Raw genomic sequence first — 72,089 nt, 5'->3', positions numbered from 1 at the left:
GTGTCGTGTACTCGGGGAGGAGTGTAATGTTTGTGTGTGTGTGTCTCCTCTGAGGAGGGTAGTGTGTGTGTGTGTGTCTCCCCTGTTAAGGGTAATGTGTGTGTGTGTGTCTCTTCTGAGGAGGGTAATGTGTGTGTGCAGGACAGGAGCAAGCTGAACTGCCGCTCTAGGCAAAGGATGATCACGCCGCCCTCAACCCGATAGGGAAAACAAAAGGGACCCGTTAGTAAAGTGAGGACCGGGGGGGTGTCGCGGTTGAAATTGAAGACCAGGGGGTGGGGTATTCGTGGATATAACTGAGGACGCGGGTGGTGATGGAGGTGTCGCCGACGCCGCCCTCTCTATTCTGCCGCCCTAGGTCGCCTCTATGGACGCGCCTGCCCTGTGTTTGTGTGTGTGTGAAAAGAGCAGGTAGACTGTGACGGGCTAGGAGATCTCCTCGATAGTTCATGGACTTTTTGCTCAATAAAATAGTTAGTCGTCAGTATTTTCTAGTCCATCGTCTGTATTTACATTCACCCATTGGCAGCCAAAATCCACTATGAAGCATGTATTCACTGTGACTACTTTTATATTGTTGATTAGCAGCTGGCCATTTCACTCTGTCTCGCGCTGAAGCCTTGTCCGTGTCGACCAATCGCAACAGGCTGTCATCGGTCCAATCAGCGCAGATTAGCTTCGCGCTGAGGAGGGGTTTGGGAACAAATGAATCGCTGAACGATTCATATGGGAGTCGCTGGGATAATTAGGTAAAACTAAATGCAGATTATAAGATCATGAAATTGTTTTTTGACCTTGCATGCATATTAGACTGTTGTTGGAGACCCTTACAACCTAAATATGACCCTATTTCATGTATAATATGGGCTCTTTAATACATAATTTGCAAGCTAGAGAAAAACAAGGAGGCAACCATGGTAATGCACTTACTTATACTTGTGAAATGGAGGAAGAAACTGATCCATGATCCACTGATCCATGTACTGAGATAGTCCTTTACATCAATAGTCTTTTGTGAACCTTCCTTTAACAAACCGTCGACGAATGCCCCGTTGTAAGCGTGTAGATTCTAGAAGCACTCGAACAGCTCAAGGCTGGGCTATAATGTTGAGTTATTTTTGCAAAAAAAAAACTCAACCACTGACTCTTCACAGTTTCATCTTTGGGTAGAGAAAATAACACTAACTTTCCCTCACACTTCCAATAATATCCAGCTGAGCACAGCGTCTTCATAACTTGATTCAACCGGCGTCTGCTACACTGCTTGTCTTCCTCTTTTTCTCTGCTACTGTTTGTGGGAGTGGCCGCTGGTTTAAACTTTCCCGGGTTTGCGTGCGCAACAATTGGACAGGGCTGAAGGGTGCTTTCACACTAGCACTTTTGGTCCGCGCCCGAGTCATTTGATGTCATAGTACGGTAAGTTTAGCTAGTGTGAACATGTTTTCTGAACTCAGGTGCGGACCCGTGAACTGTACTCGAGTGCGCCTGAAAGAGGTGGTCTGGGGTACGGTTCATGCGTACTCTGGTTCGGTTCACTTCTGATGTGAATGCAATTATATCAAATAAAGGAAGTGAACCGCCAACTACTATCTGTACAACAAACTATCGTTTTCATAACATTAGTTCGAGTGTGTGTGTTTATGTAAACGTTTCGTACCTTGGTGACAAGCGAAACTGAGCCAGGGCAAACACAGTGACACACAGTGATGTCTGCTAGTCTCCTCCAAAAGCAGCTTCTGCAGACACTGTGATTTTCTAAATGTTTATAATATTTTTGCGGCAGATGGACGCGAGTCGCTTTCTGTGTGACCAAAATTAAAAGAGTCAGTAAAAGCAAATCGACTGGGATGTGCTTAAGTTTTTCCATTTTGGTGCTTTGCTTTCGTGACTGTCACCTAGTAACAGCCAAATAATGGAAGTGAACCGCCAACTGTACAACAAACTATCGTTTTCATAATGTTCATTCGTGTGTGTGTCTCAGGCATTATACCATTGTGACAAGCGGGACTGAGCCAGGGGAAACACAGTGATAATTTCTGCTTGTCTCCTCCAAAAACAGCTTCTGCAGACACTATGTGATGTTCTGAATGTTTAAATATTTTTTGCTTTCTGTATGTCTAAAACCAAAAGATTCAGTAAAACCAGAATGACCGCAATGTGCGGACGTCTTTCAATTTCGGCCCTTTGCTTTCGTGACCGTCACCTAGCAACAGCTGTAAACAAAACAGCAGCTCGATGACGCATGCATACCGGGATTCAGAAGGAAATAAGACAGTGTGAACACAAACCAACCAAGAAGGTGGCAAGGGGGGCAATCGAACTTGGGTACGGTCCAGGCAATTGAACCAATTAAAGTGTGAAAGCACCATAAGTTTTGTATCAACGTCACGCCAAAACGGCTAAAGACTCATTATCAAGACGATTCATTTGAATCACTATAAGTGGACTCTTTTAGAAATGTATCAATGGTTTAAATACTGTGCACTTTCAGATTTAAGCCTTAGCTGGATATTTCACTTCTCTTAGAGCTGTGTTACACAATACATGGAAGATCATTCTCAAATCCAATAATAGCGGCTCTTGAATGTAGACTGAGAGGGGTGCATTTCTCAGCACAACACTGCAAAGACTTTTTTTCTTATGTCAATAATAATTGAACATGTAGATATGCAGTTAGTATTAGTATTTACTTTTATGACCAGACTTATTGTGTAAAGGAGATATTCTCAGAAAGACAGGGAGAGGAAAAAGAAAACTAACATAAATTAACTCTGGCACCGGAAATCGAGCGCCTGAACTTGAACTCTTGTAACCTTAAATGTTACCTGCACCATGTAAGAGGTATCGTTTTTTCGCATTGAGCGAAACGCCTTTGCCCTCACAATGCAGCCTGACTCACCTTTTCTGACAGCAAACATTGGAAAACTATAATCGAAATACTTTCTAACATAATGCCTTACTAACATTGCTAAGGAAGTAAATCAATAGCTTTCGAATGCTAGCATAATTAAATTTGTGTAAAGGTTAACCTTACCTTTAATATTTGTGATGTATCCCTCAATCCAGTTAATGTATCCTTTTAGAAGAACAGCTCTTGGAATGTGGCACCCTTCTTCGGCCCAATTTTCAACATCTGTACTTTCAAATCGCGGCAGCTGGAGATTTGTTGTCCATGGCATGTTGTTGCAATGTTTACTTCTGATTACTTCCGGGTTTCTTCCCACCGCAGCCTTGCTTTAGTTTATTAAATGGTCGTTTGTGAAAAAAAGTGTGTAAACGCAGTCAACTGCTTGAGTGTTTTCTCGCCACAAGAAGTATTAAATCTGTTAAATAATGGAAATATGTTATATAAAATATGAAATATTAGTCTGTTTAAATAGACTATATAAAATATATAAGAAATATTTTTATGCTAAACCTTTTAATTTAGTTAGGTAATTACCTACACAAATATAAATGGACAGATAAAACCCTTAAAGGACATTCAAGTTGAAAAGCAACCAGAACTATGAATACACTCAAACAACTAAACTCCTCTTTTCTATTGCAAATGTTAATGTAGCCTATACCATTTTTTTTAATGTATTATTTTTATAATTATTATTATTTTAACTATTATTATTGTTAAATATTCAGCATATACAGAAAATGCTGATAAAGTGTCCGTTCATCTTGTTGGTCAAGTTAACCCACAGAACCAGCTATATATGTCCTCTGGACATTTTTTTCTGTTTAATAACTTCTACTTATATTTTTACAGTGGCTGGCATCCATGTACAAACAGAAAGAGTAAAGGTCCAGGTTCCCTCTCATCACATATTTATTACATTGCATATTTATTATACATTTAAATATTATACATGTATTTAAACATTTATCATATACGCTACCTCCCTTATATATCTTAACAGTTTAAATCTACTCTTGAGTCTATGCTATATAATAAAGGTACATTTCGCGCAAATATAAATAGCCTTTCCTAAACCATGCTAACATATGGATCGTCACCCACTTTTGTAATTAAAAATGTAATTGCTATGGAAAAACTTATATCCTTTATTAAGTTTAGAGTGTGGAGCGATAGAATGTCGGTGAAAACTAATTCTAGCCAACCTTTAGATATTAAACATCTTATTTTAATTGGAAAATAACAACTAATTTAATGTAACACTTCGGTAACTGCCATTAAAGTCATGCTTTTTTCTGTAGATGATGGCCAGGTGTACAGTAGGTCTGCTAACAGACTATGATTATTATCGGCAGCCCATTGATCTTCAGTTAGATTCCACTCAAGAGCTACTGTCTCTTTGAACTGGAGCATCGTGTTCATTCTCCACTGTTAGAAAATGTAGTAACTTAGTGTATGTATTTTTTCATACAAAAGTGACAAATATATGTATATTTAGTATATTTCATTTTGTGTATAAACGTTAGTTCATACATTAGTTAACTTAAATTAACCATGAACAGCACATCTGTTAATCAATAATTAATCTTTGTTAATGTTAACTAAACATATTAATGCATCAGTTAAAAAATTATGGTGAATGAGTTTGTTTAGCATAAACTTTGTTAACGTTAACTTACTCATGTTCTATTGTATCTCCTTACATAAACAGCTTGATGTAATTAGCCAATGAAAACGTTTATGGAAACATACAATAATGTATTTGTTCACTGATTAGATAACATAACTAAATAACAACATTTATTCAGTAATACTAAATCTTTGTTAACGCAAACTTATACAAATAGTAATGTGTTACTTAATGCAGTTAACAAGCAAATACTGAACGACACATTCTTTAACAGGCATGCTATTAATGTTTGTGGACTTTTTACTAACATGATTTATCTCTAGCAAAGCATTGGTTAAGGGAATTAGGAGCATTGTTGTAAAGTGTACACTACTTCAACATGTTACATTTGTAAACTGTTTACTGATTTACCACTAACCCAACATTATAACTGATGTGTTACTAACATCTTTGGGTTTATGACAAAGCAGGGACTGATGATTTTACTGGACGTGAAAATCAGTGAAAACTATTTACACATCTTTCAGATCCTTTACTACAATGCATAACAGTGAGAACATAAAACATATAAAGAACAAGAACTTTGTGAAAATTATGTTAGTAAAGAGTTAACTTTGGAGAGGTTCACACTTCACAATAAGGTTTCTGATTCCCTTAAATGATGCTTAGTTACTAATTGATAAACCATGTTAGTAAAGAGTTTACAAATGTTAGTAACACATTATACAATGTTTAAGTCGTTGTTTTGAAAAGTAACAGGGCAGTTTGCAGGTGATCTGCACTATATAATTTGTTTAGGTGTTACTGCAAATATTTTTATATATTGGTCTTTAAAGGAACTGTCATAAATCGGCTGTAAAGTCATTTAAATGTTGTTAACAAAAGACAATACATGGACACGAGAGATATGTACAATACAAATATTACATGAATCAGAACAATTTTTTATGTTTCTTCAATTTATCCTTACAGGTTGATCACTTTGTCTTAGCAGGTGTAAAACATCTGCATTGACTCCACAGATGTTTACATCTGCACTGTCTCGAATCAATGAATCAACATCTACACTGTCTCCACAGGCGTTCACATCTGCATTGTCTCATTAGACATCAACATCTGCACTGACTGACTACAGACATTTATTCACTAAACTTATCAATCACCACCTGATGTGTGTTGATTTATTTTCTGGTGTTGTGTCGGATTTGGAAACATATTAGCATTTAATGTGACAATAGTACATTTTGACTTTTTATAAAAGATTATAAATATAATTCTTTATTTGAAAGTTTTATATATATTTATTGTTTCCCTTTCTGCAATAAAGGAATATAAACAGGTCCTTGGTAATCATTTATATGTCTGTTTATTTTGCAATGAAGAAATATAAATGGTTATTTTTTATTTTATTAATTCAGCTAAAATGTTTCCCAGCTGTAGCGTTTAACAACAAAAATACTGTAACATAAATGGTACAATACACTTTACTACAGTGTAGTAAAGCGCTATAGCATGTGTCTATATAAATAATATTTTTATGTGGAAGGAATGCATAGATACGTTTTATTTAGTAGTGCATTTGCCCATATTTTACATAGGTGTGTTAAGTAGTAATACAGTATTAGTATAGATGTTCAAAAATGCCTGTCAGCTATAATTTTGATATAATCTGAATTGCTACCTTTTAAAAATGAGTTTACAGTCCATCTCATGGACTCCCTTCAGTGACCAGAGCGAGCAACAGGTCTTCTTCAAGGTAAGTTAAGTTAACTGAAACTGTATAATAACTTCCGCTGCGTAAAAAAACATGCTGGATAAATTGGTGATTCAATCCGCTGTGGCAAGGTCAGGTTAATAAAGGGACTAAGCCGAAAAGAAAATGAATTAATGAAATACATGCAAGATAGCATTATATTTTTCATGTACACCATCATGTACTTATACATATATATATATATATTTTATATATATATATATATATATATATATATATATATATATATATATATATATATATATATATATTATATTATATATAATACATGATGTGTTCAAAAGTACATGCAAAGCCGAGATTTGCACAACTGTATCCACCATCGCGTCCGCATCCAGACTCTGTTGGAGGACAGACAGCAATTGTTAGTCAATCAAGAGTATGCATCAACATCACAGACTGCACAGAGTTTAATACTAGCAGTCGTTACATTATCAGATGGGAAATGTGGATGGTAAAACACAAGTTATTATACAGTTTCAGTTAACTTACATTAAAGAAGACCTGTTGCTCGCCATAGCTCACTCTTATCACTGAGGGAATCCAGTCCAATCACGTAAAAATGTAATGGGCGTGGCCAACTTGTGACCTTAATCAAGATTGACCAATAGAATAAGGTGTTTCAGAAGATCCCGCCCACTGAGCTGCAGAGTTTTTAACTCGCAAAACTTTTCAACTCGCAAAGATTTTGATCCACAAAAAATGAAACAAAACCAAAAGCAAAATAAATGAGCACACAATGAATTAATCTGGTGGTAACTGCATAAAATGGCAATAGTTTAGTTTTTGCAGTGTGCATTTTTTTTTACCTAATTTTGGTCAAAAACTTGATATGTTTGTTTGAATAATAAAGACACAAAATTTACCTCATACATGGGTTCAAAACTTTTTAACTCACAAGCAAAACATTTCAACCCCCAAGCAAAGATTCTAGTTGAGCAAATAATGACAGCAGAACAAAGAGCAAAATGAATGAGTGTGCAATGAAAATTGTGATAACTGCATAATAGGACAATAGTTTATTTTTTGCAATCCAAAAAATATTTAATTAATCGTGTTTTTATTTTCTTTAAAATAAATATTTTTGATTGAATAATAAAGAAACAAATCTAACTTCATATCCATATAGCTGGAGTGTTCTGTAGTATGGTGGGTACTACAGCTAATGACTGTACCAGCACAGCAAAGCTGCTGGATGAGAACAACCAGCATGCCATCAAGGGAGGCCTCTGAGTTGGCTGGGTCGAGGGAGCAAGCCCGAGGACTCACTGGCTGATCATGCGTGAGTCCAGCAATGTCATTGTGAATTCTTCTGCAAATCTTGCTAGTCGCAGGACATGACCACTACAGCCTCCCCTCAAAATAGATTTAGGGGAATTCTCCCTTTACCGCTGCTCTTAATAAATTAAAATAAGTAGAATAAACTGCTGGTTCCATAACAATAAGTTGTTCTGTTACATTTGTGTGTTGGTGCTAGAAAATAAAGTGGTGAAGATCCAAAAGCAGTTTCTGGGGCTTGAATGAAAAGTCCAAAGAACAAAACTAAATTCAAAACAAAGCAAAAGAGAAAAGGAACACAGCGACACAGTGAAAACAATATACAACATGAGGCATCACCTTTTGTATATAAGGAACGAGAAACCAACAAGCTAAACAAGCAATTGGTTAAAGGGCACCTATGGTAAAAAATCTTCTTTTCAAGCTGTTTGGACAGACATATGTGCCTGTATGGTGTAGACCTTCATATTGGGGTGATATAAGCACACCCAGTGCTTTTTTTCCAATTTAACAACATAAAAAACGGTGGACCAATTGGAGCGTTTTTCAAAGACCGCAAATTTCATAGGAGTGTGGTCCCCCCGCCCACCAATATTGATTGACAGGCGCGTCATCATATCCTCAGTTTGTTGATTCACGTCCGCCATTTTCAGCGTGAGTCGAAGCGATATCACTAAAGGAACACCTTTGCTCTATTTTTAGATGCAAGGCTCATTGGGCTCAACACAAGATCAATATTCTCCACATTATCACTCTAATCCGAATTATTGGTTGTATCTTTAGGTAGGTTTGCAAACATGTGTACTTCTCATTGAGTCTACCTTATACTTCAGCCGTTTGCATTTCTCGCAATCCCAGAAGCTCCCTGTGATCTTAACTAGCATGTGTTTTAGAATTCTAAACATATGTTTCTATCAGGGTACACTCAAGTCGACGGCTGGGTGCCGCGGACCGCTGCAGAAACCTATGTTTAGAATTCAAAAATGCGTGGCGCGACGATTCAGGACACTTCATGTTTCTGCCGCGTCACAGAGAGTGTCTGGTGTGCCGTGTCGCGGCTTCGAGCGGTGCATCCGGTGCCTCAGTCAAAGTTAATTCAGTGTGCGTGGTTATTAGTTTCTGTGTACAAGCTCGGCACTTGAAACTAGCACACAGTTGGCTGTAAAACTGTACAAAGACACATAAGATTTTGTACTCTCTGCTTGGTCTGTGTCCGAGTCGTACATGTACGACTGAATGCGGATCCTCTCAGTCTGCCTGTCTGTGTTGCAAACACAGAGCGGGTGAGCTCATGGCCCCGCCCCCTTGTTACGTTGGGCGGGAAGCCGAAACTAGTCTACAGGTGAAGCAACACACCCCTAAATCAGCGAACTGTGGACACGCCCCCAACATGACATTTTTTAACACATTATAATAAAAAAATTTTAATTGTGTTTTAAACTGAACCTAAACTGGCACACTCAAAGGAACCATAATATTAATATTAAATCATAAAAAAGAGGTAAACTATGTGCCCTTTAACAAATAGGTACAAACAATGAAAACCTAAGATAAGTCATTAAAATAAGATTATGGGCTTGACGAAGGAAAACAGAGCTAAAAAGAAAGTACATGACAAAATTTTTAAATCATAACATATTAATACTTAGCTGTCACAGCACTGTTAGCATCGAGGAGAAGCACGTTAGCATCGAGAGCAACACAGAGTAAGTACATTTAGACCTGTTTTCAGTTGCTGTGTTTGGTTCGAGAACACTTAGACTTGTTTCAGCTGGTTGTGTATTGGTTGTTGGACATTTAAAATTGTTTTCAGCTATCTGTGTTTAGTACTAGCAAGCTTTAGCCACTGTTTCCTTTGTTTACTGTAAGAGCTGTGTGCCAAGCCGGAGCTTTTTTCGCGCCCCCGCCGCTGCAATTTCGGTTGTTTTTTAACTTGGAGGCGTGTTCAAACGCCAGGTAAACATTATATATTTAAACACATTAGGTTTAGCTAGCAGGAGAAGCACGTTAGCATCGAGAGCAACACCGAGTAAGTACATTTAGACCGGTTTTCAGTTGCTGTGTTTGGTTCGAGAACACTTAGACTTGTTTCAGCTGGTTGTGTATTGGTTGTTGGACATTTAAAATTGTTTTCAGCTATCTGGGTTTAGTACTAGCAAGCTTTAGCCACTGTTTCCTTTGTTTACTGTAAGAGCTGTGTGCCGAGCCGGAGGTTTTTTCGCGCCCCCGCCGCTGCAATTTCGGGTGTTTTTTAACTTGGAGGCGTGTCCAAACGCCAGGTAAACATTATATATTTGAACACATTAGGTTTAGCTAGCAGGAGAAGCACGTTAGCATCGAGAGCAACACCGAGTAAGTACATTTAGACCTGTTTTCAGTTGCTGTGTTTGGTTCGAGAACACTTAGACTTGTTTCAGCTGGTTGTGTATTGGTTGTTGGACATTTAAAATTGTTTTCAGCTATCTGTGTTTAGTACTAGCAAGCTTTAGCCACTGTTTCCTTTGTTTACTGTAAGAGCTGTGTGCCGAGCCGGAGGTTTTTTCGTGCCCCCGCCGCTGCAATTTCGGTTGTTTTTTAACTTGGAGGCGTGTTCAAACGCCAGGTAAACATTATATATTTGAACACATTAGGTTTAGCTAGCAGGAGAAGCATGTTAGCATCGAGAGCAACACCGAGTAAGTACATTTAGACCTGTTTTCAGTTGCTGTGTTTGGTTCGAGAACACTTAGACTTGTTTCAGCTGGTTGTGTATTGGTTGTTGGACATTTAAAATTGTTTTCAGCTATCTGTGTTTAGTACTAGCAAGCTTTAGCCACTGTTTCCTTTGTTTACTGTAAGAGCTGTGTGCCGAGCCGGAGGTTTTTTCACGCCCCCGCCGCTGTAATTTCGGGTCTTTTTACTCTCGAGGCGTGTCCAGCTGAACTCAATCAGCAAAGCGCTCGGGGGTGTATATAAGCGACTAGTATCACCGCGGCAGCGGTCGCGGCAGCCTCGTGTGAAGCCCGCCTCGTGTGAAGCCCAACGAGTGTAAAGACCATCGACTCTACCAGCGCGACTCCACCGAGCAAAGACACAGACAAAGCACTTGAGTACTTTTATTACTTTATTGTTTTACGTTATCTCTGCACTCATTATTGTTTTCCTTGCACTTTATTATGTGTTTATAATAATAATAATAATGCATTTTATTTAAGGCGCCTTTCATGACACTCAAGGTCACCGTACAGAGCAGCTAGAACAATCAGTTCAAATAAAAACACAATAAAATCAATAAAATACAATACAAACTTTTTTTTTTTTTTTTAAATGCAGTCGGGTTAAAGAGTATAAGCTGTTCTAAACAGATGTGTTTTGAGTTTGGATTTAAATTGTGAAAGAGAGTCTAAATTACGGAGATCAGGAGGAAGTGAATTCCAAAGCTGAGGAGCAGAGTGGCTGAAGGCTCTGTTCCCCATGGTGACAAGGCGGACAGAGGGAACAGTGAGGTGAATGGAAGAAGAAGACCTGAGTGTTCGAGAAGGTGTGGCGATATGAACAAGATCAGCAAGGTATGGAGGAGCGAGATTGTGGATGGCTTTAAAAGTGAGAAGAAGTATTTTATAATTAATTCTAAAAGAGATGGGAAGCCAATGAAGCTGCTGTAGAATGGGTGTGATGTGACAGATAGAGGGGGTTTTTGTGATAATACGGGCTGCAGCGTTTTGTACCAGTTGTAATTTATGAAGAGTTTTTTTAGGGAGGCCAAACAGAAGGGAATTACAGTAATCTAAACGGGATGTGACTAAACTATGAACAAGAATGGCAGCTGAATGAGGTGTGAGGGAAGAAAGTAAACGATTTATATTTCGAAGGTGGAAATAAGCGGATCGGGTGACATTATTAACATGTGCAGTGAATGAAAGGGTGCTATCGAAGATGACCCCCAGACTCTTAACCTGAAGGGAGGGGGTAATGACAGAATCATCTGTGGGAATGGAAAAGCTATGTGATTTATTTAAAGTGGATTGTGTACCTATAAGTAGAAGTTCAGTTTTATTGTCATTTAATTTCAGGAAGTTTGAGGTGAACCAGGATTTGATGTCTGCAAAGCAGTTAGTAAGGGATGAAGGTGGGAGTTTGTGGTTGGGTTTGGTTGATAGGTAGAGCTGGGTGTCATCTGCGTAGCAATGAAAATTAATTTGGTGTTTACGGAAAATATAACCAAGTGGAAGAAGATAGATGATAAATAGCAGCGGACCCAAAACGGAACCCTGGGGCACACCAGTAGTGACAGGGACTGATGATGAGGTGAAAGACTTTAATTGAATGAACTGAGTGCGACCTGAGAGGTATGAATGAAACCAACTGAGAGGTGTGTTCCCAATGCCAATTGAGGCGAGCCTGTCCAGAAGAATGTTATGTGAGATTGTGTCAAAAGCCGCACTTAGATCAAGCAAAAGAAGAATGGATAGTGAACCAGAGTCTGCTGCTAGGAGGAGGTCATTAGTGATTTTGAGTAAAGCTGTTTCTGTGCTATGTAGTGGGCGAAAACCAGACTGGAATTGTTCATATAAGTTATTACAGGAAAGATGGGTGTGAAGTTGAGCAGCGACAGTTTTTTCAAGAATTTTAGAGATGAATGGTAGGTTTGAAATAGGACGAAAGTTATTGAGGTTATTGGGATCTAAACCAGGTTTCTTTAAAATTGGAGTAACAGCAGCAACTTTGAGAGAGGAAGGAACAATACCAGTGGTGAGAGAGGAGTGAATTATGTCAGTGATGAGAGGAGACAGGGAAGGGAGTATGGCCTTTATAAGAGTAGTAGGTAGGGGGTCTAGCCTGCAGGTAGATGGTTTGGATTTAAGAATAAGACTACATATTTCAGTTACTGGGGGTAGAACAAATTCTGAGAATGAATGAGAGGGGGTGAATATGACCTGGACAGATGGATTCAAAACAGAAGTGGACAGAATTTGCTGATAGATGTGTTCAATTTTTGAAGAGAAAAATGAAGCTAAGTTGTTACAGAAATCCACGGTATATAGGTTTGGAGGAAGTGAGATAGAGGGTTTTGTTATGTTTGTAAAGAGAGAAAAGAGGGCTTTAGAATTGCCTTCATAGGAACTGATTAAACTGGAATAGTATGTGGATTTAGCTGCAGAAATAGAGTCTTTATAGTGATGAATGTGATTTGCATACATGTCCCTGTGTACAGTGAGATTGGTTTTCCTGTAGAGTCTTTCAAGCTGACGTCCTTTTGATTTTAATTGTCTAAGAGCAGGAGTGAACCAAGGTGCAGACAGAGTAAATGAAACAGTCCTGGTTTTTAAGGGAGCATGATTATTTAGAAGGTTATGAAGGTTATTGTTGTAGTGAGAGAGCAGTTCATCTGGTGTATTGAGACCATCAGTACTGGGAAAGCTGTTGATATCAGAAGATAAAGTGTCCAAGTTGATGTCCTTAATTTTTCGGAATGATATTGTGCGTGAAGGATTACATTTGGAAAGTGAGAGATTAACACTGAATGAGAGTAGCATATGATCAGAGAAAGGGAAGGAGTCAGCTTTACAGTTATCCGGTGTAACACCAGAACAGCAGATCAAGTCCAGAATATGGCCTTTATCATGTGTGGGAAAGTCTACGTATTGTTGAAGTCCAAAACTATCTAAACAGGATGTGAAATCTTTAGTGAGAGTATTGTAGTTATTGTCCATATGAATGTTAAAATCTCCAAGAAGTATTATGTTGGGCGAGAGTGTAGAAAGATGAGTCATGAATGCCGCAAAGTCAGCAATAAATTCGTTATTTGGCTTTGGTGGGCGGTACAAAACGGCAATGATTGTGGGAGCTGGTCCAGTGAGCTGACATACAGTTACCTCAAATGATTGGCAGGTAGGAACGCTTACTGACGCGATCCTCCATTTCTCGCGGTGAATTATCGCGAGACCGCCTCCTCTGCCACAGTCACGCGGTCGAGAAATATAAACAAACCCCGGTGGAGTAGCATCATTTAAGCAACTAAAGTCATTTGGCTGCTGCCAAGTTTCAGTTAAGCATAAAAAGTCAAACTTACGGTCAGAGAGGAGGTCCTGCACAAGATACCCCTTACTCGAAAGCGAGCGGATGTTAAAAAGACCAAAGTTGACATTAGTGCTTGGTTTGACAGCTGTGTTAGCCGATCTGGTCAGGCGGGTTTACTAATTCCTGTTGTTACTAACACTTGCAGAGCGCGGGAGGTACGCTGTAGGCGCAACCCTCACAACCTTCGATCAATTCACGTATCCTCTATTTCACAACTCTCTCTCTCTGTGGGCCTCTGGAATTGTCAATCTGCTGTTAACAAAGCAGATTTTATTACCTCCATAGCCACTCATTCTGACTTTAGTCTCATGGCTCTAACTGAAACCTGGTTGAGACCGGAGGACACTGCTACACATGCAGCTCTTTCTACTAATTTCTCTCTTTCCCACACTCCTCGTCAGACAGGGAGAGGGGGTGGGACTGGACTACTGATTTCCAAAGAATGGAAATTCACTCAGAGACCGTCCCTGCCAAAAATCAGCTCTTTTGAATTCCATGCGGTCACCATTATCCACCCCTTCCGCATAAATGTGGTTGTCATCTACCGCCCACCGGGTACATTAGGTCACTTCTTAGATGAACTAGATGTTCTTCTCTCATCTTTTTCTGATTATGACACTCCCTTGTTGGTGCCAAGTGACTTCAACATCCACATTGAAAGACCTCAAGCTGCTGACTTCCAGACTCTGCTTGCATCTTTCGACCTCAAAAGAGCACCTACTTCTGCCACTCACAAATCAGGTAATCAACTAGACCTTATTTACACTCGACATTGCCTCGCTGATCAAACACTAGTAACTCCACTACAAACATCGGATCATTTCCTTCTCTCTCTCAACATCCACATTACTCCTGAGCCGCCACACACTCCAACTCTAGTTGCCTTTCGCAGAAACCTACGCTCTCTCTCACCCAATAGACTATCCACCATTGTTTCTAACTCTCTTCCTCCATCTTGCAAACTCTCTGCACTTGATACGAACAGTGCCACTGATACACTCTGCTCCACGCTAACATCATGTCTAGACAGACTATGCCCTCTTACATCCAGACCAACCCGGGCCAGTCCTCCTGCACCCTGGCTCTCTGATGTTCTCCGTGAGCATCGCTCAAAACTTCGGGCTGCTGAGAGAAGTTGGCGGAAAACTAAAAATCCTGAACAGCTCATAACATACTGAACTCTTCTGTCTTCTTTCTCGACTGAGGTTACTTCTGCAAAGCAGACATACTTCCGTCAGAAAGTCAACAGTGCCACCAATCCTCGCTTACTTTTTAAAACATTTTCCTCCCTCCTCTATCCTCCTCCTCCACCCTTACCTCCACACTCACTACTGATGACTTTGCTACATTCTTTTGCACCAAAACTGCAAAAATCAGTGCTCAATTTGCTGCACCTACAACAAACACGCAAGATACACCACCAACACCACACACACTTACCTCTTTTTCCCAGCTCTCTGAGTCTGAGGTGTCCAATCTCGTGCTATCAAGCCATGCAACCACCTGTCCGCTTGATCCCATTCCCTCTCATCTCCTGCAAGCCATTTCTCCTGCAGTCATACCAACACTGACTCACATAATTAACACATCTCTTGACTCTGGTCTATTCCCTACTTCATTTAAGCAGGCTAGGGTAACCCCACTGCTAAAGAAACCCAACCTGGATCAAACGCTACTTGAAAACTACCGACCGGTATCCCTGCTTCCATTCATGGCCAAGATTTTGGAGAAAGTAGTGTTCAATCAAGTCCTAGACTTTCTTACTCAAAACAACCTCATGGACAACAAGCAATCTGGCTTTAAGAAAGGCCACTCAACTGAGACTGCCCTGCTCTCGGTCGTGGAGGATCTCAGACTGGCTAAAGCAGACTCTAAATCATCTGTCCTCATCTTGCTGGATTTATCAGCTGCTTTTGACACTGTAAACCACCAGATCCTGCTATCTACGCTTGAGTCACTGGGCGTCGCAGGCACTGTTATTCAATGGTTCAGTTCCTACCTCTCGGACAGGTCATTCAGGGTGTCGTGGAGGGGAGAGGTGTCCAACCTACAGCATCTAAACACTGGGGTACCTCAGGGCTCTGTTCTTGGGCCACTTCTCTTCTCTATTTACACGGCATCTTTAGGAACAGTCATCCAGAAACATGGTTTTTCCTACCACTGCTATGCTGATGACACCCAGCTATACCTCTCTTTTCACCCTGATGATCCCTCGGTTCCAGCTCGCATTTCAGCCTGCCTGTCAGACATTTCACACTGGATGAAAGATCATCATCTCCAGCTTAACCTCACGAAAACGGAAATGCTTGAAGTTTCTGCCAACCTGACTCTTCACCATAACTTTTCAATCCAGATGGATGGAGCAACCATCACTGCATCCAAAATGGTAAAAAGCCTTGGAGTAACGATTGATGACCAACTAAACTTCTCTGACCACATTTCTAGAACCGCTCGATCTTGCAGATTCGCACTCTATAACATCAGAAAGGTCCGACCCTTCCTATCTGAACATACAGCTCAACTCATTGTTCAAGCTCTTGTCCTCTCCAAACTGGACTATTGCAACTCTCTGCTAGCCGGGCTACCAGCTAGTTCTGTCAAACCTCTTCAGCTGCTTCAGAACGCAGCAGCACGAGTGGTCTTTGATGAACCCAAAAGAGCACATGTCACTCCGCTACTCACCCGTTTGCACTGGCTGCCAGTTACTGCCCGCATCAAATTCAAAGCTCTGATGTTTGCTTACAAAGTGACCTCTAGCTGTGCTCCTTCGTATCTGCTCTCACTTCTGCAGATATATGTGCCCTCCAGAAACTTGCGTTCTGTGAATGAACGTCGCCTCGTTGTTCCATCCCAAAGAGGGAAGAAATCACTTTCCCGAACTCTCATATTCAATCTGCCCAGTTGGTGGAATGAACTCCCTAACTACATCAGAACAGCAGAGTCACTTGCTGTCTTCAAGAAACGACTAAAAACGCAACTGTTTAGTCTCCACTTTCCTTCCTAATCTGCAACTGCCTCTCTGGCTATACCACTAACTGTGCCCTCTCTCTCTCTCTCTCTCTCTCTCTCTCTCAAGAAAAAAAAAAAAAAAAAAAAACACTTTTTACTAATGCTTTGCTTCTTAGACTTTACACAACTGAAACTTGTCTATAGCACTTGCTCACTGCTGCTCTTATAGTTGTGTAAATTGCTTCCTTGTCCTCATTTGTAAGTCGCTTTGGATAAAAGCGTCTGCTAAATGACTAAATGTAAATGTAAATGTTATTATTTTGTTGACTTCTTTAGAGATTTGCTCATTTTTAATGAACAAGAATAATGGTCTCTGATGAGTAAGAGAAAATGGACAGAGAATTCAGCATAATTTAAGTTCATTTACAGTGGCAGGTAATTTGTAGGGATGAACCAATACCACATTTTTACAAACCAATATGAGTACGAGTATTTTAATTTGTGTACTTGCAGATACCTAGTATCGATTCCAATACTTTTTAGAGTTGGTTTCAATGAAAGTGCAATTAATTTGAAAGGAGGTTTTATTTTTTTGCCTGTAGCAAGGATAAACACAAAAATCTTTAACAAAAGGCTATTCCAAGCCAAAAATATTACACATTATTGATAACCCTGCAAATCGATAGACCTCATCGATTACTGATTAAGCATGGACATTAAAAGGATAAGTTATTCTTATAATCAGTTATTCTACATAATCAAGTGTGTGCATTTTATGTTACCTCATGTAGTCACTCCCTTGACACTGCATATTGGGGAAGCATAAAACCCTTTTATGTGCGTTTCTTCATTATATTCGCGAGTCATGTTGTTAATCCGCAGGTCAGGTAATCAAAAAGAAAGCTACATGATGTTTAATTATGGGTGGGTCATGGGTGGATAAGATCACTAGTTGGTTATGCAAACTTTTAATCTTGACAGACTGCCACAAATATGCATGCTCTTATTTTAAAAAAATGCGCAATCACAAACTTACAATGTTTTCTCATCCTTCTGACCAAGTTCATGCTTCCGAGGTAATCTGGGAAAACTTTCAGTGCTGCGAATTAGTTATGGGTTGTTCTTGAACATTTCAATATGACTCTGGGACTATGAGTCCTCTCAGAAGCCAATCATTTGTATTTAGAGCCGGAAAGAGAATTGATTCGTTCATCTCTTGAGTCCTCTATCGGGTTTGAGTCATTCGTTCCTCACGGGCCAATCATATGTGTTTAGATCCAGAAAGAGAATTTATCCGTTTATCTCTCGAGTCCTCTATCGGGTTTGAGTCATTCATTCCTCACGGGCCAATCATATGCGTTTAGAGCCGGAAAGAGAATTGGTCTGTTCATCTCTCGAGTCCTCTGTCGGGTTTGAGTCATTCGTTCCTCACGGGCCAATCATATGCATTTAGAGCCGGAAAGAGAATTGATCTGTTCATCTCTCGAGTCCTCTATCGGGTTTGAGTCATTCCTTCATCACGGGCCAATCATATGCATTTAGAGCTGTAAAGAGATTTGATCCGTTCACCTCTCGGGTCCTCGGTCTGAGTCGTTTATCATGTGAAAGACAGAAGCCAATTGTATGCATTTAGAGCCGGAAAGAGATTTGATCCGTTCACCTCTCGAGTCCTCGGGTTTGAGTCATTCTATCACGTGATGAACGAACGACTCAAGAACCAGAAGACTCGAAAGGTGAACTATTCATCATGGCTCCTATCGGCTCAGACTGTGTACATTGGTTAAGATTATATGTGACTGTCAGTGTAACGTAAACGAACCACTGCCATTTGAAGACATGAAGAGGTGAGCTGAGCTATTATTTTCTCCTTCTTATAGTATTCTATTTATGACTTATTTGTCGTGTGATCAACCTTTTGGGCTCGTTGTAGATGTGTTTGGAAGCAATTCGTAACATTTTAATAATATTTTGACAAATTAAACCAAATGAACGAAATGACTCGAAAAAAGATTTGTTCATCTCAATGAATGAGACTCAAAGATCTGAGTCAGTAAAATGATCTGAACTTCCCATCACTAATACTAAACTAAATTCAATTGAAAAAATGAGTTTTTCCAAGAAAATAATATGAAGTGTATATTTTTGTTCAAGCTCGTCTTACACATCTGTGCGGGGTCCGTGGAAAATAAGGATTTAATTAATGCGCCACTGTAAATTATTGATTCACAAACCTCTGTCATAAAGCCTTATTCAGGCGAGGGTGTATTTAATAAGTAAAACTGGCCACAATTTAGTTTGCATGTGTCAAATTGGCAGGAAAATATCATTTTAAATACATTAAATATGAAGGCTGGTTATTTAAATGATGATGAGGGATAATAGTTGTATTAAGCCTGATTTGCCTGGTGCCCCATCACCCACCTCCGCTAAGTGCAAAACGGACAAGTCTTTTATACTTGATGCATTCGGCGTTGAGATATTCTTTATAACAACAGGGGGCGATCAAAAGGAACCCATCGTTAAGTCAGACGGATAAACAGAGAAGTAGAACATTTCCGGAACTACGTCATATTATTAACATTACTTAAGATTTTTAAACTATTTATTTGTAACATTTTTATCATTTATTTTAATGATTATAAAGATTTTTATAACCATTCAAGATTTTTAAAATCAAACTTTTTAAAAAACATTTGCTTTTGTTCATATCTTCGAAAGTTTTATCTATTAAAGTTTATTAAAGTATGAATGACAAGAGAACATGGGTTATGGCAAGAATAAAAGCATATATATGGATAAATAAGCATATATACTGTTGCAATTTCTAGCCAAGAGTTATTGGTCATCAGGTTCTCCCTATGATCACGCATGGACGGATCATAAAGATGTCTGTACAGGTGTACCTGTTTGAGACAAAATCTCTTCAAAATAATTCATATTCAACTAAAATCAAATGCAGTGCTGCGTGCACTGTTCGCTCAATCATGTCGCACACACCCAAAGTGAACCTCCGCAAACACAGCGATGACGTCATATTCACCATGCACAAAAAAGCGAACTAGTGGACGAGTCAAGTATAATCCAGGCTTTACAGATTTCAAAGAAAATATAGACTAAATAATAAAAGGGAAACACAAGTTTGACAACAACAGATCCTATCAATGTCGTAATGAATGCCCTTACATAATGTAGCCTAGTTGACAGCAAGCATCAAGTATTTATTGAGATTGTGTCGTCTGTCATGTATAGGCTATCTGACCTTTAAGGAAGCTGTAAACAGACTGGCGCACGCACAGTGACCGCAATGTTCTGCTCTGACGAGGTGCTTTTATTTAGCCTGTAGTAGTTAATTTTTTTTTACATATGATGTTTCATTACTTAGTAATTCTTACATTTTTTATTTTTGTAAATAATATATAAAATGAGCGATAGGAGCAATAGGAGTATAAGTACTTTACCCAAGTATCAACCCGATACTGGTATCGGTGCATCCCTTGTACTTTGAAACATTACAAATAGGAACAAGTATATAATAATATACTGTATTGTGTCACGATCTGGTGTGTAGTGTGTGTGTAGAAAAACAGCTGCGGAGGACCTGAAGCTGTGGAGGGCCTGGAGCGTGGAGCTGCAAACGGCCTGGAGCATAAAGCTGCGGAGGGCCTGGAGCATGGAGCTTTGTCTCAGCCCACATTGACAGTTCAGATTACCCCAGTGGATCAGGAGGCTCAGATTCAGGGGACACTGGCAGTTTAGATAACCCCAGTGGATCTGGAGGCTCAGGTTCAGGAGGCACTGGCAGTTCAGATAACCCTAAAGATTCAGGAATCACTGTCAGTTCGTATAACTCTAGTGGGTCAGGAGGCCTTGGTCCAGGAGTCACTGGCAGTTCGTATAACCCCAGGGGGAACTGGCAGTTTATACAACCCCAGTGGGTCAGGAGGTTTTGGTTCAGGACACACTGAGAAGTCACATGACTTAAGCTGTTCTGGGAAATTACATGGCTCTGGGAAGTCACACCTCTGGGGACCATTCGTGGGACTCAGGTAGTGGCTCTAGCCATTTGTGGGACTAATTATTATAGTTAACAAAAACGAAGGAAAATCGCAAACTAAAATTGGAAAAACATTTTTGTTAACTGAAATAAAAATTAAAAACAAGTTTTTAAAAAACTAGAACTAACAAACTGTATTGTGTACATACAAAACTGTCTGAAACCAACTAAAATTATAGCAAAAATGTCCTTTGTTTTAATCTTTGTAAATGTATTTTATACAGACTGTATGCCTTTTAAAAGTAAATCTTTTTACTTGTGTTTGGCCAGTGCTGCACCTCAGTCTGTAATCCTGCTGATGCCATTCGCCAGATCAAACCAGTCATCCTCGCTGTTGCTTCTGCGACAAAAACAATGACTGGACATGACAGCAGCACAGTGACAACATTAAATATGACCCGAAAATATACTTTAAAGTATTAATGTAAAACATTTGTGCCAAATAATAGGTTTAATTTCTGTTTTAGTGAATCATGAATGAATTGTTGTTTTTAACCGAATCTTCTAAGTGAACCGGTTGAACTAATTCACCAAATCGATCTAAATCATTTGAAATGATTTGCATCTCCAATAACGTTAAGCACTTATCCACAAACTACTTACTTATTAACATGTCTGATAGAGCCCACTGACTCGAAATAAACCAATATATACTGAGTTATTCAGTTATTAGAACAGTAAACACAGATAACAGATTTGACAAGCGGTAAACCGATAATATTGCGCATGCGTGATTCAGTGAACCGAAGTGTGCCTTTTGAGTGAAGGTCTGAGGCTGAACCAAAATAAAAAAATTAATTACACTTGCAATGAAATGTCCCAAAATATGGTTCAGGTCAATTAAGGCACTGGTTATCGTGTGGATATAGGTGCAGATCTTCATTTTTGTAAAGAGTATGTTTTAGCAGTAATTTAATACTGGGCGTGTCATCGTGAGCATTGACAGTTCTGATTGACAGTACTTTAAAGCTGACTGTCGGAGCTTAGGCAGGACACTGAAGTGTTATTATTCGATTTCTGTGTTATTTTACCAGGATAAAATGTGGTAAGGTCAGGAATTTATTAGTTTGCTGATACATGCCTAGCCACCCAGATAGCAAAATACACTCAGGCTAGTTACGGCTAGATTTTCGCCTGCCGGAGACTTACCCCTCAGCCCGACTCCGTCTGCTGTACCTACTCAGCCGAATGGCTATGGACTCACTGCCCGATTCTGTCCCAAGTCAATCGGGCCAGATGCAGCAGCCATTAGCAAGCCGACATGCCAAAGGAAAATGAATGAATAAATGAAGTTAATTATCTAAACTGTTCCACGCTCTCACTTAAAGTTCTTTGGAGTTTGAAATTTGGAGTTCTCTGAGTTTGTTTGGTTGTCTGGCACCTCACCTTCGAAGGTGTTTATATCTTAGTTAATAAACTTCTTTCACTTATCCTCTGCTTTTGTGTCCATTGTTTCCTGACATCATGACCCAAAGTGTTCTTAATTCGGCTGTGCAGTTGGGTCAGTATTACTACTTTTGAGTCTCTGTCTCTCTCTCTCTGTCTCTCTCTCTCCCCCTCCCCCTATTTATCACCAAAGTACCCCTGCAGCCAGGCTTTCCTTGCAATTTTTCAGTGACCAGCAGCAAGTGATTTTTACATTCAATTGTCCTTTTATCCCTATAAGTGTGTCTAAATAAGATTTAAATTGTGTGTGTATGTTGTGTGTGGGGAGAATAGTAAAATCATGGATCATATCTGGACAACCTTGGCTTTTTCTTTCGTTTTGAAGTGTGTGGAGTGCTCAGGAAGTGGTAAGATTTATTTATGTTCTATTAATCCATAGCCTGATAAATAACCTTTATGGTTACCATAACAACTAAACACAGATGAATTCAGCAACATTTAATTCAACAAGAATTAAACTGTTCTGGTGTTACTAGTGGTCCAAGCATGCTGATGATATTTATTTATTTATTTATTTATTTATTTATTTAATTGAGAAATCAGGCTTAATGAACATTTTATTCCCTGTTTCCTTTTTCACAGCAACAAAATGGACGTATGCAGGTAATACAGTTTTTTCCTTTTATTTTTATTCTTTGGTTTTCCAAGATTTTGAGACTTTTCTATTCCACTTGCATTGCATTCCCTTGTGATTAGGTTATTTTTTTTATTTCTCATGCATAAGCCAAATTCATTTTAGAAGAAACAGAAAACAAACAATAAATAAGGATATAACTAATGATAAAATTCCCTGATAAAAGTATATAAGCAAAGGTGAGTATATGGTGTAAGGCATATAATTTATCATTACAAACATTATTCAGCTTTTTATTTACTGCTGTACAATAAACTACTATTTTACATATTTGAGGGGAGAAACAATATGTTTTACTTACATGGAAAAAGTAGCAGATACATGTCTTCATTCTAAAATGCTTATGTTCTTTGGAAAACAATATATTTTTCTGTAATTTTCTTAAATCTGAAATTACCATAAAATTATTTTTACTCCTTTATTATTTATAGTCCATTATTTTACACCAATTACACACTCGTTAAATATGAATTAATCTCATCAAACAAATATTTGGGGCAGCAAGCAAGAGGTAAACATTAGATGCCTGGAATATGTGTGGTACAGTGTTGTCAAAGAGATCACCTTGGTAACCACAGAGAGAGAAAGTTTAGCAGGGGTTTGGGGGAATAATCTTCTTTGTGCACAAGATCTGAGTGTGCCTCTAATGACTATGTGGGTCAGACCTGACTTGGCACCAAGCAGAAACAAACTCACTCAAATGCAAAATATACATTTTTATCAAATTTGTCTTTAAAAACTTTTTTTTTAATTGCCCTGTCTTTGTATTTATAATCATGCAAACTGACTGACAATGAACATGTGTGCATGCAGTCTTTGTTTTGAAACCATGTGCCCCCTCATTAATTTTGCATGACTTAACACTTAGCTAATACTTCACAATAGCCACGTTTCACTGCCTGGACAAAAAAAAAAAAAAAAGCATGCTTGCGTTTTCAGTGTCACTTCCAGGGCTTTATTGGAAGAGCTATCAGGCATGGGCTTTGGGCCCTCTATTATCTTATAACCTGTGAGTTTTCCTTGAGTCAAATGATGACCAGCAACGTTGCTCATTTCACACATTAACTCATTAAATCCTCAAAACCAGTGAAAATCTCTAATTTATGACTGTGTTAATACATCACAATAGATAATATATCAAAAAAGTATTTATCTGGTTTAATTTTTCATTTGTTCTGCTTTATATCTTTGTTGATACTAGATTTTTTTAAGATATAGTCTGGCTTACTCATATAATCCATATAATGCAGTTTTTTTTTGTCTGTTTGTTGCTTTGGCTGATAGGATAACAGTATAGTAAGAGATCGCTCAAACGTCCATAGATTGCACAATTTTCTGGAAGATTTATACAAATGCACATTCTTTTACTGTGAGATAAACATTTTAATTCTTACAATTCTTCTACAAATCACAACAAGGAAAAGCAGGGACACAGGTCACAGGGACAAGTCCATTTCCTCTTCTTATGTGGAATATTGGTCAAAAATAACTTTTAAATATAATGCTCCATTATGGTAATTTTTTAGGCTCTAATTTTGCAATTATAAAAATAATATTCCAAACCTAAAAAAACGTGTGTGTGTAATATATATATATATATATATATATATATATATATATATATATATATATATATATATATATATATATATATATATATAAACATATGAGGCGCAGTGTAGGATTTAAATCAAACTTTGCTTATCAACACACACATAAACACGTGCATATACACCTATAAATTACTCGCATATACACCTATACTTTTAGATGTTCAAAACAACATATATAAAACTTGTGTATATACATATAAACTTGACGCTCGCATACACCCACACACACACGCACACACATATAAACTCCATCTATGCAAACACACCGACACACGTGCACATACATATAAACTCCATCCATGCATATACACCCACATTAACACACACACATACATATATACTCCATCCACGCATACACACCCACATTAACACACGCACATACATATAAACTACATCCATGCATACACACACACATTAACACACGCACATACATATAAACTCCATCTATGCATACACACACATTAACACACGCACATACATATAAACTCGGTCCTTGTGCGCGCACACACACGCACATACATAAACTTCCTTGCATAAACACCCACCCACACACACACGCACATACAACTCCCAACATGCATAAACACCCGTTAAACAGTTGCGCAAACATTCAAAACAAGATACACAAACGTATAAAAAGTTGTGCATATATGCAGGTGATTTATATGTGGATGTGCGTTAACTTTTCAGTGTGAACGGAAGGCATGTCCGTTCAAACGGAAAGCATTAAGTAATTTTTTCTCATGCAAATCAACATGAATTTCAGAGTGATCTTGATAGCCGTGACGTTTGTCGGTGCTTTATTTATTTGTGTTAATTGCAATGAAGATGATATAATCAGGCGAATAAAAGTGAAACAAGCAGCTGCAGCGCATTAAACACACGCGTCTTTAATCTACCGTAAAACACAGAGTAGACGCGCACTACAATTTAAAGCACAGATAGCGTGACCGTCTCTCTCCGAACCGCAGATGGCATGACCGCAGTCTTGAACTGCGGGCCTTGATGGCCGAAACAAATTGCGCAATTCAGATTCAGTTTCTGTTTGCAGTTCAGCTGAAGGGGACACATTTGACTCCACTGAATTAGATATGGATCTAATTATAGTCGGTGAAGCAAGAACATTTCGCAAAATGTTAATTGCGTCCGTAAGGTAACGCTATCACTGTTCATCATGGTCATTCAAATGGAGAAACGTGGCAGTTAGCTTACTTTATCTTATTTTCTGATTAATGGCAGCTGGCAAACCAACAATGTGCATTCCTGCCACCTTCTGGACTGAAGTGTGGACCCAAAATAACCCATTAAGGATTGCGACACCATACAGAAAATCATATTAGACAACAATGTATTTATTCTAATAATAAATAATATTATATACTTCATATGTGACCGTGTATTGATTAAACCTTCTGCTTTCATCTATTTTAGGATTTTTAATAAACATTTTGCTGGAGCAGTCATGTCATGTTTTCAATAATCAAAAGACCTAATACCTCAATTAATTACATTATTTATATTTCATAAGCTTGAAGATAGGATAGATTTCACTACAACACAGGTAATTGAAATTACCTGATACATGCTTATAATTATAAATAATGATATATTTCGTTTTGGCTGTGACTTTTACACTGAAATGACTTTTTTTTATGAACTGAGATAACTTCCTGTTATACTGAAATATCTTCCTTTTACAGTGAAAAATTCATGCGCACTCACATATGAAATCACTTGCATATATGTATATACACAAGTAATTATATATATAATTATAAATTACTTAATGCCTTCCGTTCACACTGAAAAGTTAACGCACATCCACATATAAATCACCTTTGTATACGTTTGTGTATCTTGTTTTGGATGTTTGCTCGACTGTTTAACGGGTGTTTATGCATGTTGGGAGTTGTATGTGCGTGTGTGTGTGTGTGTGTGGGTGGGTGTTTATGCAAGAAAGTTTATGTATGTGCGTATGTGTGCGCGCACAAGGACCGAGTTTATATGTATGTGCGTGTGTTAATGTGTGTGTATGCATAGATGGAGTTTATATGTATGTGCGTGTGTTAATGTGTGTGTGTGTATGCATGGATGGAGTTTATATGTATGTGCGTGTGTTAATGTGGGTGTGTATGCGTGGATGGAGTATATATGTATGTGTGTGTGTTAATGTGGGTGTATATGCATGGATGGAGTTTATATGTATGTGCACGTGTGTCGGTGTGTTTGCATAGATGGAGTTTAGATGTATGTGCGTGTGTGTGTGGGTGTATGCGAGCATCAAGTTTATATGTACATACACAAGTTTCATATATGTTGTTTTGAACATCTAAAAGTATAGGTGTATATGCGAGTAATTTATAGGTGTATATGCACGTGTTTATGTGTGTGTTGATAAGCAAAGTTTGATTTAAATCCTACATGGCGCCTCATATAAACACACACACACACGCACACACACACACACACACACACACACACATTCTATAGAACATTCTACTTTGGGTTCCCTGTTAATACAAGATGTAAGATAAGTCTTTGGTCTCTCCAGAATGTGTTTGTTTCAGCTCAAAATATTATATGATACAGAATATGTCCATTTTTGTCTCTGAGCAGAGTATGGTGAGGATGCATGAATGACAGAAGGCTGAGAGACATTTCTTTTTTACCCAGTTCTTTGTGTTTTATTTGCTAATGTAAGCTACTACTTTATACTACTTACGTCTCATAAGCTTTTAATAAATGGACATTGCACAGATATTACTGTTTCACAATGTTTTGCTCTGTTCTACTTAACTATACAGTACACCACACTTTTTGAATTTGATAATATTTTTATAATATTGGCATTTTGCACATAGCATGTTATGAGAGCGGTGGGCATAATCTATTGTAATTTCTAATACTTGTGATTTAGATTGAATGCAAATAGAACAATGTAAACATTGCAAACATTGTGCATAAAGATTGTTAGATTTAAATAATGTAGTGTATAATCAAGTATGTGTGAGAACATAACATTCTGATAAAAACTTTTTTGAAGTGTGTAAACATTAATATAAAGTTTATTGTTATTGACTTAATGCACTTACTTGACAGATTTCATTTATTCATTTTCCTTTATCTTAGTCCCTCATTTATCAGGGTTCGCCACAGTGGAAGGAACCACCACTTACTTGACAGATTTATTTATTTTTAATTTTAGGTGGTTTGTGTAATGTGTTTTATGTTTGGTAAATTAATTTCTTATTGAATCTTTAGTGATTTTTCAAAAAATTGCAGTGCCTTGTCCCAATAAGTGGTTTTAGAGGTTTTTGCCAAAAAGCTGGTTTTGATGCAAAAGAAAATCTACCTTGTTAAAATCCGAGGAATTGTCTAAAGTCATATTTTGAAAAAAAAAAAAAGCAATTTTATTCACCAACTAATAACCTTCTTATCTATAAAATCAAACTGCTGAATTTAATAGGAGCCTGATATAAAATGCTCATTTTCAAGAAAAGACGTCTGATGGATTTAGAGGGTTTTGCATATGAACTCTTCAAGTAAAATTCTGTTTCCTGACAGGTTTTCATTTTTAAACTTAAGCAGTTCAGATGAGTCATGCATTACGTCATACACCCAATGCGCGTCGTGGTCATGCATTCAAAATGCATCATTGACGTGCGTTCGACTTGAACAATGGGTGTAGACGGTGATCAACGAGTTTAGCCGAGCGCAGGCGGGGGCAGAGTTGAAAACGGCGTCATCATTATTTTTTTATTTATAACAACAAAAGATTTACAGTACAAATAAAACAGAATACAGTCTCTTCAAACTATAGTTCATTTTTAAACAATAATGAAATTATGAATTAAATATATAACAAAGGTATGAGAAAAATAAGGGGAAACGAGAGGGTAACATATACATGAATAGGCCTATTAAATACAAAGCAATAAGCACAAATTTTAGGAGTTTAAACATCAGTCTTTAGGCTACTACTTCTTGTTTGAATACACTAAAAAGGGGTTTACATTTATAGATATAAAACTTTTCAATATATATTAATGTAAAACCCAAAACAAGATGTTTTGATTAAGTCTTAAACAATGATTAAAATTATTTTGGATAATGAAAGCATTTTAAAAAAGCACTTTAATCCAAAAAGATTGAACAAAAGGATATTCCTAAAATAAGTGAGCTACACTTTAAGTAGAAGTTTCCCAGAAAGAGCAAGGTACATCAATGTCACTTTTAAAACTTGTGCATAAACGGCTTGACAGGAAAAAAAAAAAATTAATCATATAAATCATTTTAGGATTATTTAATAAAATAATAAAATAAAATATAACTTAATTTGGTAAACAACCTTTAGGGTGACAGAATCAATGATGACAATTATTTTCATACAAGTCTGTAATACTTATTTGAGTTATTATTTAGGTTATTCACTAAAATATATTATTTAAATTGTTCATGGAGCTGAATGCAGTAAATAGTCTGTCTAAAAAAAGGTAGAAAATAAACCTATGCAAACAACCTAGCCTTTATAAACAAATTACTTATCAAAATAAGATTACTGCAGTAAAATATTTGTAGTTTTTAAATAACCATGATGTGTACAAGATAGAGATGGTATGAAAAGTTAATTGTTTGTTTTGAAATTTGTGAATCGGAATTTGTCAAATAATAAACCTGAGACACACGTGGTTGTTGTCATCCGCAGCGTCAATCTGGACAACATTTCTAACTGGCATGCACCACTTTAAGACACACCTATTGACTTTCATGTAACGCTTCATCAGCATCTGGTGTGAACGCCCCATCAGAACTCAAACAGACAGGCCTTGGTATGTGACAGGATTTGGTTCCAGACGTTGAGGCCATTGTTTGTATGTAAGGAAATATGCATCCTAAATTTGTGATAAATCACACATGCACACATATTGAGAGAAAAATAAATGTATACTCCACAAATGACTGACAAAATGTTGCACAAAGTTTAAAGAGTAGATATTTGATCACTGTATTAGTAATCATAGTCCATGCCTCCTCCTACAGTCAGTTTTTCAGTCTTTTAGAAAATTTAAATCAATATATTGTAAGCATCTGCATTCATACATAATCATTTTAATAATATCTTTTGTTTACATTGCACTGAACGCCATGCACAACTCTAACCGCTATGACGTGAGATGTTTTCTACTCAGTGTGTCTGAAAGGCGCGAGCGTGTTGCTCCGCTTGCACACGCATTGGAAATAATTAACTTGTGTACGGAAAAGACATGATATGTGAACGGCTCGCTGCTACAGTTAATCCAGTGTGCGTGCGTATTAGCCTTGGTGTAGCTATAAGCTTGGAACTTTTAACTAGCGCACAGGAGGCATAACTATGTTTAGTTGCAGCAGTTTCGTTCAGTGCAAAAGAAATGCGGCGTTGAGAAGCCTTTAAGCTTATGTATCCAAATGTTTTCGGCTGCTTACGCCACTCACTCGCTTAAAGGGCACATAGGTTACCCCTTTTTTCATATTTAATATAAGTCTTTTGTGTCCCCAGAATGTGTCTGTAAAGTTTCAGCTCAATTTATTTATTATAGCTGTTTGAAGTGTCTATATTATAGCTGGAAAAAAGGTTTTGCTGTTTTTTTGTACTGGCCCTTTAAGGCTAGTCCTCCCCGCCCACCGTTCCCTTGTGCCTGTCAGCAATCGCCGGCCTCGGCTGCCTCAGGAAGCAGATCTCACGTAACGTGTGTGAGAAATACTACAGTCAGAACTTTAACAATCAGTATTTGATGCATTTTTTTTGTGGATTTGCAACAATGAGTCACACACAATGTTATTACAAAGTTCAAGCACACACACAGCAAGGACACAAACACATAGCGCAGACACATACACACACAAACGTAGCGCAGACATATACACACACACATAGCTCAGACACGCAGACACACACACAGAGAGTGAGAGAGAGAGACAGCACGTTAAGCTTTGCACTCGTTTTGCACGCATATGTGACATGATACTGGTAATATTCACTGCTGTATGGATATCTCTTATATCAATGTACAAAATAAACCTGATTTAACGTCCACAAACCGCAATTGAAGCGTCTTCCTTTATAATTGTTCTGACACGCGGCTGTGCTAAGTGAATCTGAAGTGAATCGCTGTAATTCATTAAACACGTAATCTATTTTAAAACATTTTAAACTTGTGAAACTTACTTAATCACATTTGATGATGATTGATGAACCTAGCGAACTGAACACACTTTTCCCGGCTGCTTTGCGCTCATCCTCTCTTGTTGATATGATTATACACGTGACTACCGGACATGTTAATGCGCGCAGGTGTCAATCAATATTGGTGGGCAGGGGGACCGCACTCCTATGTAAAGTTGCGGTCGATCTGAAAACCGCTCCAATTGGTCCACCGTTTTTATGTTGTTAAAATTTAAAAAAAAGGACTGGTTGTGTTTATTTCACCCAATATGACAGTTTGTACACTATACTTACACACATTTCTGTCCAAACAGCTTAAAAAGTAGATTTTTCACCATATGTGCCCTTTAATGTCAGGTGACTCACGCTCTGCACAGCCTTCAACTGCAGCTCGTGCTGTATTGAACAGATGCACGTCACTTCATAACTATAGTGGCCGTTTTTTGACTAACCTTAATTTATTTATGATGTCTTGGTCACAATTTTTGGAGAGCCGGAACAAATTGCCTCGCGGCCCGCCAATTAAATAGGCCTGCTCCATGGTTTCACTACATGTGAAGAGCATCACATCACATTCCTGCGTTTGTCACATATTACTTGACATCACCCAAACAAGGAGCTTGGTCAGACGCATTCGGCCCGAACCAATCGAGGAAAATAAATATATTTATGCTTTTTTAGAGTCAAACACTTAGGACAATGCTTGAACAAAATGTAAGACCTCATAAAAACGGGATTAAGACTTTTTAATACCTTTTAAGGGCCTTAATTTTCTCATAATTGATTTATCAACTTTTAATACTTTTTAAGACCTCACGGACACCCTGCTTAAAACAGTCAAACAATAAAGGTGTGCTGTAAAAAACCTAACGCGATAGTCCACCAGTATATAAAATCCAAAACAGTGATAATAAAACAAGCTTCTGAGAATATTGTGGAAAGGTAAGTACAGACAATAGAAACTCCATCATCCAGAGAAGTTGGGCAGCTGTTAGTAGACATCTTTGTGTTTGCCATGCTGCTCTCTGTATATAGTTTCTTGCTTCCTGTTATATTACTAGTCTTCCTCTACACTGATCTTAAATATATACACACACTAAATTGTTAAGAGGAATATGTTGACTGACAGCATGGTCTCAATTGGGACAATGTCACTCATATAGGGCTCTATTTTGACGATCCATGCGCAAAGTGCAGGGCGCAAATGCATTAAGGGCGTGTCAGAATCCACTTTTGCTATTTTAAGGACGGAAAAATCCACTTTACGCCATGGCGCATGGTCTTACAGGGTTGAACTTATTCTCTTAATGAGTTATAGGTGTGTTTTGAGAATAAACCAATCAGAGTCTCATCTCCCATTCCCTTTAAGAGCCAGTTGCGCCACGCCATAGCGCATTTGCTATTTACATGGTGGACTTTGTAGGTGGAAAAACTAAGCACTTCACCAGCAATAAAACAGGAAAACAGTGCATCTACAGCGCGAGAATGAGAGATGAGCCACCTCATTGTTTACTTTTGCTTTCACTCTTGTGGATAGGAAAACATGTAGTATGCACAGACATCTATTAGCCTACATTATTAATTTCGTTTGTTAAGCGTAAAGGTTTATTCCAAAACTATATCTAAATTCAGTTCTAATTTCCAGCAAAGGAATAAATGAACAATAATAACGAAGTGTGGTCAAAAAACTGAGTTATATCCAAATACACATGCTATTCCCCATATGGTCTAAAACCTGACAGGTGGACAAATCTAAGCTTGATTTTGATAAAACAAATATAAATATGCATATAATAAATAAAACTGCTAATAATAATAACATTATACAAAAGCAAATTGTTGTAAATAAACTGAAAAAGCCCCCGGAGATGAAGAAGTCTTGAAAGTATGGTTTTTATATTTATGTAGGCTAGAAAATCATAGTTTTTGTAATATTTTTATCCTTTAATTATTTTTCATTTGTAAAGATATTTGCGTATTGCTGTACATGTATTAAGCAATGTGTAAGAGAGACGCACAACTAACCCGCTCTGCACTGGACAATAGACCAGCTTCGATCTGATCTATTGAATCGTCTATTTAAGTTCCTCACAATAGCAAAGCTCCAGCAATGTGCCTCAACACGCCTCCTTTTTTAGATTAAAACACCTATGGGCGCACATATGAGCGCAAATGCATTTGCTATTTAAACAGCGTGGCGCAAAACGTCAAAACGACTTTTGCGCCAAGCTGAAACTAGCAAACAACAATTGCATTGCACCTTGCGCCGGGTGTAAGATTGGGCCCATAGTGTCTTTCATGCACACAAATCAGATGAACAACTATTTCATATCTTCAAACTTTAAAATGGGGCCTGCCCATCCGGGGCCTAGTGAGGGCTCCTGAGGGCTAGGTGAGGACTGCCATGCAGGTCCAACACTAATAGGACAATTTTAAATTTGGAATTTTTTTTAATTTACAAATTTTTCACTCATTTTTATTGACCAACTTCCAACATTCAATTCACTGTAACACCTTTTGTGTTAGGTGCTGTGGGACAACCAGAATGGATTGAGTTCTTTCCTGAATGTGGTGGTTTCAATCAGTCACCCATAAATGTGGACACATCACAAACACTACATGACCCAACACTAATTCCTGTGCAGCCCATGGGATACAACCAGCCTGGGAAAAGACCATTTATCCTCTCTAATAATGGCCATACAGGTAAATTAGTTCAAAGTTTCCAGAGACTTGTGGTATTCCTAAACAATTACAATAATTATCTGATCTTTAAACTAGGGTGGTTCAACATGCTTGGTGGTTGTTTAATTTAATTAAATTTTTACATTACTTTTAGAATTACTATTTCATCAATATAATTTTATGTCTTAAAACCATGTGACACTGAAATACTGAAAAAGTGGAATACATGACACTCCTTCTTTATTTGTACCTTTATTATTTCTTACACAGTGCAGATGACATTGCCCCACTGGATGGGTGTTGGTGGATTGCCATCACATTATAGTGCTGTGCAGCTGCACCTGCACTGGGGTAATGGAGTGGGCATAGCAACAGGAAGCGAACACACCATTAATGGACAGAGCACTTCAGCAGAGGTTTGTAAATCTAATAGGCAGACATCACTATAATTAAGCATTTTTCGATTCAGAAATACAGAAATATACAATAGAGTCAAATTTGTTGAGTGTTGGGGGCTACTATTATTCTTAGCACAAAAAATGTGTATTTAAGGTGCAAATTTACAAAAAAGTGACTAGCGACAAATCTAGTGACTTTTTTTGGGTGTTACTGGAGATTTTTATAGATTCTCATGTGTCAATACTGTACTGTTCCTACTCTTCTCAACGAGCTGCCGGTAATGCCGTCAGCCCCTCCCCTGCCTCAGAGCACTCACAGGTAGCCCAGTCCTCATACAGCAGTCTCTCACCGGCATCCCATGAGCAGATCACCCCTCTGCGTACTAACAGATATACTCACAGATATTTTAGCGACAGTTTCAGAACTTAAGAGTTTATTACGTCTGAGAGATTACTGCAAATTCACAACACATCTATACTGATATACTATATTCAAACAGCAATAAATTTAGATTAATTGACATGCATACATAACGCGTAGTGCAAATATAAATACCCCTTTATTAACCAAAGGCTGTTAAACAAACAGAACCGGTTGGACGTGATGACGTCAGTAATATGCAAATTGATGTATGATGTAACCTAGCAACATTTAGTAACTTTTCGGGCAGAGCTTAGCACCGTTTCATTGAAAATAGTTGGCAACAATGGGAAAATTAGATCTTTCATAACATTGCCCAAGCTCTTGTCCTATACAAGCTGGACTACTGCAATGCTCTGTTGGCTGGACTCCCAGCCAAAACCATTAAGCCTCTGCAGCTAATTCAGGATTCAGCAGCAAGACTAAACCAAAAAGAGCTTGCCACACCTTTTTCATCAGTCCACACTGACTCATATCAAATTCAAGGTGCTGTCACTCGCCCACAATTGCTGGCCTCTGCACCTATTTACTCGAGCCCACTACTTCAGGCATATGTACCTAGCAGGACCCTGTGCTAGGCTATAAAATGTTGATTTGTGGTACTATCCTGAAGGGGCACAAAATCCATTCATCTTTACATTCACCTTGAACCCTGTCATGCATAGCTACTATCACTCTGGTGTGATCAGCTTTGACTGGAACACATGTCATCAGCTGCTCGCGCTCCTTGTCATTAATAACACTTAATCAGTGCTTTTCAAATTAAGTTTATTTTAGGTTTCAGACATTCAAATACACATAACTACTAACACAACATAACATTGTAACTTTGTAAAATACATATGGATGTCTATGGAGAAGACAATAATAATTATTTTAATTACAGTTATAAAATTATAACTGGACAATTAGCTTTTTTTTCTCACACTGTTTATTTCACTATAAGCTACATTTACAAAAAGAAGCGGTCTAAATAATGGTCACCATAAATCTACGCATAGGAATCAGCTGGAATATTTAGAACTTATGTGTGAAATGGTTAATATTTCATCCTGTTTAAGATCTGTTTCATCAATACTTGAATCACTTAATGTCCAGAGAGTGTATGCACAAGATGTTTTCTTATCAACACGCCATACTTCTGAAAAACATTTTTCAATTTTTAGTGCACAGGTGCGTGGGTTTGACAACCACCTGTAAGTGACACAGTCTCTCCTATGCACCACGCACTTTAATCAACACTCCATGTTTCTGAAAACATCTTGCAATTTATGGTGTGCTCCGCACAGCTGAGTCGGCTTGACGAACCAGCTGTAGAAAGCACTCTCTTATGGCAGTTGGAGGCTGTAATAAAGATTACAATAATTTTAGCTCAGAAATACACAAATTGGCTGTCCTACATGAGACATGCCATAATCTTACAATGTTTTTAAGATTAACACAACACAAACGCATCCTTTCCAATCATCCTACTGCATGTCTGTTTATCCTGTCCTATCTTATCTCTTACTATCTTTTTTTAGTTATAGTTAGGGCAATTCTGTGTGTAATATTTAGCTCTGCTTTTTTATCATTGTTGGACTTTTTCCCTAGTCCCCCCGGTTTAAAGATCAGTCAGAGGCTTCAAATTAAATTTAATTTAATTTAATGAATCAAATGGATATAGCATACAGGGCCCTGGGTGGCAGAGAACAGCAGCACAGGCAATCTGTGTCAGCTGGGCACACCCATTTTCTCCCCGACCTCCATATTTATCACCTTCTCTCTTCAGCCCCGCCCAGGGGCACTTTTATAAGAAAGCCGAATCATCAATTGTCAGGCAGAACAAATGATCTGCACAGAAAAAGTTACACATAACAGAACACATGAGAGAGTGAGCCTGCACCCTCCTATTCATGCTAGATGGAGAAAGCAGAGCAGCCTAAAAGAAACGATTGTAACATGTTACTGATAACAAGTTCTGGGAATTTAACTTCTTGGTTTTCAGTCACATGAAGCCACAGCTGTTATGGAGCAAGGCTATGTGAGGTTAAGCACACAAACATAAGTTAATTTATTTGATTAAAACAGGATTAAATTATTAATGCATAAAACAATGTTAGAAAACATCATAATTCCTTCATCATCTTCTGGCATCTGAAAATATTCTGCACCAGAAGGAGCCAATGATGATTCTGGTCGACAGGGTAGTGAATTTCCTCAAAGTAAGTTGAAGATTAATTTAAAGAGGACTTCAAAAGAATCGACTATTTAAACCTGAAAAAAAAAAAAAGAATTTTTCAGCAATCATTCAAATGGACAGTTGACAGTTGACAAAAATAATAAGAACCCTTTTTTTGTTTAAGCAGGGTTACAAGATCTAAGTTTAAGGCATTAGATTAATTAATATACACAGGCAGTTTTCTTCATAGAAAATGAAAAACTTTTGACTATTCTAACAGAAACATTTATCACAAACACACATTCATATAGGTTGTAGAGAAGAGTAAAGTAAGAAAAAGAAGAGTTTGAGAGACTGTAATGATATAAAAACCTTGAATTTTGTAAGACCAAACCAAGTGAACCTTAAATAACAATTATTAAACCTTTCTCGGGTTTCTTTAAGGTTACAAATAAATTACACCCAGTTCAGTGGTAATCTGGAGGCATTACATGCGTAACTTGTGTGATGTGAAGAAATTCCTCTATTTGAGCTGGGTTCCCACATGGGTTCGCTGGTGTTCGGCTTTGTCCTCGCAAGGCTTGGAGTGGAGACTGGAGTTTTAGTTTGAGGCCACAAAAGACTGTAGTCATGTTGACTTCTAACTTCGTTGCATACTAACGTTAACTAGACTCTCAATGGAAAGGAAAGAAAGAAAAGTAACAGATTGGAACGTTTGGGCTGTGTTATCACATTTTCGTCAGGGTCCACGTTTGCCACTGGAATTGTCCTGACACATGTATTGACATAAAATGTAAACAATCGTTCAGTACACCAAATTAGATCTGCAGGAACATCAAACATGAACATAAAGAGGGAATAAGGGATTAAATGAAAAGAAGCATAAGTCTTAAGTAGAGTTGTATAGGAGAGTGACCATCATACCTGCCAACATTCGGGCGGTAGGTGCACGCTGAAGAGTGGGGGTGAAGGTGCGCGCGAACTGAGAAGCAGGTATGAAGATGGTTGCATGTTGGTGTGCATGGGGACTGAACCAAAAAGCTGAGGAGCGTGGGAGGGGGAGGATGGCGGTTGGCGGGAATTCCAGGAGTTTTCCGCGAGACATAACAATATGGGAGGGGGGGGGTGGGAGATGGGTCTGAAATACAGGAGACTCCCGGGAAAAATGGAAGTGTTGGCAGGTATGGTGACCATGTCTCTGTCCATTCCAAGCAGCACATTCCTTTCTGTGTCGTAAATACCTTTGGAATCAGAATACACACTGACAATTGCTCTTTGTGGGTGGGAGAGGTTGACGGTGCATTATTTGTTTAAAAAAGAAAAATATTTATGGGCTTGATCAGCAACATTTGATACAACAGTAATCCTGCACAATTGAGTGAAAACTGGCATTCAACTCTTCCTCCATATTGTTAGCAAGCCTATCTTCCAAGGATCCAATCAGTTCCCAAAGGACAATCTAACTCTCGTTGCATGCTAACTTTAGAAAGCAAGATGTCTATTGCATGATATGCAGCATGTCTTGTGCGAACTGCCTAATTATATTATACCCTAAACACACACACCCTCTCTTTTTTGTCAGCTTCATATTGTCCATTACAATACAGAGGTTTATGCAAATATGTCAGAAGCTATGATGCAGAAGAATGGCCTGGCTGTGTTAGGAATCCTAATCGAGGTGAGTGTATCTTTTCTCTAACCATATTAATATTCGAAATGTGTAGACATTAAGTATGGCCCAATCCCAATTCTATTTTTGTACCCCTACCATGTTCTCCCCATGGGTGAAAAAAGGGTATATTTTGAATCCCTTCCCCATCACACTCAGTTTTAAAGGGGAAGGACTTCAAAATTTACCCCCAAGAAATGCTTCATATGAGATCAGACGATCATGACTGCTGTAGTTATTCCAGTTGTTTTATTTTTTGGTATTTATCTTCAAGAAATCCCTGAAGTCTTATATTATCTTATATTATGTTATCATAACAATATAATATGGGAATAAGATTGTTACATTTACACAGTGGCCATATCCATCTACGTAAACACACCAAAAACAGCATTAACATTACAGCAGACACTGTAAAAAGCCCATTCCCAGCCACTAGACTTTTCTGACAGGGTATTCGAGTGTCATCAAGTGACAGAATGTTGTGGGACTGCAGTACAAGAGTTATTATTATGGGTGATAGATAGTGAAATTTAGCCTGCCGGTAAAACACAAACGCAGAAATGAATATATTAAAACGTTCTTGTTTGTTGTAAAAATGACAAAAAATACTCATTTGTGGATCTTCTTACTTCCGAGTGCAGCTATCCTGCCGTTGTGGCTGGTGTATTCTGGGAAATTTTCTTACCCCTTGGTTTCCGAGTGAAAAATCTCAGTTCAAAGGGCTATCTACCCCTTCCCCTCAGCCCAACGCCTTTAAGAGAATTGGGACACCCCTACCCCTTCGCGGGAATGCGCAAAACGAGGGTAAGGGGAAGGGCTAAGGGGTAGAATTGGGACTGGGCCTATATGTGTATGTTATCAATTAACATTGCAACTGAATCTACATCTCATTATGTTGTTTATTTTGTCAGACAGGTGAAGAGGTTAATCAGGCATATGGTAGTATTTTTAACTATCTGGGACGCATCAGATATGCAGGCACGTCTTTGTGTATATCTTCATGTGATTTATTGTGCTTTTTGTTGAAAAGCTGAAAAAAATGCTGAAAAATATAGAAAACATAAGACACTTTTGCAAATTTTGATAGCCTACTTGTCTAACTTATTACAGGACAGAAGGTGGCTATCCCATCATTTGATTTACAGTCTCTTTTACCTGACAATCTCAGCCAATATTTTCGCTACAATGGCTCACTCACCACCCCACCCTGCCACGAGAGTGTCCTCTGGACCATCTTCAATGAAAGGGTTAAAATCTCTCACTTGCAGGTACAGAAATCCATATGTTATCCTAATTACTTAAAGGTGCAATAGGGGATTGTCTTCTAAATAATTTATTGTTGTGCCAGTTGAAAGTTTCTTCACATTGCGATAGTAATGATTAATGTAAATTATCTAAATGCATAATATGTATTTTTACATTCTGGGTAAGACAGAAATAAAAAAAATGTTTGCCCAATTAAACACTTCAGGCTGACAATTACGATAGGTAACCCAAACTGTTGTTTTTACAAATGTAATTTTGTATATCTGCACAGATCATGCAGATAGATCATGTGGAGCGTGGTGACCTGCTGATATTGACAGACAGAGTGAAATGGCAGAACTTCTTTGAATAACTCTTTTACATGCTGTTTTGTATGCTTTGGTCTGACAGGTATGCATGTTTTAAAAAGTAATTTAATCAAAATATAGTCAGTTAAATATACCTAAGCATTCATCTAGTTGGTCAAGCATAAAACGACATGAATGCTGTTTAAACAATCGCTGTGAGTAGCAGCGGTGCCAGTCGTTGTCTTGGTAACATAAGTGCAATGTAAAATGCAATATGGATGACAGGATATTTCTCTTTTTAGCACTCTGTTTTTCCTTTTATTCCTCTACCTTGTTCTCCTGACAACAACTATGGGAACACTGGACAAAGTGCTTGTCTTCGTACAGATGTCAGCAGACAACTACACTGTCACCATGGAAATCCTTGCATGCAAGAAATACTGCACATTAGGACATGTTTGACTTGCTATACAACTGAAACCATGCTAGATATTATACAGTTTTTCAAAAAGTTTGGAATTGCGGTATTATCAAGTACTATAAAGTCTTCTTTAAAGTACTATAAAGTCCTCTAATTTGTTCGGTAAAAGTGTTTCCATCGTAGTTTATGCTCATCTTTTCTTATCAAATAAAAATTTATCCAACTCAGAAATGCGCACGTTTTTATGCGCATTTTTCAAAATTTTTGCGCATCTTGTCGTTTCCATCAACCGTTTTATACACGCATATCCAAAATGCGCATAAAAATAGGTGGATGGAAACGTAGCTAATGACATTATGCTAAATAAGCATTTTCACAGTTCGCCTACTGCACCTTTAAATGGGGAATTTCTGAAATCTTAAAAAACTTTTTTCCAAACAGTTCAACAGTTAAATAACAAAAATAACATATTTCAAATTTCTTTTCTTGTTCTTAAATTAGTTGTTAAAATTAGAGACAGTATTGTATTCCAGTAAGGCAGAAGAGGAAGAACCCACCATTCTCCAGGATAACTACCGTGCCACACAACCACTTAACCACAGAACTGTCCTGTCCTCTTTCATTCCTGGTAGGAAAGAGAGAGAAATAATGAAAAAGGGAGGGGAAGAGAGAATATGGTTGTGGGTGAGGGTTTATGTAACCATGCAGTTTGTTTACATGTTGGGAGAGCAGTATGAAACAGATGTAATGGCACTTGAGGAAGGAATTTAGGATTGTTTCAAATGTTTCTAGTATAAAAATAATTGTGTCAGATGCTCAATGATTTTTCTTCTAAGATCTTGAAAGCACATATTTAAAGGGTTAAAATTTTAAGGGTTTAAAATGAATTAATGACTTTTGTCATAAGGATTGCTTCTGATATCTTTTGTTTTGAAACCTGACGAGCCATGCATATAGCGTAGATCTACATACAGATTCTTGCAAAAAATATTGTATTCCAAAAAACAAAAAAGATATGATGTTGGAAGAACATAAGGATTAGCAAATGATGACATAATTGTAATTTTTAGTTAAACTGCTTTTTTTAATCATTGAAGAGGTATGAATCAACAAAATAATTAACATTTTCTTGTACTGCTATAACTTTTTTTTTGTTTCACATTGTTCCCTTTCCCAGTCTCAGTTCAAGTTTATACTGTCGGTGAGAAACATTTAATACTAATTAGTATATTTATAATTTTAATGTTTAAACATTCAATATTTTTAAATATTTTTTTCTTTGTTATGTTTTCAGTCAGCACTATATCTTTATGCTATTTTGTGCTCATTTATTACTGTGATCTCAAGAAATTAACACCTTGTCTCTGTCTCAGGTGAAATTGCAGCAATTGTGATTGGATCTCTGTTTGGATGTATAGGTTTGGCTGTTATTATCTGGTTCATTGTGAAAACTATTCGGTAAGACTTTTTAAAATATTCTGCAAAATTGTTTTTTTGTGTGTGTGTGTTTTTTAGAGATTAATACTATTTAAAGATAATATGGTCACCTGCCAACACTCCTATTTTTCCAGGGACTCTCTCGTATTTTTACAGCATCTCCCACCACCCTCCTGTTTTGTTATTTCATGGGAAACTCCTGTATTTTGTATTTGCAGTGTAGAATATTTATTTAAAAAAACAAACATCAAAAATTCAAAAATGTATTTAGACTAGTTTATCTTGCGTTTCTGTTTTTGTCTTTAATGTACCTTTTCTTTTGCCTGTGATTTCTTGTGTTTGTTTCTCTCATCACGACAAGCTTAACATCCAGTTGGGATGTCCTGCAAAGTATCCAACCTGCTCCTCAGCCCAGGTCAGTCCTTGAACATTCAAAGCCATCAGTCTTGAGTATGGCTATGTGAGACGCACATTAATTAATACTAATATGAAGACCATGGCTATTAAGTGACATCTATAAACAGTATATTGAAATTAGACTAGCATTTAAACATGAATACAAAATCTCACTACACAAACAGCTTTTCAAGAGTTCACACTTAGCTGATGATTCATCAATAGCTTGTTTGGCATGCTGTCCCGGGAGAGAGCCCCGAGCTCAAGGGATCCTCGAGCCCGGGGCTTCCTCCCGTTTGCAGAGCGAGAGGGGAGCCTGAGCTCGGTGGATCTCAGAACTCCCCGTCTGCAGTAGCTAAGGGAACCCGTGAGGAAAAAGCAAGGGGGCTAGACAAATGTTTCATTGTTATGCATGATGTATATTTTTTGGATGGTGGGAGGAAACCGGAGAACCCGGGGAAAACCCACACGGACACGGGGAGAACATACAAACTCCTCACAGAAACACCTACTGACCTGGCAGGACCAGGGTTGGCAGTGTTCTTGCTGTGGGGCTAACAGTGCTAACCACTGGGCCTCCGTGCCGCCCGATATAAGGTGAAGGAGGAGAATGGAGGAAGGGGGGTTTCTTCCAAACGAAGATAAAGTGGACTGAAAACTGTGATTATTTATAGTAGCTTATGGCTCATATGATTGGATGATACTGATTAGCTTAATACGAGACCGGCTGTGATAAATCATAAACACGTGATCCTCCCGAAATTAGTTTATTAATAAACTTCACTTCAAGAGTTCACACTTAGCTGATGATTCATCAATAGCTTGTTTGGCATGCTGTCCCGGGAGAGAGCCCCGAGCTCAAGGGATCCTCGAGCCCGGGGCTTCCTCCCGTTTGCAGAGCGAGAGGGGAGCCTGAGCTCGGTGGATCTCAGAACTCCCCAAATTGCAGTAATTGATCGCTCGGGACAGCAGCCGCGTATTTGTAAGAAAAAACCCCCCAAAAAGCAAGAAAATGGAGCTATATCCGGCTGCTGGATATAACGTGAAAAGAGAGGTTCTTGCAGGGAGTCTTGCAAAGGGAGGGCTATGTAGGGTAAGGAGACTGGAGCTATATAACGGAGCTGGACATAACATGGCAAGATGAGGGAGCAGGGAGGCTCCTGTAGGAAGCCTGGCGGGAAGGGCTGGAATGGGCTTTAGTTGGGACTGGGTGTTATGGGGGGGCTGAGGGGCTGGGCCTCCAGCTGTGTTGGAGTAGGGAAGGGTGTGGAAAAGGCATAGGACGTGTTGGGAGGGTAAGGAATATAAGGAAATTGTGAACTAAGGGGGTGGTTGGGGGAATTAAGGAGTTTATGAAGAGACTAGAGGTGGCTTGGGAAGGCTGTGGAGGGGAGGCAGGGATATGAGGGAGGGGGTGCGAGGGGATTTGCGGGGGGTGTTGGGGAACTCCTGCGGGAGTTAGAGCTCTGGGAGACCCCTGCGGGGGTCGGAGCTTCTTTGTAGAGGTTGGGGGAGTTAGAAGCGGACAAGGGGACACATCTGGACATGTGCAAGTACGAATGTACTTAATGTCCAAATGAGTACCCAGGCATGGACACATATGCTCACACACGTACACACACACATACGCACACACGCTAACGCATACACACGTCTACGTGCGCACGCGCGCGTACACGCACAGAAAGCAAACGTGCATGCGCGCATGCACACGCCCATGCGTGCACGCGGCCATTAGCAAACATGAATTTACACAAATGCGTATAACTAACTATATATCTATGGATAGCTCCTGCGGGAGTTTGGCTGTTGTGACAAAGAGCCTTGGGAGGGTTATGAAGTGGACAGTAAACAGCTGGGGGGGGGGTGGTGGCTGGGTGGGACTCTTGCGAGAGTCGCGGCTCTAATTTGACTCCTGCGGGAGTCGGAGCCGGGGAGGCAGACATGGGGAGAGGAAATTATGCTCTTGTTAAAGGAGTTATAGAAGGAGAGGGGGGTGGGGGGCATGGGGGGGGGATTCGGATTGCCTAGAACCTTAGGGAGGGAGTGTGGGGGTTGGAAGTATGGTGAGGGCTTGTTGAGCTTCCCTGAAGTGGTATTTACCAAGGCGAATGTAGGATTTGAAAGCTTCAGAGGACCAGCGACCGAGTGTCTGGATCTGATGCTGGGAAAGCCCGTTGAAGGCTGCTGTGGTGGCGGCACCAATCCTAAATGTGTGGCTGGAAAATGGCTCGGGGGAAAAACCTGAGAGGCGGAGAACTTCTTTAAGGTGTTTTTGGAACCAAAAGCGAGTTACTGGACGGTTAGCGTCATCAGTAAAGAGTGGGGCTAGTGGGTTAGTTTCTTGAGATTTTCTTAGATCTAGGAATGCTAGGAGGGTTTGGAAGGGGTGGGTGGGGGAAGGTATGTTGAAAATGTAAATAAGGTGTCCTTTATGGAATTGATCTGTTTTGCTTTGTTTGACAAGGAAAGAAATGGTTTCCTTATCTTGCAAAGTTAGATCTGAAATAGTGGGGTGGAGTGAAGGGTTGAATTTGGATGTTACAGTTAATTCGGAGCATCTGAGAAAGCCGAAGAAGGCTAGGGTGAACATGGCATCTAAGGTGCGAGCTGTGTGGGAGGAGATGTAACCTTTACGTAGAGTATAAATGCATGAGGAGAGGATTTTGAGTGTGATGGGTTGTCTAGAATCGGGGGTGGTGGGGTGGGTTTTTTGAATACCTTTAATGAGGAGGGAGGTTTGCGAATTGGTGATGGTATCTGAGGGGGACCCGTGGATTAATTTGTGAAAAAATTGGATCCCACTGAGATAGCTTTTGATTGAACTTGCTTGGATGTGTTTTGCAGAGTGAAGGTGTGATATGAAGGAGGTGATGGAGAGGAGGGAAAAATCGGGGAAATGTAGGTGATGGAGGGTGTGGAAATGTTTGAAGGTGTTCCATGCTGTGAGGTATGAATGGAGGGTTCTGGGGGCTACAGCTTGTAATATGAGAGATAGGGAGGTCTGGTGGAGATTGTAGAGGGGATGGTTTATGGCAATATCATTTCTGAATAAGGAGGGACAGGCGTTGGGTGGGGGTCCGCCTCTGGGGCCAATCGCCAGAATTTCTGGAAAGAAAAACGAGAAAGAGAGTCAGCAATTTGGTTTTTGCAACCAGGTACATGTTCAGAAGTTATGATAAATTGTTTTTGAGCAGAAATCCAGGTGAGGCGTCTTAGAAACGGCATGATTGAAGGGGAGTGAGAACGCCCTTTATTAATGCAGTGTACCGTAGCTTGGTTATCACAATGAACGAGAATGCTAGAAGTGGACCATTCATCTCCCCACAGAATGGCTGCTGCAACTATTGGGTAGAGTTCGAAGAGGGCTGAAGAGCTTTGTTTTTTTGGAATGGAAGTCAATTGGGGTGGCCATGCGGCAGCAAACCAATGCCCATTATAGAAACCTCCAAAACCAACTGACGGGGCAGCATCTGTGAATAAATTAATGTCTATGGGGGATGCTACAAAGTCGCTGTAGAAAAAGGAACAGCCGTTCCATTGCTTAAGGAAGGTGATCCATAAGCTTAGCTCTTCGCGACTGGGTTTAGAGAGAATGATTGTTTCTTCTAAACCATGGACTGTAGTGGAGAGTTGGAGGAGGTGAGTAATGAATGGGCGGCCTTGAGGAATTATGCGCATGGCAAAATTAAGATGGCCAAGAATGGATAGGAGTTCATGTTTAGTGCATGTCTGTTTTTCTAGGAATATCTGGGATAGGGAAATTATTCGATCGATTTTCTCTTTAGGGAGAGATGCTTGAAATTTTTCCGAGTCTAGTTTAATGCCCAGAAATTCGATTGTGGTACTGGGTCCTGAGGTTTTTTCCTCTGCGAGAGGAATTCCTAGTTTAGCGAAAACCTGTTGGGTGATCGCTAGGTCCTTAGCTGGAGGTGAAGAAGGGGGGGAAATTATGAGAAAATCATCTAGAAGATGAATGAGGTGGGGGATTTTGTAATTATTAGACAAAATCCAGCATAGTGCTTCTGACATCATGTCGAATATTTTTGGACTACTTTTGCATCCGAAAGTTAGTCGGACTGCAAAATAGAATTGGGAACGCCAATGAATGCCAAAAAGATGCCAAAAGTCTGGATGGATTGGCAATATTTTAAAGGCAGATGAAATGTCTACTTTAGCTAGCCAGGCGTTGCGACCGGCTATTTGATGAGGGTGATAGCTTGCTCAATGTCGTGGTAGTTGTGCTGTTAATGCTGGGAAAAAACTGAATTGTGGGGGGCCGAAAGATCAATTATTAGGCGTTTTTTGTCAGAAAATTTTCGAGTTGCGACTCCTATGGGGCTAATGCGTGAGACATTGAATGGAGGAGCCATGAATGGTCCGATCATGAAGTTATTGTCGATTTCTTTTTTAATAAGATAATCAACAGTATCTGGTTCAGTGGTAGCAGACTGCAAATTGAGACAAAAGAGATTGTGAGAAGGAAGAGCTGAGATGCCTGGGTGGAATCCGTGGGTTAGACCTGAAATTAGAAAATCAGAGAAGTTAGTATCAGGGTGAGAACTTAGTTCTAGAGCAAGATTAGGAATATTCACAGGAGTCGACAGGTAATTTTTAGATTTTTTATTTTTTGCCCTGAGGACTTGGCAGATGATTTTGGCGTGAGCGCCACCACAATATGAGCATAAATGGAGGTATCTGCAAGGCATTCTGTTACATTTGCTGATGTTAAAATTCATGCAGATGTCACGGTTATGGAGGGAGGGTTTGAGGCAGGGAGACAGCAGTGAAGGGATGTTGTGGCTGGGTGGTTGAGGAACATAGCTGGTGGATTTGATGGATGATTTAGTAGGATCAGAGGAGGGAGTGATTAGAGGACAGGAGGTAGTGGGGTGCAGACTGGAGCGGCAGACAGCGCAGGTTAGATTGCGGCATCCTAAAAATACCCGATTGTGGAGCTCAGTGTCCAAAGCCCCCCAGTAAGGACACTGGTTCCACTGGGTCACTCGTAATGCGCATTTGGCGGAGAATAATTTGTGGTAGGTGTAGAAGTGTGTGCCCCCATAGGAGAGCGCGAGCTCGGCGATGATTGCCATATAATCATTTAATTCACGTCTCCTATGGGGGAACGCGGAACAAATTATGTCTGTAAATCTTGAAAAGGCAATGGAAAATTCTGTTAGTATTAATATACGGGATTGATTGCTGGCTGATGGTTTGGGGAGACAGAAAATTCGCCGCAATCAACCTGCCGTTCTGCCGCAGGAGGTGCAATGGGTGAGAGGAGTGAAATGAGATCTATGTCAGCACCTGAAAGGATTTGGTTGCGAGCAGAGTTGGAGATGGGTGGAGGTTCCAAGGCTAGAGCATTATTTGGTGGAGGGAGGGGCGTGGCAGAAGACAGGGTGAAAGGGGGGCGTGTAGAGGAAACTGGAGTAGGGAAGGTGAAAATATGGGCAGGGTCAGTGCTCGAATAAGCAGTGGGAAGAGAGGAAGAAAAAGGAGGAATAGTAGTTGGAGGAATTTGATAGGAGAAATTCAGGTGGGATGGGATGGGAGCGGAGGTAGGTGGTTGGAGAGAAAAAGATAAAGTTTGATTTTGAGAAGTTGCAGGAGGAGCTGAGGAAAGACAATGGAGTTGAGCATTGGAGGTAGAAGGGAAATGAGGACTGATAAGAGAGCTGGAGGGGGCGGGAGGCCAGGAAAAGGGGGTGGAGATAGGGATTTCTTGAATGGAGTCCTGGAGCGGAAGAGTGCGTGACGTCATTGGAAGCGGCCGGGTTTCCTGGTGTTGCGATCTTGCGGGGGAGTGACTTGCTGTGTGTTTTTGTTTGAATTTTCTCTTCCCTTGAAGCGGGCGGGAGGCTTGTGGATATGGAGTAAATCGTGAACTGTTTCTTTGTGTAGTTGGTCTGGCAGGAGGGCTTGAGGAAGGATGGGAGTCCGATGTTGCGTCGTGATAAAGCTTGAGGAGTTCCGGTTTATTGAGCGATCTGGGTGCGTGAATTCCGAGTTCGGCGAGCAGTTTCCTGATTTCCATGACTGTGATTCTCTTTGGTGGATGAACGGAGGAGGTGGCGGAAGCATAAGATGAGGTAGGTGAAGTATTTTGGTTTCTTGAAGTGGATGGAGCTGGGGATCTGCGGCGGAGAAGTCGACTGGATGTAGAGCGGGTAATGCGCCGGCCTCTCATGGCAGCCTCGGGCTCGGTTTGAGAGCCTGGCGGTGCTGTGGGAAGTTGCGTTGCGGGAGGAGATTCAATGATATCGGGGTTATCTTGCAGGATGTTGGTTTGTTGATAGTTCTCCTGAGTGTTGATATTGTCGTTGTTCATGATGTTGTGGTTGAAGACAGTGCTGGATAGTTGATGAAGGTGAGCAGATGATTATGCTGATGGAGATGATGATGATGATGATGGTGGTCGTTGTTGTTGATGATGTTGTTGTTGCTGAAATGCTGAGTATGGAGTTGCTAGCTTGCTTGCTTGCTTGCTTGAAAAAAGGAGTTGCTGGGGCGCAGTTGTAAGCGGAGCGGTCTTCCAAACGAAGATAAAGTGGACTGAAAACTGTGGTTATTTATAGTAGCTTATGGCTCATATGATTGGATGATACTGATTAGCTTAATACGAGACCGGCTGTGATAAATCATAAACACGTGATCCTCCCGAAATTAGTTTATTAATAAACTTCACTTAATTGATTTGTTTTATTAGTAAACATGTAGGTAAGCATTTTCTATTCAAGAAAAAATATTGTAAGTAGTACGTAATGTTATGTAAAAATACTGTCATAATTCTCGAGTTCACACTTAGCTGATGATTGATAATAAAGCGTGTTTGACATGCTGTACTGGGAGAGAGCTCAGAAGATCCTTAAGGCCGTTTCATTGGGAGAGAGGGAAGCCTGAGCTCAGGTAGATCTCGAGAGCTCCCCCGAATTCCTTCACTCAGCCTATTCCTTGATTATTAGAGATTGCCATGGCAAAATGAACCGCCAACCACACCAGCATATGGTTATGCTGTGAATGCCCAGAACTAAAACACTCGTATACTGTGCCAGTTTGGTTTATTTAATTCACTTATACTGCATGTCTTTGGACTGTGGAAGGAAACTGGAGTACCTGGGGGAAACCCACACGAGCATGGGGAAAACATGTAAACTCCACACAGAAAACCTGGCCCAGCCAGGACTCGAACCAGCGAGGTTCTTGCTGTGAGGCAACAGTGCCAGAAAAAAAGAGAGGCTCCTGCAGGAGCAAAGTTAAAAACAGGTGCAAAGTGTAGGTGGCTCAAGCTAGTGGGGTCACTGCTGCTAGAGTGGTGCAATGGTAGGCGGTATTGAAAGGCAATGTGTGCTACTGCAGAAGCGTTTACCTGCTGTGGCAGTGTGGGGGAGTGTGTTAGTAGTGGCATGTACAAATGGAATTGTATATGAGTTCAGCTGGAGTGTCATTGCTGCAGTAGTGATGCAATGGGGGATTGTAGCTCAGCAGAGTGTCTCTGCTGCTGGAGAGGTGCAATGGTAGTCAGTACTGGAAGGCAATGAGCGCAACTGCAGAAACATTTAACTGCTGAGGCAGTTCAGGGGAGTGTATCAGTAGCAGAGATGTATAGTAACGAAGTAGAACTACTTCACTACTGTACTTAAGTACTAAAGGGCTGTATCTGTACTCTACTGGAGTATTGTTTTTTCTCTTCCACTTTTACTTCAGTACATATTTTCAATGAGTTTAATACTTTTACTCTGATAGATTTTTTATGTGCTGCATCGTTTCTCGTTACTAGGGGTGTCAAAACTATTGATATCAATTCAGTAATAGATCATAACCGGTTATTAAATGCTGACGTCATTTATCTCCATTGCGCGGTCACAGTAGAATACTATGGCAAAGGAGGTGAGGGCGAGTAAATAACGCTCTTACTACAATGAAGGCGGTACAGCATACAAGCCGCTAATTCACTACTATTGTAGGACTCAAATAGTCCATTGCATGCTCAAAAATTGACGGAGATCTGAGTTGAAAATTAAGAAGTTTTATTTTGAATGCAAGAAGTTAGAGAGTACAAGTTCTGCGCAGGAGAGATGTAACCTTAGTTCAGCTCTCATTTTTTAGGCTCTCCTTCATGCTTTTATACTGTCTTTCGCACATTATCTAATCCAAAGCCTTGACAGTTTGACCATTCAGCAACCAGACGTTCCTCTTTCCGGCATCTGTGTATCTTCTCTTGACAGTTGACCTTGCAGATGTTTCAGAGCACGAACACACAGCTCATACATTCTGTCATCCTCAAAACTATCTGCACTTTTATACACCCATACCCAATAACAGAATGTACTGTTCTCAGCAACCTTCAGCAATAATATACTGTAGCAGTTAATTCCTCAAAAAAGAAACCCTTTATGTCTGTATTTATTAGCAAATGTTAACAAAGCCTAACAATAAAAAATGCTATCCTTCACTATGGAGAAAACTGTAAAACTCCATCTTTATCTCTCTCTCTCTCTCACTTTGGCCAATTGACCCGCTGGCGTATTTGTGAGGAAACTTTTCCTTTCCTCTTGGCTGTTAAAGCGATACTTGTTGATCCAGACATGAGATGTTTTCTCCACTGTGTCTATTATGGATTACCTGTGATAGCTGCGTATTATGCGCATACAGACTGTTACCGCGGCTGTTCTTCCCACCATCGGTGAACAGCGCTTTCATTTCTAAAGCCAATCGCAGCCCTTTCTGTTGAGCAGGTGAAGACAATAACCAATCATAGGGGTGTAAGACATCGCCTGTCAGCGCTCAAAAAGCAAACGGGATAATATTTACATTAGTTTATTTGCTGTAAATGCTCATGCTGTCTTCTGTGCATGTATTGGAGTTTTGTTTGATACATTCAGAAAGACTGACTACGTTTACATGGACACCAATAATTTGATTTTAATGCAATTAAGACAATACTCTGATTAAGAGTTAACCATGTAAACAGCGATTTTTTATTAATTTAATCAGATTAAGGTCATAATCGAACTAAAGAAAAAATTTAATTAAGACGTGTGGAGTATGCCGATTTAAGTCACATTATTGAAGTGTAGTACAGACATGTAAACACATTAAGTGTAATATTACCGTCATGTAGGACTTTTTGCTGCGTTTTGGGACAGGATTGTCCACACACACACACACACACACACACGCACACACACACGATACTCTTTGCACCTACCGAGTCAGTGCAGACCACAGACACCTGCATCGTGAGTTTTTTTTTTTTCTTCCATTCAGCATGCGATATGAACTTCCATTTAAACGTAACTCTTCCAGCAGTTCATAGTTGCATCCAATATCTTGTTTGTCATGGGGGGCATGCCCGAATGAAAGTGAAAGTGAAAGTGCCAAACCGCAGTTAAAATCGACAAATTAATAATGAAACACCCGAAATTACATGAACCTTCAGAGGGAATGCAGATTGTGTGGTGACGCAATGATGTTAATCTAAGTATGTGCTATAACATGTAAAACGGGATCATGAAAGAAACATTCAAAAAGGAACTCATGTAAACGCCTTAATCTTATTATTGTCTTAATTAGATTAAGGCAAATAATTTGATCACTGATGTCCATGTAAACGTAATCAGTGTTTTCTTTGAGCAGGTCAAATTAACGGTACAGTTCATATATCTTACTGCTGTATTTAAGAACAAAACTGTATTACAATTAATATATAAATATTAATATATATAGATTTTAATAAAAAAAAAATTATTGTGTTGTGAAGAAATAATTATGTATGGGAAGCATCGTCAATGCACCGAGATATCGAATTGAACCGAATCGATGGCATGATAATTGTAACAGAACCAAACCCTGAGACCAGTGTAGAATCACACCCCTACTCGTTACAATTATAGACCTTTTTCCTGGCTGCTGCATGGAGGGTGCCATAGCGACCAGCGTCTTCCAGTAGAATGTATAGAACTTCCGTTATCGTAAGCCATGATACTTTTCATGTTTTTTTTTTTGTTCTGCTTAATCACGTGCCCCAAAAAAAGATATTTAAAATAAACAAAACAATATGATGTCTTTTGACTGCTTTCTTTAATAATTACATTACACAATACTTTTATTTTTATTTTCAGTAATTGAGTAGTAAATTTTGAAATAAACTACTTGCAATACTTAAGTACAAAAAATGTTGAATACTTTAGTACTTCCATGTAAGTATGGTGCTTAAAAAGCACTTAAACTTCTACTCAAGTCACATTTTGATAGATGTAGGGGATCAACCTACGTTGTAAGATCAATTAGAGTTTATTAGCTCATTTCAATGAACCAGATCTTGAAGACTCGAATCATTGATTTGACTCCATCATTGATTATCTACCATTTGTCCCACAAATAGAACACATCATATCTTACCAATCTTGTTTATATTATTTCAGTGGCCAACGATAATAACATAACACAGTATTGGGTAACCTTTTAGCAAGGTAACAAGATCTACAGCTTGAGGCAATGACTAAGAAGCACATAAACAAGAACACAGTTCTTACAAAATGAGAGCAAAGATTTATTGAGCTACACTACGATACATGAAACTAACTACGTAATAAGCAGACAACAAACAAATGCACACACACATTCACACATACACACAGAGGAAGTTCAGAGGATGCAAAATGTTGCAGGGTATTTTAAAGTGACCTAGTTTGGTCTATCCCCATGGCACTTTCTTCCAATCAGCAGTTGCCATGAAGGGCAATCATTAACAGACTGCATGTAGATTTCACGTGGCTTTCGTTCAATACCAGACATTATACATTTCAGACCAGTGGCGCCCCCAGAAAATTTTCTTAGGGGTGGCCAGAAGAGGCTGCACCAAATCTTGGGGTGGCACACAAAAAAATAATGAATTCAGTGTAATGTTATATTTTTGTTTTTGGTAAATGAAATAATATGGTTTTAATTCATTTAATTAATTACTTTTGAAATATTGCAGGGCAACGCGGGGGTGCAGTAGGTAGTGCTGTCGCCTCACAGCAAGAAGGTTGCTGGTTCGAGCCTCGGCTTGGTCAGTTGGCGTTTCTATGTGGAATTTGCATGTTCTCCCTGCGTTTGCGTGGGTTTCCTCCGGGTGCTCCGGTTTCCCCCACAGTCCAAAGACATGCGGTACAGGAGAATTGGGTAGGCTAAATTGTCCGTAGTGAATGAGTGTGTATAGATGTTTCCCAGAGATGGGTTGCAGCTGGAAGGGCATCTGCTGCGTAAAACATGTGCTGGATAAGTTCATTCCGCTGTGGCGACCCCAGATTAATAAAGGGACTAAGCCGAAAAGAAAATTAATGAATGAAATATTGCATTTTTTTTCCTTGAAATAATTCAGCAAACACATGTGCAAAGCAAATAAAAATCAATATTTTGTTTACAAACACTTTCATATATATAAATAACTTTTCAGTTATTTTTCACATACTTTTATTGTACCCCCCTTAAATTGTTAGATTTTTATTCAATAAATATAACAATTTATTTATATTTATTCTAAATAAATACAATTATTATTCTAAATAAATAACAGAATTCAATCCTAAATGTTACTGGAGTGATATGCTAAGATCACTTAAGAAAACTTCTGCATGAATATTAATTATGACAATTCTAAAGAATACAAAAAATATATGTTTTATAGAATTATCTGTTGTCTTAGACCCGATCATGGCTGAGAATTAATGTTATGAAGTCTGACCTTCCTGACTTTTTATCCCTTCTTTCTACTTTATAGCCATGCTTAGTGAAAGTTACATCATCATCATCATCATATTATATAAACTTTAGTTTAATCGACTTGCAAAACTCGCTGCGTGCCAACACAGACACATAAGTCTGTTACTCCGGTTTCACGGCGCATGAGCGGCGCGTATTTTATCGGAGTGCATGTAAACAACCGGGATTCACACAGGAGTACGTGAGGCGCACGGGAATGGTTTTCTGGACGCATGCGTCAGTTTGCTTTCACCAGCGCTGAGGGGGAGAGGTAGTGAATCAGCTACGTCAGTGGCGCCAACAATAATTTAGTGGCTGCATTTATTTATTTATTGAAATATTGGCAATTTACATAAGTACATTTAAATTAATAATGTCAACAGCAAAATCATATAGGGGTGGCCAGAGTTTTCCCAGGGGACGCCCATGTTTCAGACACATACACATCATTTTAATCTGCTATAAGGGTTAAAACAACACATTGATTAACCTGGTTGGTTGGAATAAACACAGTATATGAGAAAAACTATGGCATATTATTCAAAGAAACATCTGCCTTAGTTCTAACATTTTAAGAGATTCTTAAAATGATTCTTTCATTCGTATGCATAAATTTTTCTAGAGATCTCTTTGTCTCTACGAAATTGTACATCTGGCAGGATGTCCCATATGACTAAAGCATCATGTCTCATGAGGCTGTTCCCGCTGAAAAATCCTGTAAAGCCCCATTGTTGAGTTTAAATCATTTACTAATTTGGCTGAAGGGTACCAGAACATCTGCGGCCAAAGTATTGGTCAGAACAGTCAAAATCAATTGCTGCTCTGTTATCGTGATGGTTTAGTCCCTCAGGCCAGATCTAAATGACTGAGGCAATGTGCGCTTGACCAAGATTTCAGATTCAAACTCATGTTGATCACTGCGATATGCCCATGAGTTCCTTCATAGAGCACTTGTACTTTTACTTAAGTCTGGGTCTCTAGTACTTTGTACATCTATGATCAGTAGTGATATGTAGAAAATGGAAGTGTGTATGAGCTCCGCCAGGGCATCACTGCTGCAGCAGTGGTGCAATGAGGGAATGTAGCTCAGTGCGAGCTTTCTCTGCTGGTCCTGGAGGTCTCTCTTGATAGTGGAGTAGACAGTGGGTGTTTGGAGTCCGTGGTGATGAGGGAGTAGAGAATGATGATGTTGGATTATTGAGATGGCATGGAGCATAGGTGTTGAAGGGGTGGTTGGGGGGTTGGGGGGGTCTAAGGATAGGGTAGAGCTGACGGTGCATTTCCACTAGTATGTTTGGGTACAGGAGATACGGCGATTTCAAATAAATCAGAAAGAGCTTTATTGCCAGGTATGTTCACACATACGAGGAATTTGTTTTCGTGACAGAGCTACTACAGTGCAACAGGATTACAGAGACAGGACAAAAAACAGATAATAAATAGACTTTTAAAAAATACAAGTAAGAAGTGAATGCAAATATACAAATTGACAGGTGTATCTACAGCTATATTACTATATACAATGTTGTATGTGCAGCTGTCATGTGCAAATTGGCATGTAAAGTGTGTTGTTATAAGTGTATATGTGTATAAAAGTGTATGGCAAGTAGTGATGTTGGTTCCACAATTATTATCATCAAGTGTTCATGAGATGGATTGCCTGAGGCAAGAAACTGTTTCTGTGTCGGGCTGTTCTGGTGCGCAGAGCTCTGTAGCGTCGACCAGAAGGTAAAAGTTCAAAGAGGCAGTGTGCTGAGAGGGAGGGGTCCAGAGTGATTTTGGCAGCCCTTCTGCTCGCTCTGGATAAGTACAGTTCTTGGGGAGTAGGAAGGGTTGTACCAGTGATTCGCTCAGCTGTCCGAACTATTCGATGTAGTCTTTGGAGGTCGTATTTAATAGCTGAGCTGAACCAGACAGTTACTGATGTGCAGATGACTGATTCAATGATGGAGGTGTAGAACTGTTTCAGCAGCTCCTTTGGGAGGTTGAACTTCCTCAGCTGACGAAGAAAGTACAGCCTCTGTTGAGCTTTTTTGACAATGGAGTCAATGTGAGTGTCCCCACTTGTCCCACTTAAATCATTTGGTCCTTGGGTTTAATAGTCATACTTAATGGAACTGAAAGTGGTACAAAGAGCCTAGGGGAGTAGCCAAGGTCTTGAAGAGGATTTTTTAATTATAAAGGGTGTTAGAAATCCAGGTAACAACCAATCGCTGTGACAACGGCTATATGCTCAGTTATTGATTTTCTGCCAACGCTAAAGTTCTGGTGGTGGCTAATGTGACTATTATCAAGTCATCAAACTATCAGAAGTCCTTATTATGGCATCAATAAAGTAATGAAGTCAGAGAAAAGCTAGCGCAGTCAGAAAAATTTAATATAATGCGGGAATTCTTGCCCAGGCTCATGTATCGTATAATTATCATGTATCAGGCAGTGAAGATTACTGATTAATAAAGAATTCAGTGTGCATGTACCCCATAAGACAAGACAAGCTTTGACATGAGGTTCTGAGTGATTGCTGAAATGCTGTGTTTCTGGCTGAAATCAGTTATCAGCTTGATTAATTGATTTATTTATGTATTTATTTATTTTAAACAGACTGTAAATGCCAAGGACACTTTTTCTCAAAGTTGTGTACACTTGTGTTTTTTTTGTTATAAACTAAAATTAATTTGTTAGAATTTGTATGTAAATTTCTGTTGTAAACTTATAATATGCAATAATGCAAAACAGAGAATGTGCACCCTTGAAATTGAGTTGTTGCGGGTTTAAAAGAAAGAGTTGCTATTGGAGCATACCAGATCACATGTTTTGAGTTACGTGAAGTGCGAGACCATTGCATTATGGGTGAAACTGACATGGTGGCAGAAAGAAGCCAACGATAAAGCATGAGAGAGAGTTCATTAATCTGCATGGTCTGCTTGTTGTAATATGTGAGTTTACATGAATGATGTTGTGTGTAGACACTGATGTTACTGGATTCAGAGTTGTCGCACATGTTCATATGCATATCAGCGAACATTTAAGTGAGAAACTGTGAAAAGGACTCTGAGAAATGCATATTTTAAATGTTATATGTTTTATTTCTTGTAGTTTTCACGGTGTCTACTGCAAACAGAGAGAGAGAGAGAAAAACAAATAAAGAGCAAAGACATCAGTATGAAGCGTGGCTATCATTTTATTTAGACCAGTGCAGCTACAGTGAAAACGTAACGCCAGCAAAGCTGACAGCTTCGAGTGTGGAACGGTGCCAGTCGAATTTCCAGAGAAAGAGAGATCGCGAGGGCTTCGCGTGCAGAACTGACGTCGTCGGATTGACAGAGAGGGAGATCGCGAGAGCATCGCGTGCAGAGCAGACGTCGAATTGGCAGAGAAGGCGAGATCGCGAGAGCATCGCGTGCAGAGCAGACGTCGAATCGGCAGAGAAGGCGAGATCCCGAGAGCATCGCGTGCAGAGCAGACGTCGAATCGGCAGAGGAGGCGAGATCGCGGGAGTTTCGTGCGGTAAAGGACGTCACGATCGCCTGAGCAGAGATCGCGTCAGAGCAGAGGCTTGCCATTGCACAGCTGTTAAGCTGAGGAAGTACTGCAAACTAACCTCAAGAGGGCAACAGTCATCCAAGTAAAATACAGCCTTGCAAGTATCCTTTTCACAGGCTTTAGAGTACAGTGTTTATAACATTGAAGATATTTGACTGTGCTATCTTTACATTTCTATGAACATTCAAAAAAAAAAAAGGAACACTTGACTGTTGTTTATGCTTTACCAGTGACATTGTTGTGAATGTTTCTATTGTTATTTTTGATTTAATAGTTAAGTACAGTCAGTTAAGTAACAGTTAAGTAAGCCTATACTAAAGTGTTATGCTGTAATATTTACAATGTCAGTCCATGGAGAAAAATCACAATGTGGTGAATCAAGTGAGCAAATTGAGATAATTCAAGCAGAGTTAACTAGGTTAAATGAACAATTAGAATCTCAAACAAATAATGCTGAAAGGGAAAGATTAGAGTCACTCATAGGTGAAATTCATCATAAGATACAGGCACTTCAAACAGCAATGATAGAACCCACTGCTGCCATTTCAAGAAGAGATGAAACCAGGAAATCCTCACGGGAGAGAAACTTAACCCCAAAAATGCTGGAGCTTAAGCAGCATGAAGTTTTTCAAAATGAGAGGAAATTTATCAAGCTGTACGAAAGATGGAAAGAACAAGTTAAAGCTACACGTACCAAACTTAAGGGTGAGTGCTCTGACCAAGACTTAAGTGACTTGATGGATAGTGTAGAAGGTATGGTAGCTCAAGTAAAAACTGCGTATGAGCTTATAAGATCTCAATCAGTTCCTTCTACTGGGGTTAGAAGAAAAATGGATTCCTGTATAGCAGTAACAGCAGATATGATGGGGCTTATGAACGTGCGTATGAGTGAAGTGGGTCAAGAGGAATTTGATGATTATGCAGAAAATGCAAGAATTCACATGGTGCTTGACAAAGAGTATGCTCAGTCAATATTTTCAAACACAGGCTCCAAGTCTGTTTGTAGTCACCATTCAAGCTGCTCATCAGCTCAGCAAAGCATCACTGCAAAAAAAGCAGAGTGTGCCGCTCAGTTGGCTGCAAAGCAAGCAGAGATGAAGATGGAGGAGGCTATTGCTACTCAAAGGCTAGAACTTAAAAGACTGGAGAATGAGAGAGATCTTCAAATTATAGCTGCAAAGCTCAAGGTATATTCTGAAGCTGACTCGGGTGAGTCCAGTAGTGAAAGTAGAGCAGCAAGCATTGAGGTAGCCAATTGTCCTCCAGCATCTTCTAAGAAAATTAAAGAAGAACAGTCATGTAAAACAGATAACAAGAAACAGACAAGCCATACAAGTGCTGAAGCATCAGTAGTACAAGCCTTGCATAACACAATAGTTCTCAGCAAACTTCCTACACCTGAGCCCTCAGTTTTCTCAGGGGATCCACTCAAGTTCTTAGAGTGGAGAACAAGTTTCAAGGCATTAATTGAACAGCGATGTACAAATCCAGCAGATAAATTGTTCTACCTTCAGAAATATGTCAGTGGAGAAGCACAATCTGTATTGGAAGGAATTTTCTATAGAAAGGACGATGAAGCTTATGATCAAGCATGGAAAGCACTGAATTCGCGATATGGCCATCCATTTGTGATTCAGTGTGCGTTTAGAGAAAAACTGAATAACTGGCCCAAGATTGGTTCAAGAGAGTCTGTTAAATTGAGACAATTCAGTGATTTTCTCACAGCATGCAGTAATGCTATGCCACACATAAAAGGACTACAGGTGTTGAACAACTGTGAAGAAAATCGAAAACTGCTACAAAAACTCCCTGATTGGCTGACGTCTCGTTGGAATCGGCATGTGAAAATGCAGCTGAAACAATTAGAGGAATATCCCACTTTCAAGGAGTTTGCTGAATTCATGGCACAGGAAGCAGAAATAGCATGCAACCCTGTAACACCATTTCATGCACTGAAGCTCTCTGAAGAAAAACCATCTAGAGAAGTCAAGCGCTCAAAGGCTAATACATTCATCACTAATGTAAAAGCATCAGATAAGTCAAGAATTGTGTCAAAATCATACAGTGCTGGAGTAAGCAACTCAGTCGATGCAAACAGACCCAATAAAGTCATCACTGCGCCTTCATGTTTAAACCCAGTCACTTGCAGGTGTTGTGGAGAAAGTCACTCCATCCACAAATGTCAAACGTTCACCAGTAAGTCTGTGGAGGACAAGAGAAAGTTCATATTAGACAATAACCTATGCTTTGGATGTCTTAGGAGAGGACACAATTCGAAGGATTGCAGAAACAAAGCTACTTGTAGTATATGCAAGAAACATCATCCAACACCACTTCACGAAGACCGCCCTTGTTCAGCAGTAACAGTTTCGCAAACTATGCAAGCAGATCAAAGCACATCTTCCCTTTCCTGTTGCGTAGACAGTGGTGATGGTGGGAGTACATCAATGATAGTGCCTGTATGGATTTCTTCAACTTCCACTCCTGATAGAGAGACCTTAGTTTACGCTCTTTTAGATACGCAGAGCAGCAACACCTTTGTAGATCAAGAGTTATGTGAGAGGATGGGGGCAATTTCAGAGCCAGTAAAGTTAAAGCTTACCACAATGATGGGAAAAGATTCCGTTGTTCAAAGTGAAAGAGTTTGTGGGCTCAGAGTTAGGGGGTTTAGCTCCCATGGCCTAATCAGTTTGCCACCTGCCTATACCAGAGACTTCATTCCACTTGAACTTTCCCACATTCCTACTCCTGAAACCGCTAGAAGATGGAGTCATTTGAATAAAATTGCTCAGGAAATTCCAACGCTGTTAAACTGTAAGGTCGGACTCTTGATAGGTTATGATTGCTCAAGAGCTTTGGCACCACGACAAGTTATCACAGGAGGAGATGAAGAACCGTTTGCCATCCGGACCGACTTGGGTTGGAGCATAGTTGGCAGTTCACCACAGATTGCAATGTCCACCGAAGTTACAGGCCTGTGCCATCGTGTTGTAGTTAAAGAACTCCCAATACTGACACCTACATCAGTCATCAAAGCCCTTGAATCAGACTTTAGAGATACAAGCCCGGTGGAAAGGAGCATATCACAAGATGATATACAGTTCACACAACTTCTAAATGTGAAGATTAATCAGAACTCAGAGGGACACCTTGAAATGCCTCTCCCTTTTAAGACACGCCCACAGTTACCTGAAAATAAGCAGCTGGCTTTGGTGCGACTGAAGCGTTTGAAAGGAAGATTCGAGAAAGACACCAAGTTTAAGGATGATTATGTTAAATTCATGGAAGGTGTCATTAAGGATGGTGATGCAGAGAGAGCTGAGCACCAACCCAAGACAGGAAATGTCTGGTATATTCCTCACCAGGGGGTATATCACCCAAGAAAACCAGAGAAGATCAGAGTTGTGTTCGACTGCTCTGCCAAATATGGTGGCACCGCATTGAATGATCACTTGCTAACAGGACCAGATCTGACTAATGGGTTAACAGGAGTACTCTGCAGGTTCCGGAAGTATCCGATCACAATTATCTGTGATGTGGAAAGGATGTTTCATAGGTTCCATGTAAGCCAGGAGGACAGAGATTACTTACGTTTCCTGTGGTGGGAAAATGGCGATACAAGATCAGAGCCAAAGGAGTATCGCATGAAAGTTCACCTTTTTGGAGCAGCATCCTCTCCTGGCTGTGCAAATTATGGAATAAAGTATCTTGCATGGAAAAATGAAAGGGAGTATCCTGCAGCAGCCAGTTTCATCAAAAGTAATTTCTACGTTAATGATGGGCTCATTAGTGTGGAAAATGTCGAAACGGCTATAAAACTGGTCGAAGAAGCCCGAAATGTGTGTGCAAAGGGGAAATTGCGTCTACACAAGTTCATTTCGAACAACAAAAAGGTAATGGAGTCTATCCCTGTCAGTGAACAAGCCAGCGGAGCTCAGGAAGTAGAGCTTAGTTCGAATGAACTCCCAGATCAGACTGTGTTGGGAGTAAAGTGGAGTGTAGCTAATGACACATTCTCATTTAAAGTAGCCCTGGATGAGAAACCAGCAACAAGGCGAGGAATCCTCTCAACCGTAGCATCAGTGTTTGATCCGTTAGGCTTCCTGGCTCCTGTCCTTCTATTAGGAAAGAAAGTACTACAGGAAATGTGCCAAAAGGGCATTGAATGGGATGACCCAATCCCCAAAGAGTTAATGCCGCAATGGAGTAGCTGGCTAAATGAATTGAACAACCTGCACACTCTCCAGATTGCAAGATGTTTTGCTCCTGAACATCTAGGAACAGTTCAGAGGACCGAACTCCATCACTTTTCAGATGCGAGTAGCCATGGCTATGGTCAGTGCTCATATATCCGAATGCTGAGTGAAGATAGAGTGCACTGTTCTTTTGTCATTGGCAAAGCAAGGGTCGCACCCACCAAAATCGTGACCATACCCAGGCTTGAGTTAACAGCTGCAGTGATCTCTTCTGCAGTCAGTAGCATGTTAAAGGAGGAGCTGGAGCTCAAATTGACCAAGAATATTTCTGGACCGACTCAAAGGTAGTCTTAGGCTACATTAACAATGAAGCCCGTAGATTTCATGTTTTCGTAGCGAATCGAGTCCAAAGAATTAGAGAGACGACTAACCCTGCGCAGTGGCACTACATAAACACTGAACAAAATCCTGCAGATCACGCGTCCAGGGGCCTCAAGGTGTCAGAGCTGATCACTTCAAATTGGCTCAAAGGACCTGCATTTCTCTGGGAAAGAGAAATTGTTACCACAAACACAACTCCCGAGCTTCTGGTTGGTGATCCCGAAATCAGGACAACGCAAGTGCTACAAACAGATGTAGCAAATGAAGATGATCATTTTCTGGAGAGGTTTAGTCGGTTTTCGAAATGGCACACTGCAATAAAAGTTGTTGCTCGTATCCAGCAACTAGCTAGAGACAAAACAGCTAAACCTATAAATGTTGAACACATGAGGAATGCAAGCATCATGCTCATAAAATTGGCACAAAGAGATGCCTTCAAAGATGAAATACAAATACTGAGGCATAATAAATTGCCACATAGACATCCGTTGTTCCAACTTGACCCAGTGCTTCAAGATGGTGTTCTTAGGGTGGGAGGGCGATTAAAGAAAGCTTCCTTACCTCTTGATTTGAAAAACCCAGCAGTCCTTCCAAGAGATAGCGTGGTCACCCGTCTCATCATCAAGTACTGTCATGAAAAGACTCAGCACCAAGGCAGAGGACAGACCCTTAATGAACTGAGAGCTAATGGTTACTGGGTTGTTGGTGGCAGCAAAGTTGTGGCGAACCACATTAAACAGTGCGTTATATGTAGAAGAGCTCACAGACCAACAGAGACACAGATGATGGCAGATCTTCCTGCTAACCGTGTTGACCCCTCTCCACCATTCTCATACAGTGGGATGGATTGCTTTGGCCCATTTCTCTGTAAACAAGGACGGAAAGAGCTTAAGAGATACGGTCTTATATTCACCTGTTTCTCTTCAAGAGCAATCCACATAGAGATGCTGGAAGATCTCACCACAGATGCCTTTATAAATGCCTTGAGATGCTTCATAGCAATTCGTGGAGCTGTAAGAGAAATCAGATCAGATCAAGGGACAAATTTTGTCGGGGCGAAAAACGAGCTGACAAAGGCTTTGAAAGAATTGGACAAAGAGAGATTGACTGCTTACCTATCCCAAAAGCAATGTGACTTCGTTTTGAATGTACCTGATGCCAGTCACATGGGAGGAGTTTGGGAAAGGCAGATCAGGACTATTAGAAATGTTCTAAACTCTGTTCTTCTCCAGAGTGCAGGAAGACTGGATGATGCTTCTTTGAGAACTTTCTTTTATGAAGCCATGTCAATCATAAATAGTCGCCCACTCACCACAGATACGATCAGTGATCCCAAGGGGCTAGAGCCGCTTACCCCAAACCATTTACTCACCATGAAATCCTCTGTCCCTTTGCCTCCACCTGGGAAATTTGCACCAGAAGACCTGTATGCGAGGAAAAGGTGGCGAAGAGTACAATATCTGACACAGCAATTTTGGAGTAGATGGAGGACGGAATACCTGGCAAACATCACCCTCAGACAACGGTGGCACTCTCCAAGACGAAACATAAAGATTGGAGATATTGTCATTGTCAAAGAGGAAGAGCTTCCCCGAAATGAATGGAGACTTGGAAAAGTCCTTGATGTTTGTGCAGATAAAGACGAACTGGTGCGAAAGGCCAAAATTCAAATAGGAAATAGAAAGTTAGGGGAAAAGGGTCAACGACTGACCAATCCGTCAATTCTGGAACGTCCCATTCATAAACTAGTGGTACTTGTAGAGAAAAAGTAAATCTGAAGTAACATCTAATCTTGAGTTTTTAAAAATGTCACAAGTTTAACTAGTAGTCTTGAACCACAAGTCAGAGAGATATTGTTCTTATATTTAGTTTGTGAAATTCCGCAATTTATTTAAACATTTACGTAAAGTTCATCATAAATTACAGTAATTTGGTGGGAGTGTAAATGCCAAGGACACTTTTTCTCAAAGTTGTGTACACTTGTGTTTTTTTTGTTATAAACTAAAATTAATTTGTTAGAATTTGTATGTAAATTTCTGTTGTAAACTTATAATATGCAATAATGCAAAACAGAGAATGTGCACCCTTGAAATTGAGTTGTTGCGGGTTTAAAAGAAAGAGTTGCTATTGGAGCATACCAGATCACATGTTTTGAGTTACGTGAAGTGCGAGACCATTGCATTATGGGTGAAACTGACATGGTGGCAGAAAGAAGCCAACGATAAAGCATGAGAGAGAGTTCATTCATCTGCATGGTCTAAGAGGGCGCACACGGTAATCTATGTTTTAATTCTGTTAGATTTATGTATATTGTTGTAATATGTGAGTTTACATGAATGATGTTGTGTGTAGACACTGATGTTACTGGATTCAGAGTTGTCGCACATGTTCATATGCATATCAGCGAACATTTAAGTGAGAGACTGTGAAAAGGACTCTGAGAAATGCATATTTTAAATGTTATATGTTTTATTTCTTGTAGTTTTCACGGTGTCTACTGCAAACAGAGAGAGAGAGAGAAAAACAAATAAAGAGCAAAGACATCAGTATGAAGCATGGCTATCATTTTATTTAGACCAGTGCAGCTACACAGACCATTTAATAAACATTTCCTTTAAGAAACCATATTATGTCTGTGTATTTGTTGATAACAGCTTAAATTTTATCCATATTAAACGGCAATGACACTATGGTAAAGTGTTGTCTTCTTTTGTTTCATTGTCGGGCTGGTGTCATACGCACATGCCATCGCCAACTGTTCTTATTTATAAACTATATACAATGGTGCTTATCTAAAATCACTCTATCAGGACATAAGTCTCAGCTGGCACTGCGTGTTCGGCTCCTGTCTGAGTTCCTTTACAGTGCTGTTTACTATGTGAAGTAACCTTTTTACATTCTTTCATTTTCTTTTCGGCTAAGTCCCTTTATTAATCTGGGGTCACCACAGCGGAATGAACCCCCAGCTTACGGATCAATTTACATATGTTTTACGTAGCGGATGCTCTTCCAGCTGCAACCCATCATTGGGAAACATACACACACACTCATTTACACAGATACACTACGAACAATTTAGCTTACCCAATTCACCTATAGTGCATGTCTATGGACTGTGGGGGAAACCGGAGCACCTGGAGGAAACTCATGCAAACACTGGGAGGACATGCAAACTCCACACATAAACGCCAACTGACCCACTGCACCACCGTGCTGCTAACCTTTTTACAGTCTATGGAAATACCATATACGCATAATTGAGATCGGCATTCTATTGCTCTTGTCTGCCTTGTCCTTCATAATTCATTTATTCATTTTCTTTTAGACTTAGTCCCTTTATTAATCTGGCATCGCCACAGTAGATTGAACTGCTAACTTATCCAGCATATGTTTAACGCAGCGGATGCCCTTCCAGCCGCAGCCTATGAATGGGAAACATCCAAACACAGTCATTCACACACTCATACACTACGGTCAATTTTTAGCATACCCAATTCACGTGTCACCACATATATATAGAGAGAGAAACGATGTAGTTTACACTCTTCCCCTCACTCTACTCTCTTACTCGAATAGAAAACATTATTTAGTCTTGTATGATTTATAAGTACTGTTTTAAAATGATGTATGTTTATAGGCATGTTTTCTTAGTGTTCAAGTTAACAGATTAGCATTCATACTGCATACAGCTTTTTATACAAGCTGCACAGAAGAATCAGGTTCGTCACAGCAGAATGAACCACCAACTTATCCAGCACATGTTTTATGCAGCAAATGCCCTTCCAGCTGCAACCCATCTCTGGGAAACATCCATACACACAGATACACTATGGACAATCTAGCCTACCCAATTCACCTGTACCACATGTCTTTGGACTTGTGGGGGAAACCAGGACACCTGGAGGAAACCCACACAAATGCAGGGAGAACATGCAAACTCCACACAGAAACACCAACTGATCCAGCCAAGGCTTGAACCAGCTACCTTCTAGCTGTGAGGCGACAGCACTACCTACTGCGCCACTGCTTCGCCCTTGCATTAATAGTATCCACTGATTTTTACATAGTCAACCAAATTAACTTAAATGATAAAACAATTCGACAAATTTTTTTTTGGCCTAAACTACAAAACCAAATTTAAAACAATTTTGGTATTAGTTTTGCTTTACTTTAACACTAGTTTGATCATGTATTAATATCATTATAACTATATTCTATAAATATTATTATAACTATAGGCCTACATATCATGCTAACAATCAAAAACAAAATTGCATGATATCACAGGCGATAGTCTTCTGATGGAGTGCACCTTAAAAGAGATGAATGACACTCCTCATAGACTTTGAAAAGCATTCGGTTCTTTAGGATCTATATAATTTGTAAAACAAAGACTTGCAGGTTAAGAAAACAGCATGGTAGGAAGTTGCTGTGGGCATTGGTGCAGATGAAAAGTAAAAATCAAAGAATTTATATACATAGAGAGATAGGTAACTACACATAATATACAGAGATAGATTAATCAGTGCAACAGATGCTGATCCGCTACACGCTGCAGCCATTGTGAAAGGCAAATGCCTGCGCACTGTTTCTGCTCTCCATACGCACTGTGGATACGTGTGAAACAGGCATAATGTGTCTGCTATATCTCTGTTAATTAGGCATTTTGAAGGCTATTCCTTGATATTACAGGCAATAACATTTTTTTCTTTTTTGGATTTTACCAGAATGCAAGACGCAAAAGAACACAAACAGGACACAGACTTAAAGATGACCTCTAACCAAGAAAAAACAAAGGACACTGAACATCAGCCTGAAATTTGATTTTAAACCTGTTTATATCTTGACCTTTTGGTAAACTGTTGGTTATCAATCCTGGTCCTGAGGACTCAGCACATTTTTATTTTATTCCTGTAGTTCTTTTGCAATGTGTCAAAGCATATTTTCTAATGGTGCAACAATACCGATTTATGATGGTTCGGTTTTGGTTTCTCTGTGGTTCTGTATATGATATGTTCAATAAAAAAACAGGACACTCAAATAAAAAGAAAATTTACAAGCAAAATACAGTACTAAATGTATACAATATAGCAAATATACTACTAAAATAAACTGCTTTTCAGGTTTCTGAGATATCTAACTAGTTTATAGTTACATAAAATGCATAATAATCAAATTTAACACTGCATACTATAAATAATCTTCACTGTATAAATTAAACAAACGTTAACACTGTTGAGCTATAAAGCTATTAATATTAAAAACACAGATGCAGCACAATTAGGATTTTACAGACAACACAATTTTCTGAGTGTTTACTTCCTGTGGCATAACCAAATGAATACTCACAAATTAAGATAAGTTCCTTAATGTTGACAAGCACTTGTTCAGATGCCAACTGCAGACTCAGGTAAGAAAATCAGAGAGAGACTTCAAAAAAATGTAGGCGCACTCTAATTTTGTAGATGCATAGAGTCCAGGTTTACCCAGACTGTCAAGACTATCGCTTACACTTACATTATCCACAGTACACAGCATAAATTAAAACTGCTGCACCTGTGGTCAGGACAGTGAAAATAAGGCCTATGGCAACTACAGTATTTACTTTCACTTCACAACATGGAAGGTATTCAGAGGACAGGGTATATCAACGTGGAAGTCTCTGAATGAACGTACCATTTGGGTTATGGATTGCATAAACAAATGTGTATACAAAGTCACAACCTGGAAGAAAAAGTGTTTCCAGACTTGGATGATGTTATGTACTAATACATATTATGTAACAAAATAAATATTATTATTAAATGTTAAATATTGTGATATTTGACCCCAATTCTGATTACCTGGATGGACGGGACATAAAAAGACGTTGCACCCAGTATGTGTGTGTTGTCGCCAACAGTGTGCACATGAAAAAGGGAGTTGTAATCCCAGCTGACTTTAATGTTCTTTTAATGTGTTTGATTTAACCAGTTAAATAATTGAAGCTTCTGTTCCAAAAAAAAAAAACATTTGGATAACTAGTCTCAATTACACAGGGAAATGGTAATGAGGATGGGATTAAAACCATGACTAGTGTGGACTCAAATGGTCCATTGCATGTTCAAAAATTGATGGAGATCTGAGTTGAAAATTAAGAAGTTTTATTTTGAATGCAAGAAGTTAGAGAATACAAGTTCTGCACATGAGAGGTGTAATATCAGTTCAGCTCTGCCCTATTAGGCTCTCCTTCATGCTTTTATACTGTCTTTCGCACACTATCTAATCCCAACCCTATTGATTTATATGGTGTTGTCTTGACAGTTTGACCATTCAGTAACCAGATGTTTCTCTTTCTGGTATCTGTGTATCTTCTCTTGACAGTTGACCTTTTAAGGCAGATGTTTCAAAGCACGTACACACAGCTCATACATCCTGTCATCCTCAGAACTCTCTGCACTTTCTATGCACCCATACCCGGTAACCGGATGTGCAGTTCTCAGCAGCCTGCAGCACTTCTCTATACTGTGCACATAATATGGCAGTTAACCCTTTAAAGCAAAAGCCTTCATGTCTATATTTACTACGTATTTACTAGCAAAGCTTAATAAAATGCTTATCCTTCACTAGCCAAAAGATGAGAAGGCTGAAGATGACATGGCTCTTTAGTGTACCAAACTAGGATTAATGTTCGACAAGATTTCTGAAACTATTGAGAACTATAGAGACTTTTGCAGTTGCTAGGGGCCAACAAGATTGAATCAGAAAAGAAATTAGCAGTATTTTTGTCAGTGGTCAGTCTGAAAACATTTGGAACAGGCCTGTAAGAAGACAGTTTTAGTTTCCAGAACAATCTCTTAAAAGATGGGAAAACATTTTTTAGAAACATTCTAACCACATTCGCTGGTAACAATTTTAGAACAATAAATTCTAACATTCTTATAACATTATTATTGGGTAGTTTTCTTTAAGTTCCCAGAATGCTCTCTTTAATGGTAGGAAAACATTCACTAGAAATTTTCTAAATACTAAAACATTTACTGTCAAAAATGTCTGTGATTTTAACAGTTTAAAAGCCTGTACAATCTACAGTGAAAACCTGATAAATGATTAACAACTCATTTCTGTACAAAATACGGAAAATAGCTGTAAGAGATCTAACCTTTGTTTTCAAAAAACTAAAACTGTCTGAAATCTCACCCCACACCCTCATTCACTAGTCCCTAAATTAGTCAATTAGTTTAGTCCACTAGACATAGTGAATGACCACAAATGACTAATTGATGAACACCTGCTGTTAACAAGCCCAATCACTGAAGGAAAGAACAAGAAATAAAACTACAGACACAGCCTCACACCAAACCAACTGAATTAAAACAGGATTAAACAACTCCATTAAATAACAGCATTATCAGCTTCACTGATTACAGTTTGACTTCAACTCTCTCATATCTGCCAGAATATTTTTATTGAAAATATTTCATTTAACCTCACCATCATGGAGATCAGAGGCTGCTTTAGTTGAGCTCTTGAACCTTTACTGGTCTAGCCTAATGATTCTTTGAGTGTTATAACTGAGTTTCTAAAACTCATCAACTGTAGCAGGAAAGGCAAAGAGAAACAATACTGTGTGTATTTATTCATTACAGATAGTTTCTAGTATTTTATAAGTTATGTCATAGAAAATAGCTTTATTTGATATTGTTTGGGATATGTTACAGCTTCCCATGGAGGTTCAACAAACAATCATCAAGGAATTAATAAGAAATTAAAATGTAATTAGTTTCATGCATCAAATCTTGAAAACTCCAGCTGCACAATATGACACACAGACATCAAGAATCAGGATATGAACCTCAACCATGGTTGCTAACAAAAAAAAAGCTGCTTCATGCTGGGTGCCAGCATAGTACAACAATCCCAGCATGCATTGCAGCATGAATATATTACATAGCTTAAAGTTCTAACAATCTCTTTCTTTTCCTTTATTTTATGTTGTTTTGGGGGGTAATATTTCAATACGTTGTTTTGTATTGCTCTGGGTTGATTTAAAAAAAAATTTTGTTTGTCACCATTACTGAGATTCAAAGACTAATTGTTGATGTCTGTGTGATTTAAATTTGGCCATAGATCTAACATTCTCATTGTGAATGGTGTTAAGACATGTTAAAATTATGGGCTACTGTAGGTCAAGTGGCTTCATTTACATATGGTCTTCTTTTCTCACTTACAACTGACAAGAAACTCAATGTTTGCACAAGCAGGTGAGGGATGCATTTTACCATATTACAGTTTATCTTAACAGACTTACTATTTTTTCTTTTGACTTTTCATGCTATACAAATAGTGTGATTATCACAATAAAGTACAGCAGTCAACATAAAAACTAGTGTCGGAACAATTAGTTGAATAGCCCAACTAAAGCAGACTCTGTCCTCCATCATGGTGACGTCAAATCAACAACAAAAATTTTCATTAAGAGCATTTGTTCATGTGACAGAAATAAGTGAAGCTCCCGATGTTTGTGTTCTTTAATGGTCTCTTCTGAGATCTTGAGGTTAAGTTTTTTTGTGTAATTTGTTTTATTTTTATTCATTTATTTAGAGTTTTATTTTCAGTTGATTTCATCTTTGGTTTTGGCTGCGCTTATTTGTGTTTTTCTTTCCTTCAGTCATTCTGCTTAACAGGTGTCATTAACATCAATAATTATCCATCCTCCTTTAATTAGACACTTAATTATCTCATTAACTTCCTCACTGTCTAAAGCTATGGTCACACTGGGCTTTGTGTGTGCGAAATTCTGTCGTGCGGCGCTGCGAAAAGGGGCGGGATTAAACAAGATAATTAGACATTAAAAAAGCGAGCGATTGCTCCACGTTTTAAATTTCTGTCCAGAGAGGTCCTGTTTTGATCCTCGATTGGTCTCACGCAGTCAAGTGATGCGATTTAGCAGGTTAGAGTTCACCAAGCTTGAACTTTGCACTGCAGCAACCTGCGAAACTTAACGCATGACCCCGCGTTTCCGGTCTGACGCATTCGCGTGCGTATGAATGGAAGTCTATGGGAAGAAAAGTCAAGTGTGACCGCACCTTCAAGCTGCGGTCACACTTGACTTTTCTTCCCATAGACTTCCATTCATATGCACGCGAATGCGTCAGACCGGAAACGCGGGGTCATGCGTGAAGTTTCGCAGGTTGCTGCGGTGCAAAGTTCAAGCTTGGTGAACTCTAACCTGCGAAATCGCATCACTTGGCTGCATGGGACCAATCGAGGATCAAAACAGGACCTCTCTGGACAGAAATTTAAAACATGGAGCGATCGCTGGCTTTTTAAAATGTCTAATAAGCTTGTTTAATCCCGCCCCTTTTCGCAGCGCAGCACGACAAAATTTCGCACACACAAAGCCCGGTGTGACCGTAGCTTAAGTGTTCAACCCTCTGTAGTAAGGACACTAGTGGGGATTTTGCTCTGGTATTTGAGGGGTTAAATGTGTTCAATGAAAAATACAGACTGTGGAATGTATTTTTAACAAAAATATTCTGTAAACTGAATTTACGAATGTAAAATGTTAAGATTAGTAGATTACTGGCAAACACAGCTGCTGGTATTTTTCCGTAAATTTAATGGATTTTTTTTAACAGTGTTTCTGCAACATTATACTTTAACATTATTATAACGTTTCATTGTTTTGTTTTATTTCACTTCCCAGAGCATTCTCTTAGAAGACATTCTCTAAAACATTCTAATCCCGTTTAATGGTACCGTTGTTAAAATATTATACTCTAACATTTTCAGCAGGTATTTTGATCTAGTTCCCAGAAAGCCTTCTATAAAGTCAGGACAATATTCTCTAAATATTCTACATGTTTGTTAATAACATTGTTTGTTTTCTTTTTTGTTTCCGAAATGTACAGTATGTACAAATGTACGATATGACAGACACAAAACACTCTCTATAACCATTTAAAATATTTAATTTTACTGTAGCAATGTGACAAAGAAAGTTTAAAGCACTGCATTTTCTTACGTTCTTGTGCTCATTGTATAACACGTGTAACAAATAAAACAAAAAAAGAAAACAATTTTAAAAATCAGGTATATTTAAAACAAGAATAATTTACTGACACAATACAAATTTTACCAATTGTATGAAATACTAAGTAATTGTCACTTTAAATTTATATGCTTTGCCACTATGTTTTAAACCACTTGGTTTTACTTATTTGTCTGCAATAAGTTTTTGAACATGACATTTTATATATTTTAATAAGTACAGGTAAAAATTTGTATGTTAATTGTCTTTGTCTCGTTATTGAAAAGAAATCATGTTCTTATAACATTTCATTGATGTGACTGAGAATGTTCATACTTTGGTTTTATGAAACATTGTGAAAACGTTTTCTAAGAGAAAATAGTTTACTCTGGTCCCTTACCAACATTTTCAAAACATTGCTAGAATGTTCTTGTTCATTGTTTTGGGAAAAAATATTTTTTGAATATTTATTGGATATTACAATAAAATGTTTTCTTTAAAACTTTAACACAAC

General features: G+C 39.1%; 1 protein-coding gene across 1 annotated transcript; it reads left to right on the top strand.

Annotated features, from left to right (window-relative positions):
• The first annotated feature begins 22,282 nt into the window (after positions 1–22,282).
• Positions 22,283–66,420, top strand: ca14 (carbonic anhydrase XIV). Its single transcript, XM_056475613.1, has 12 exons — positions 22,283–22,446; positions 22,682–22,702; positions 33,075–33,254; positions 33,504–33,649; positions 37,796–37,891; positions 38,797–38,863; positions 38,996–39,153; positions 40,361–40,487; positions 41,037–41,060; positions 41,233–41,317; positions 41,658–41,711; positions 66,291–66,420. Exons 1-12 carry the CDS (start codon positions 22,380–22,382, stop codon positions 66,385–66,387), a joined length of 1,122 nt encoding a protein of 373 aa, XP_056331588.1. The 5' UTR covers positions 22,283–22,379; the 3' UTR covers positions 66,388–66,420.
• Positions 66,421–72,089: the final 5,669 nt, after the last annotated feature.

This window comes from Danio aesculapii, chromosome 16, assembly GCF_903798145.1.
Source record: "Danio aesculapii chromosome 16, fDanAes4.1, whole genome shotgun sequence".
NCBI classification, from domain to species: Eukaryota; Metazoa; Chordata; class Actinopteri; order Cypriniformes; family Danionidae; genus Danio; species Danio aesculapii.
The sequence above is the reverse complement of the archived record's forward strand: the minus strand, read 5'-3'. Positions and strand labels throughout refer to the sequence as shown.

What these genes read in the sequence shown, in the direction of transcription:
- ca14 (XM_056475613.1), top strand. Translation starts at nt 22,380, where the DNA reads ATGGATCATATCTGGACAACCTTGGCTTTTTCTTTCGTTTTGAAGTGT. An exon ending in TGTTAGGAATCCTAATCGAG is followed by an intron (nt 37,892 to 38,796) that starts GTGAGTGTATCT and finishes TTATTTTGTCAG; the next exon opens with ACAGGTGAAGAGGTTAATCA. An exon ending in TTAAAATCTCTCACTTGCAG is followed by an intron (nt 39,154 to 40,360) that starts GTACAGAAATCC and finishes TTCTTAAATTAG; the next exon opens with TTGTTAAAATTAGAGACAGT.